The 71,286-nt window shown below is 41.4% G+C and overlaps 3 protein-coding genes and 1 pseudogene across 6 annotated transcripts; 2 read left to right on the plus strand and 2 right to left on the minus strand.

Moving 5' to 3' along the window:
* Positions 1 to 7,747: 7,747 nt before the first annotated feature.
* LOC309809018 (uncharacterized protein C11orf71 homolog) lies at positions 7,748 to 9,224 on the minus strand (the record flags this gene model as incomplete). Its single annotated transcript, XM_082629682.1, has 1 exon — positions 7,748 to 9,224. One exon carries the CDS (start codon positions 9,222 to 9,224, stop codon positions 8,829 to 8,831), a length of 396 nt encoding a protein of 131 aa, XP_082485808.1. The 3' UTR covers positions 7,748 to 8,828.
* Positions 9,225 to 9,489: 265 nt separating this feature from the next.
* Positions 9,490 to 17,239, plus strand: RBM7 (RNA binding motif protein 7). Of its 3 annotated transcripts, XM_082629680.1 has the most exons (6): positions 9,567 to 9,653; positions 10,247 to 10,370; positions 10,550 to 10,712; positions 11,356 to 11,443; positions 14,205 to 14,295; positions 16,098 to 17,239. In XM_082629680.1, exons 3-6 carry the CDS (start codon positions 10,652 to 10,654, stop codon positions 16,458 to 16,460), a joined length of 603 nt encoding a protein of 200 aa, XP_082485806.1. In that variant the 5' UTR covers positions 9,567 to 9,653; positions 10,247 to 10,370; positions 10,550 to 10,651; the 3' UTR covers positions 16,461 to 17,239. The 3 variants fall into 3 exon arrangements, with proteins under 3 accessions (XP_082485805.1, XP_082485807.1, XP_082485806.1); XM_082629679.1 differs by lacking the exon at positions 10,247 to 10,370 and having other exon boundaries at positions 9,490 to 9,653; XM_082629681.1 differs by lacking the exon at positions 10,247 to 10,370 and having other exon boundaries at positions 9,490 to 9,653; positions 16,094 to 16,307.
* A 1,357-nt stretch (positions 17,240 to 18,596) lies between these two features.
* On the minus strand, positions 18,597 to 23,029 carry LOC309808438 (nucleus accumbens-associated protein 1-like; annotated as a pseudogene). The gene is made up of 2 exons: positions 21,468 to 23,029; positions 18,597 to 18,692 (listed from the first exon to the last, which is right to left on the minus strand). The product of its transcript is annotated as a nucleus accumbens-associated protein 1-like (transcript).
* Positions 23,030 to 45,653: 22,624 nt separating this feature from the next.
* REXO2 (RNA exonuclease 2) lies at positions 45,654 to 56,205 on the plus strand. Its single transcript, XM_082627954.1, has 7 exons — positions 45,654 to 45,859; positions 46,821 to 46,904; positions 50,453 to 50,530; positions 51,047 to 51,158; positions 52,483 to 52,591; positions 53,812 to 53,865; positions 55,772 to 56,205. The coding sequence occupies exons 1-7, from the start codon at positions 45,713 to 45,715 to the stop codon at positions 55,899 to 55,901; spliced, it is 714 nt and encodes a 237-aa protein (XP_082484080.1). The 5' UTR covers positions 45,654 to 45,712; the 3' UTR covers positions 55,902 to 56,205.
* The last annotated feature ends 15,081 nt before the right edge of the window (positions 56,206 to 71,286 follow it).

Here is a 71,286-nt window from a genome sequence, read left to right on the forward strand (position 1 = left end):
TCTTGTACATATTATTGTCTATTTTAAAGGGGAAAAAACATCCAACCTGCTAGCTAAAGAAAACTTCCCTCTGGATTTGGCCACCAGCTGCTAGCTGGCTACCTTAGCACAAGTAGTATAGCATAGTCGCCAAGAGTATGGGCTCTGAGGTCAGGCTGCCTGGTCAAACTTGAATCTCCACTCTACCATTAAACAGTTTTGTGCCCTTGGGTGGTTACTAAAATTCTCTGCAAACTAAGGCTCAAAGATCAAACCCAGCCCTTTGCCAATTTTTACAGAACCTTCCAGCTAAGAATGGATTGTACATTTTTTTTTTTTTTTTTTTTTTGTTGCGGTACGCGGGCCTCCCACTGCTGTGGCCTCTCCCGTTGCGGAGCACAGGCTCCGGACGCGCAGGCTCAGTGGCCATGGCTCACGGGCCCAGCCGCTCCGCGGCATGTGGGATCTTCCCGGACCGGGGCACGAACCCGTATCCCCTGCATCGGCAGGCGGACTCTCAACCACTGCGCCACCAGGGAAACCCTGGATTGTACATTTTTAAGTGGTTAGAAGAACTGCCCTAGACCGCTGTTATCGAACTGTAAATGGCTTTGGAAATTAGCTTTTGCTACAGGCTTGATAATGTTTCTCAATGAATTAAACCTAAAGCTGTGAAGCAAAACAGTACTTCTACACCATACCTATACTGTGGTAGACTCATTTCAACAACTAACCTTGTTTGAATCACAAGCAATCTCAAGCTGGTTTATATACTTTACTATGCTGTTAATAAGTTAAGAAGTAAGATCTCCATATCCAAACAAATTTGCAGTAGATATATTTTCTGAGTTCACACTACTGTTCAACAGTCTTTTAGACCTAGATCTAAGTGCAAAAGAAAATTCCAGTATTTCAAAATCCATTAACTGTGCAGTTGAGGAGCTTGCACATAAACTTCAATTGAAAGCAATTAATCTACAATGTAATGACATGTTTAAAGACAAATATCAGAAGAATTTAATAGAATTGTATAAATGCCTTCCAAGCAATGAATATGCTCAAGTAAAACCATATGTTCATGGACTGATATTAGTATTTGGCAGTACCCACGAAAAGAAAATTTCAAAGATATTTTCAAAGATAAAATACATAAAATTCATTAAAAATCAGCATTTTCAGATGAGCACTTGCTATTGATTTTTTCTTTCTTTCTTTCTTTCTTTTTTTTTTGGCGGTACGCGGGCCTCTCACTGTTGTGGCCTCTCCCATTGCGGAGCACAGGCTCCGGACGCGCAGGCTCAGCGGCCATGGCTCACGGGCCCAGCTGCTCCGCGGCATGTGGGATCTTCCCAGACCGGGGCACGAACCGGTGTCCCCTGCATCGGCAGGCGGACTCCCAACCACTGCGCCACCAGGGAAGCCCTGCTATTGATTTTGATGATAGGGAATACCAACTTTGAATTCCAGTTAAGCAAAAAAAATTCCATCTTCTCCTTAACAGTATTAGTGTTACTGAAGCCAACTTGGGTCCCCTCGCCTGCGCGCAGTAAAGCCAATCTACTGACGCTGGATTGTGCTGAAGGAAAGTGCAGCGTTTACCGTAAATGCACTAATACAAGCAGGACGGTGGCTTGTGCTCTAAAACCCCAAACTCCCCAAAGTGTTTCAGCAAAGCATTTTTAAAGGCCAGGTGAGGGTGGGGCGGGTCACAGGGTATGTGGTCAGCTCATGCACAATGCTCTGATTGGTTTATGATGCGGTAACAGGGCTGTGTCACAGGGGTTAACGTTATCCATCCTTAGGTGCCAGTAGGTCTGCGGGTCACGATCATCCAGTAGTTAATTTCTTCCATTTGTTGGTGGTTTTAGCATCTGTAAAACAACTCAGGAAGTATGCATCAGATACTATTATCTAGGTATTTCAGAGAGGATATAAAGCAGAGGATATGGGGGAGGAGTCTGTCCTGGGAAGGCCCCATAGGGTCCTGCCCGGTTACATTAGCATTACAAAAAATTGTATCAATTATTATATTTTGAAATTCATCAATACAAATTTTGCAGAAAATTTTCTTGTTCCATAAATACCTACATAATAGCCTCAATTTTGCCTCTTGGATTACAAAGTCTAAAATATTTACTACCTGGCTTTTTATAGAAAGTTTGCCAATCCCTGTCATAGATTGATTGTGAGGATTAAATAAAATAATCCTTGTGGAAATAACCAGTAGCGACCTGGCATGTAGTAAGCACTCTTTTTTTTTTTTTTTTTTCCTTTACTTGTCATCTATTTTGGACACATAGTTTCCCTATTTTTAAAATTATAGGTAGGGGGGCTTCCCTGGTGGTGCAGTGGTTAAGAATCTGCCTGCCAATGCAGGGGGACATGTGTTCGAGCCCTGGTCCAGGAAGATCCCACATGCCACGGAGCAACTAAGCCCGTGTGCTACAACTACTGAGCCTGTGCTCTAGAGCCCGCGAGCCACAACAACTGAGCTTACGTGCCACAACTACTGAAGCCCATGCGCCTAGAGCCTGTGCTCCACAACAATAGAAGCCACTGCAATGAGAAGCCTGCAAGGCAACGAAGAGTAGTCCCCCACTCGTAGCAACGAGAGAAAGCCCACACGCAGCAACGAAGACCCAACGCAGCCAAAAATAAATAAATTTTAAAATTAATTAATGAAAAAATTATAGGGAGGGAAAAAATTTTAATACATTAAATATTTATGTGCATAAATATTGTCCACATCTTGGGTTAGGTTATGTTCCTAGAGGCAGGTTGATTTCAAATCGAAGCACACCTTTAAACAAAATTTATTACTTTTTTACTTATAAAGTGAGATGTTTATTTATATAATATAGTGAAAAATTAGAACAATTCTAAATACTCAGCTCTTGGAGATGGTTAAATAAATGGTATAGTTATAGGTCAGAATAATTTTCACATTTGGCCTCCAATTAAAATACAGAAAGTGAAAAGAGTGTAGTTCTCACTCTAACAAGAAAAAAAAGGTAAGCTACAAAGGCATGGCTTTTTTTTTTTTAATTGAAGAAAACTTATTTTGTCTTATCACAGTTACTCTTATTTCTGCACTTGCCTTCCTGGAATGTTCTATTTTGCGATTTTGATTCCAAGGAGAAATAGCCTATCTGTGAAGTTCATTCATTCATTTAACAGGCATTTATGAAATATCTACTCTTTGGGCACTTAATAGGTACAAATAAATACAAAGATAAATTTAGACAATTTGTCTGCCCTCAGACAATGTAGTAGGAAAGATAAGAAATAGATTATACCTCTATCCCTGGAGCTAGGTGTGAAGCCTCACCCCAAATACATGAACAGAGGATGAGGGAGAAGCTTCCAAGGAAAGGAAAAACCAAGGTGCTCCTATAGATGAAGGATAACTAGCTGTTAGGTAGACAGAATATCAGAAGTCACCACACTTTTCCGGTTCTGTGAGTCAATACAGTCCATTTTTTGCTTAACCTGGTTAAAAAGGGTGTGTCCTTTGCAACAGTAGAAATTTTAACCAATCTGGACGGATAAAAATTTAACTGGCAGAAAATGAGAAGGACAAGCAATTTAGTTAAAAGGTCTAGGATAGGCATAGACACAGAGGCAGAAAAGAGTAGCAACCACCCAGGGGAATTAAGAACATGAAAGAAGGCTGGCAATATAGCTTGGTCAGATTATGGAAAGTCTTAAAAGTCTGTTTATAGACTGTACAGTTTTTAAAGCTGCACTGCTTCAGTTACTTTCAGGTCTCTGGGAAGATGCAGACAATTATTTTTCCCCTCTGATTCAGAAGAAGTGTATTTTGAAGTAGGGCTGCCTTCAGATATTCCAGTGAAATAAAAGCCAAGTAAACAATTATTTTTTTAACATTACACTATTAGCATACTTAATAACTGCACCTCCCTGTATTCATCAGGGGAAGTTCCTAACGCCTTTCCTTAGTAACAAAGCCAGTCTTGATCCTCAGTGGCTGGGAATCTGCAGCCGCATGCTTGCCTCCATCCTCCCACCCACTTACCAAAGACATAGACAGGTACCAGAAACCATGTGGAATAAAGATGGGGTTGAACTTTGTCAAATCATGAGTGAGGAAACCAACCCGCTTGCATAACTCATAACATTCTGGAAACTTATTAAATTCTGCCACACCATATAAAAATCCATTTCTAATACCTGACATGGAGGGCCAATGGAGCTTCTTAGGTAGGCAGCATTTCTAATTGTTTCTGTAGAACTGAGGCTCCTCAGGAAGATAGGTAGTATGCAAATTTTTTTAAATTTATGGACAAATACAAATACATTTGTGAAACATTGGCTAAAACATTGGTTAAATGAAGTTTCCTTTTCTAAAGGAATTATCAGACCCTTTAACATGTTATTACACATTATGACACCCTAAGAAGGTGATAAAACATGCATCTGTCAATTTTATTGACCTCTTGTCTTTTTTCCAAAGAGTATCTTGTATTTCTAGTAGAAGTTCTATGGAATATACTATGGGAAACACTGGAAGAATTTATGGTACTGTAAAGTTGTAGTTTAACTATGCAATCAGAGAGATATGCTTTGGGCTTATTGATCTGGAGCTATATATATTTAGGATGCAGAGAGACAGAAGCAAACAAAACGGGATAGATGTCCAGGTAAATACAGTCCAGGTGATGAAAGTATATATGGAAACATAACATAAATACCTTGTGAAGATAAAATGAGCAGGACTTTGCAATTGAATTGACACAGGCGATAAAGATAGGAAATAGGTGGTATGAAGTCGTAGATACTCAAACTTACACATTTGGTTGGCTAGGAAGATGAGAGTACTTTTCATGGAAATTGGGAAGACAAAAGCTGAACCTAAGTGGGACCTAGATAGGTTCATCAAAGGAATAAAAGACACAATTTTGTTCGAAATACAGTTGAGCCTCACCATTAAATCTACCTAGTCTTCCCTCCCATAGGACTTTCCTCCTTTCCTTTCTTTTCTTTCTGCTGAGTTACCCCTCTTAGAATTAGGCTTAGCACCAAATCTGGCTATTAAGGGAAAATCTCCTTGGCCTCCTTTTTTTCTATACCCCAAATGGGCATTCTTTTTAAGAGTTTTAGAGCTGATGAATAGAGGAAGTAAATATACTAATGGGACTTCCCTTTGACACATACTAGTCAGTTGCTTAGTATGATATAAAAAACAATGGCCAATAAGAACAAAAAGGAAGTTACCATGGCTTCTTAAAAACTTATGGAAGTATTAATTTGGGGGACTATTTTTTGTCTTAGAAAATTCATCTATTTTAGAATGACAACATGCTATACTTAAGCAGTGATATTAAATTAAAAGTAATTTTGTACAACAACATGGATTTTTAATAACATTGACTACTCTTTTTTTATTTTATTTTATTTTATTTTTAATTTAATTTATTTATTTATGGCTGTGTTGGGTCTTCGTTTCTGTGAGAGGGCTTTCTCTAGTTGCGGCAAGCGGGGGCCACTCCTCATCGCGGTGTGCAGGCCTCTCATTATCGCGGCCTCTCTTGTTGCGGAGCACAGGCTCCAGACGCGCAGGCTCAGTAATTGTGGCTCACGGGGCTAGCTGCTCCGCGGCACGTGGGATCCCCCAGACCAGGGCTCGAACCCATGTCCCCTGCACCGGCAGGCAGATTCTCAACCACTGCACCACCAGGGAAGCCCTAACATTGACTACTCTTGGGAAAACTTACTTGTTTCATTTAAAGAGGTTTATGTTGGTCCTTGCTTCCACAATACAGTCTTTGTGACTCTAGGCAGATGCTGTAACTTGGACACCAGTGCACATGTTAAGAACAAGGAGAATTTAGACATCCATCGGCTCAGATTTAAAATTATGGAGCATCAGGACTTCCCTGGCGGCCCAGTGGTTAAGATTCCATACTCTCACTGTAGGGGCCGAGGGCTCGATCCCAGTCCAGGGCACTAAGATCCCACATGCTGCGTGGTGCAGCCAAAAAAAATAAAATGATGGAGCATTAATGTGAACAAGGTTCTCCTCTTATCAAACAAATTTTTTTCATATCATTTTCTTTCTGGCACATAGACACTATTTATTATTCAATCAAAGCCCTACTCCTGATGACCCTATGTGAGAACAAACAGAAATTATGTCACTCCCACTGGGTCCTCTTCCTCCTGTGTGCTTTTGTGCACGTTTATGCCAAACTTTTGCTCCTTTGTTTACAAATCTCAGCCTTCTTTCCCTGAAGCTAAGGAATATGGCTTCAAAGGTGTATTTAATGTTGTATCATCTCCTAGGGTGATATGATCCAACGTGGCTGCCTACGGCAGCCCCTATTTATGCCTATTGCCTAAGCATAATTAATTGATAGCCCCCCTTCCCCTCTCAAGTGCCCTGGTTTGCACAGTAAATATGATCATCCTATGTATTGGAGTTTATGATTTAAAGTATAGAATTAGGGGCTTCCCTGGTGGCGCAGTGGTTGAGCGTCCGCCTGCCAATGCCGGACATATGGGTTCGAGCCCTGGTCTGGGAAGATCCCACATGCCACGGAGCAGCTGGCCCCGTGAGCCACAATTACTGAGCCTGCGCGTCTGGAGCCTGTGCTCCACAACAAGAGAGGCCGCGATAATGAGAGGCCCGCGCACCGCGATGAGGAGTGGCCCCCGCTTGCCACAACTAGAGAAAGCCCTCTCACAGAAACGAAGACCCAACACAGCCATAAATTAAAAAAAAAAAAAAAAAAAAAGTATAGAATTAAATGTTAAATGGGAAAGAACTGAAGAAGTCATCTATGACTTTTCATCTTATAAAATAAGAAGTCTTATTTCATTCTTGACAGAATTTAGCCTCTATGTGAACTTTGGAGAGTTAATTTATTACCCTGTGAGGTGGTATTTTCCACCATCAGACATCTCTAAGTTTTATGAAAATCCTTCTTACCTTCAGCCTTAATTTTATTATTCTTTCCCAATCTAAAACTCTTAGCATGTAGGTTTGGGATTCTTTCTGAACCACACCCAGCCGAAGGAATCCATATATTATGAATTAACATCTTTTCAGATATCTATTGATAGAATAGCATTAGTTAGCTACTATCTTTGCGAGAATTGAGAAAATAGTCACTCATGTTTGGTGTGACGTGATTCAAATGAGAAATCTGGGTTGAATGGCTACAAGGCTCTATCTAGCTGTATGACCTTGGAAAGTTTACTTCATCTCTTTGTGCCTTGGTTTCTTGGCAAAAAAATGAAAGTATAATATTTTTGTTATGGGCTGTTGTGAGAATTAGATGACATACATAAAGCTCCATAAGAGCAGAGACCTTATCTATCTTGTTCACCACTTTATTCTAAGTGCCTAACATAGTTACTAGCAGGAATAGTTACTAGCAGGCACAGAATAAGTGCTCAATAAATATCAGAATAAACAGTGAATAATCGCCTCTAGCACATTGCCTTGCACATATTACACATAGCTACCATCCTTTCAAAGGATTTTCTTATGACCTGGTTTCCAGACCTCTCACTGTATTGATCACTGTTACAGAAGCTCTCTGGTTTGTCAATATTCTTCTTAAAATGTAGTTCTCACAATTCAATTGTTTGGTGTGTGGTAATTTTGCTTTATCTGAACGTAATTACAGACCAGAGTCCGCTGGGAAAAAGCTACACTGCCTGATTACATAAAGAGTTGCCACTTACAAAAGCCACTAATTTTCTCCCAATACCACCCTTTAAACCTTGGAGAATGTATGGTTAAGACAAAATTATGAGCAGATAAGGAGCGATCAGCCAGATAAGGGAAGAACCAGGATAGTGCAGTATTACGGAAAGCCATGGCAACCAAGGTTTATTTTCATCACTGCACCTAATGAACAGTCCAGTGTGGTGATTTATTAGCCTCTCCATCTTGAGTACACTCCTTGATCTCCTTGATAGCAGGGCTATGTAAAGTTCATCCACAGTGCTTAGCACTGAGAAGATCTTCAAATACTATTTAATAGTGGAATGGCAAAAGACAAACGAGAAAGTTTAAGGAAGATGCTAGAGTGAACAGATGAACAGCTTCCTAAGAGGAAACTGTAAGATGAAGGTTTCCAATTTTTGTGTAGTTTGCGACAAGATTCAGATTAAGGAAGCTGGGATTGAATGTGAGCAATAAAGTGACAAATATAAGTGTAAAAATTCATTTGGAACTTTTGGCAAATAAAGAAATGTAAATTGGTTTAATAATTTGAAAGAGTAGCAAGGTTTAGGTTTTGCTTTTGTTGTTTCAGTAGAGACTGAAGTTTGTAGATATTCCTTAAGAAAAAGTGGAGGAGGGGAATGGAAGAAGTCTTAAGGACAAGATGATAGAAGTGTTGGGCCACAGGTGGGAGGATACGCCACAGTAATAAACCAACAGAAGTAAAGGCAAAGGGAATAGTCTGAGGTAGAAAGGTAGGCAGGTAAGGAAACTCGGAATTATAAGTCTCAGAGTAGGAGAATATGCCAGGGAGGAGGTGTAAGACTTGTGGAAAGCAAGACAAATTTGGATCCATTGTTGGGAGGATAAAAGGATTATTGACCTCTGGGAAGGATGATCCCATCCTTTGTGACCACCTCAAAAAAATCTCTGCTGCTCCTCCCTTCCGATCTAATCATCATGGCTATAAAACCATCTGAATCAAGTAACTGTAAACATTTTACTTTGCTCTAGGCTAGAGTAACAGGACTCCCACGCATTTTTATATTAAACTGAAAAGACGTCCCTCTAAAAATAAGACTTCGGTTGCACCAAGAAAGAATTTTAGAGAAGCCTTGTTTACAAGCTAACTGAGCGGCGGAGAGAGGTATTTATTTTAAGCTGAAAGACGGGCTGCGCTAACACCTCCAAGTGCCACCAGACGCTGTTGCAGGACACTTCGTAGGAGGTCGAGTTTAACCGCAGGGCCCGGGTAAGGTGAGAATCTGGCTTGGCGGCTTCGGCTCCGCGCCTCCTGTTCCCTTCCCTCTATAAAGCGGGTCGGGCTCCGGCCGCCACCAGGCGCCCGACGGCTCTCGGTCCGGAAGTTCAGCCGCACAGTGGACCGAAGAATAGGTCCTAGAAGAATCTCCTCGGGACTGGTAACGAGGAAGCTGTCTCCAGAGACCATCGCCAACGCTAAGGCCGACGAGCTGAGGTCGCCGTGGGAAGAGCGGTAGGCCACCAGGCCTCTTTGATCGCCGGCAGACAGGGACACATAGTTCAGGGCCATCTTCAAACACTGCCCGCAGTATCTGTGTTACGTCCCACGGTCAAGGCAGACTCTTCGCGGCTCCACTCATCAGTCCAGCCGGTCTCGAACACTGAGACCGACTTCATCGGAAGCCATCACCTGAGCGACTGCGAATCAAGGAGCCACCTTAACCCAGCGCTCGCCTCCCGAGCATGCGCAGTCCGTCACCGCACGTCGACGCCGCTGAGAGCCGACGTGATTGACGTTTACGTTTGTGACGCCTGGGAACGCGAGGACGTGGGGATTCTGAGAGTGCGCAGTGGGTGCGTCGGCGGCGACATTCGGCCTTTTTCGGGAGGGGGCAATGCTGAGATGGGGGCGGCGGCAGCGGAAGCGGATCGTACTCTCTTTGTGGGCAACCTTGAAACGAAAGTGACAGAGGAGCTCCTTTTCGAGCTTTTCCACCAGGTAAGCGGCTGGGATCAGCCTTTCCCTTTCGTTTTCCGGCCCGGATAGGGCCCGGCCCAATGGCCATCCCCGCTTTCCTGGCTCAAGCGGCACGGTTCGTCCCGGCACCGAACAGGTGGGCGGGCTGGAGGTGGGGGTCGCGCTTAGAAAGGGAAGCGCTCGCTACGTGTCGCTTTATTAGAAGGATCCTGGTTAGTTCAGGCCGAAGTTAACGACTAAAGGTAGTGGAGGGTCCTCTATCGGGCATTCACGTGGTAAAGAGTCAGTGCTCTTAAGCGACCTCGTAAGCGTGGGTCCTTCGTTGAGCTGTGCTTTTCCTCTTCCTGCTTTTCTCATCTTCCGCATGTAAATTTTATTTCAATTTCTTTCTTAGTATCCGTTTTCCACTTAAGTTTCTTACGAAGTTGCAGCAAAGACAGACTGATAAATACTCTGTAGGAGAGCGGCACTATAGTGTTCATGTATTAAAATCTGTATCAAGGTGCGTTAAACCTGTTCCCTCCAGTTCTTTCAACAACTGGTAATGTTTGATTAGTCGATACAAAAGTGAATTTTTAGTCCAAGAAAACTACTTTCTCTCACTCTTGATAAAGGTTAATTTCCACGCAGTGGGATAATGATGGATGTTGGTCGCCTTGTTAAAGTCATAAAGTGCTGTGAAATGTAAATTCAGTCGGTGACTGGGTTTCCGGTTCCTTATGGGCTCCCTCCCTCCAAGTAAGTTAATCTAATTTTCGGTCATATCTATAGGATCTTTAACCGAGATGGAAATCCGAGTGTATCCATTTTTAAAATTAGAGCCCCTGGTTACATTTTTGAATCTTTTAAACTTTGTAAAATTTGAGTATTTTCCTGAAACTGCCTTACTGAAATTCTGAAAACTTTTTTGTCTGTAGGCTGGGCCAGTAATAAAAGTGAAAATTCCAAAAGATAAGGATGGTAAACCAAAGCAGTTTGCGTTTGTGAATTTCAAACATGAAGTATCTGTTCCTTATGCCATGAATCTGCTTAATGGAATCAAACTTTTTGGAAGGCCCATCAAAATTCAGTTTAGATCAGGTAACTATTCACTGATGATGTTTAGGAGAGAGGTTGTTTGCCGCTTTGTTTTTAATTTTGTCACTTAAAGAACCTATTTTTGGATGAAAATGCTTTAAGCTTTATGAATAGTAAACTTTATATATCCCTGAAAATGGGTAACATTGACTGACAGTATGGATTTTGAAACCTGTAATTTTAAAATGAGAGTTAAAATTTCAGTTTGGGTTTGTGAAAAGAACATAAACTTTATTATTAAAATGACTGAGTTTGGGTTCACACTCTAAAAGCACAAGGATTATTTCCTGAAAATACTTTTCCTGACTGCTTTGTAATTTACTTTTACAAATTCTGATGTGTGGTCATGTAAGGATGAAACTTTCCTCGTAGTCAGTCTTACAGTTTAGTGTGGTGATCAGAATATTATGGCCAGACTGGGTATTTATACATTGGAAAGTACCTTATTGGGAACCCTTTGTTTGGGTATATTTGGTATTAAACACTTAACAATTTTCACTCTGATGAACTATAAAGCAATTTACTGAAATTTGAGGTTTTCACTTTTAGCCTATGTCTACCTTTTTCGGAGTGATTGGGCTGAGGGATACAAAATTTCAAATTAAGTTTTTTATCAATAAGAATTTCTCAAATTGTTTCATTTTAGGAAGTAGCCATGCCTCACAGGAGGTCAGTTTGTCATATCCCCAGCATCATGTTGGAAGTTCAAGCCCTACTTCCACATCTCCTAGCAGGTAATACTTCTCACCTATTTTAAAAATCATTTATCAGGAATTTTTTTAGGCAGTGACCTCAAAATGTATAATGAGTGATTGGTTTCTTTCTTTATTCTCCTACCTCTTTATTCTTCTGCTATATTTGCTATGTTGGATTATAGTTATATATGTATCTATTTTAAGGGGACTATAGGCCCATTATATATAGTTCCCTTAAAATAGATACGTACGTAACTATATTTATGTTCATCTGTAAAGATATACCCACACCCACATACATGTATATAACTGAGACAAAATTTCTCAAAACATTACTTACCCTTACTACTTGTAGTATCCTCTATTTTCTATTTTATTTTATTTTTCAAAAAGTCACATTAGTTTTATGACCACTAAATGGTTGTTGCTTGCAGTTTAAAAATACCTGTTAGTAAACAGACTACTGGACTAAGAGTTCATAGAATTGGATTCTAGATCTGTCTCTACCAATTGTGTAATCTTGAGCTAGTCTGTGTCCCTGTCTTTCCATTTGTAAGGAAAAGAAGTTGATTTGAATGATCTCTAAAATACCTCTTCGCCACTGAGGATTAGAAGAAGTACCATATTTATATTTACTAATAATTTTCTTTGGGGAGGCTGATATTTCACCAGGGACAGTTTCTTCCCGGTGTGTCCATAGAGCTATTTATCAATTTATGGCTTCATTCAAGAAAGAGTTAACAAATACCTGTCACCTGTCAGGTTCTTCACTAAGTCCTTTGTACCTATGATCTCATTTATTCCTCACAGTAGATTTATGAGGCAAGGATTATTATTATCTCTACCTTATGTATGAAGAAAATGGAGGTTGGAGGTTAACTTGCTCAAGCATGAACAGCTCATAAGCAGTGGGCTTGTTTTCAAACGCAGGCAGTGTGATTGAGCACACCCACCATGATATGACTAGAAAGTTTCTAGAAAGTTTTAACAAGGAGAGGTAAGTGAATGAGGACTTGAAAGAGGGCAGTGTACCTAGATCATAATGAATAAAAAATGGAGAGTGGTAGATGATACTGTTGAAGTAGATAGAGGCAGATGATACAGGGTCTTTCTTATAGGCCATAATTAGGATTTTGGAATTTCACCCTAAGAACAGTTGGAAGACATTGAGACGTTTTCAGTAGGGTAGTAAGAGGAACAGGTTTGTATTTTAATGAGTTAGTTGGTTGTACTGGGAGAGAATGGATTGAAGGGGACAAGGGTGACTAGGAAGCTGTTGGTAGCAAAGTATTGGTGTTAGTAGCAAGGAAGCTATGGGAGTGAGGTTGCTGCTTTGGATTAAGGTGGTGCCAAGAGCTGGAGAGATGTGTGTGGATATGAAAAGAGTTTGGAAGGTGAAATTGTAAGAGAGCAGTAATGTGAAAAGGGTACCCTCTTAGAGTCTTTTCTTGCCAGCTGAAGTTAATTGTGTTTAAATGCTTTTCAGTGTAGTTGGAATTCAAAGCATGTCTAACCACTTTTATGGACTCTTGAAAGGTATCTTAGGTGGAGGGAAAAGAAAGAGTTTTTAACCCTTCTTAGAAATTCTTGGGGAAAAAATATACAAGTAAATACTGTAGTTTTAATCAAACACTAGAGTGTACCTGATTTTTATACTCTCTGTAAGTAAAATTATACTTTTTTACCCCCTTAGCATACAGGTACATAATCCGATTTAAGAAAACCCAAAATATGGCACTTCCCTGGCAGTCCAGTGGTTAAGACTCCGCACTTCTACTGCAGGGGGCACAGGTTTATTTATATATATATATATTTTTATACATATATATATATATAAAGAATAAAAGCTCTTTTTTAAAAAAAAGTAGCTTTCTTTACAGTGTACAAATAAAATCAGTTCTGCTTAAAAAAAAGAAGAAAAAAAGAAAACCCAAAATAAAAAGATCTAAACTCTAAGATAAATCAATTGGTGATTTGATTCCAAAGGCATATTTTAAAATAAAATTAAAACCTTTCTAACTTATTCTGTAGAGCAAGTTACCTCTGTAGGAAGTGAGGAATAAGGTTTAAGTCCTTCAGATTAATATTCTGTTTATGTTACAGAACTCCTTACTCCCCAAAACCTATTATTCTTTTGTCTTATCTCAGTGAAGGTCTACCTAGTTGCTCAAGCCAAAAATCTAGACTTTTATCTTTTATTTCTTCTGTTTCCCTCACCTGTTATGTCTAATTGATCAAATCCTTTTCATTTTAGTTCTCAGTCTAGGCCTTTGCATTACTGGCCCAGGTACTGACAATTTTTTTTTCTATAAATTGACAAAATTTTTTTTTTTCTATAAAGAGCTAGTTTCTTCTGCCATTGTAGCACCACACAGATAATACCCAAACACAAGAGCCTGGCTAAGTTCTAGTAAAACTTTGTTTGCACAAACTGAGTTTGGTGCACAGGCTGTAGTGTGCTTACCCCTGCACTGGTCCTTCCCTCAGCTGGAGTGCGTTGCCTCCAGGTAATCTTGTTCAGCTCTAACTTCAAATGTCTCCTTTTTAGAAAGGCCAGTCCTGATCAGTCAAGCTAAAATAGAACCCCCTATCTCTCTCACCTCAACTTGCTCTTTAGTCATTTATTACTATGTCTTTATAACCATGTGAAATGGTCTTGTCTGAATCCTTACCCCAGCTCCGTGAGAGCAGATACCTTGTTGGTCTTGTTCATTCCTATCTTTGTGTCTTGCTCAGGATTGGTACGTAGTAAGCATTTACTGAATGAATGATTATATGTTGGTTTTCTTACTTTTCACAGGTACGAAAGGACAGTGGATAACATGACTCCATCAACACCAATAATTCAGAGATCTTTGTCTTCTTCAGAAAATTTTCAGAGACAAGCAGTGGTAAGCTGATTTTTCAACTCGAGTTGCTAAAAAACTCGTACTTAGTTAAAACATTCATGCTTAATTCTTAAGTTCATTTCTTAAATTTTAGTTAGACTAGCATGATCTTTGTAGGTCACTCGTTTTAGTTTTCACTGGGCTGAAATACATATTTACAAGATGGAAGATAAAAAGAACAACTGGTTGTCACATTTGTATTTTTCTTTAACCATTGTTGGTGTGATGTGTGTGTGTGTGGCAAATACTGGATACTCATTCTCTGCCACCTGTGCCGAGTAACTTCTTATCATGTGCTGTCTTTAATACTTAATACATTAATATACTGCAGTCTTCTAGACCACCTCCCTTGTGAACATGCCATTTTTTTCTGTAATAATATCACCAATGATAAAATCTTAGGTGTCTTTTGCTGTTGCATCTTTGTCTTTGATCAGTCTCCAGATCCTTCATTTTTTTTTCTTTTTCTTACGTTTGTTTCTTCCTTTTTATTTTCTTTGCCCAAATCACAATCTTGAATTGTGGTCCCTAGGCTTTTGTATTGCACAGGTCTGCAGAATAAAAATATAAGTGAAATAAAATAAAATTGAGAGACCAATATAAAGAGATATCAACTTTTATAAACATATATTTTTCTTATTTTGCTGTAGACCATTAAAAAAAAATCATCATTGGCTAATGTCTGTCCACAGGCAGAATTTGGGAACCACTCGTCTAGTCACTTAGTAGTTGTATCTGTTTTCTTCTCACTAGTCTATCTCACACACCATTTCAAAATTACTATTATAACTCTGTTTTGCTTATCTTCCTGGTGATTTTTTTAATATAAATTTATTATTTTATTTATTTATTTTTGGCTGCATTGGGTCTTCGTTGCTGTGTGCAGGCTTTCTTTAGTTGCGGCTAGCGGGCTTCTCATTGCAGTGGCTTCTCTTGTTGCGGAGCACAGGCTCTAGAGTGAAGGCTCAGTAGTTATGGCGGCACATGGGCTCAGTTGCTCCGTGGCATGTGGGATCTTCCTGGACCAGGGCTCGAACCCGTGTCCCCTGCATTGGAAGGTGGATTCTTAACCACTGCGCCACCAGGGAAGCCCTAGCCTTGTGTTTTTGCTCCCATTATCTGATTCCAATAAACCTTTCTAGCCTTGCCGTCCATTAGTCATGGCTCATGAGATCTATAACCTGTCTTAGCCAGAATTACTTGCTGTTCTATGAACCTATTCTGTGTTTCCCTGTTATTTTTGTTTGTGCAGTCTTCTTTCCTTGACATACGTCCCCCTTGAAATATTTTCCTTAAAAAACTCCATCCAGGGAATTCCCTGATGGTCCAGTAGTTAGGACTACATGCTTTCACTGCCGAGGGTGTGAGTTCGATCCCTGGTTGGGGAACTAAGATCCTGCAAGCCGTGCGGCCTGGCCAAAAAAAAAAAAATTCCCTCCATACTTTTAATACTCAGATCATATGTCGCCTTCATTAAATCCTTCCTAAAGATACTGAGCTTTTGCTTTTAATGTGTTCATCATACAGTGATTTACATTATAGTCATTTTATATTACTTCTTCCCTCCTAAATTGTATTCTGGAGGACAAAGAGTAGTAGTTATGTACAGATATCTTGTAGGTATACATTGGAATAAACGAAGCTATTGTACTACTTTAGTTGTGTTTACCTTAAGATTCAGCTAGGCAAGAATGATTTTGCTTTTCCATTTATTGTGTTTGTTTGACCATGGCTTGATAGCTGTTGCCTTTGCTATCTAGAAATATTTGTGGTTAACACATTCCCTTCTTTTTCTCTTCACTCAGATGAACAGTGTTTTGAGACAGATGTCATATGGAGGGAAATTTGGTTCTCCACATCTGGATCAATCAGGATTTTCCCCATCAGTTCAGTCACATAATCACACTTTTAACCAGTCTTCAACCTCCCAGTGGCGCCAAGATACACCATTATCACAGCGAAAAGTCAGACAGAATTCTCATCCCTACGTAGTGGATAGACATTATAGCCGTGAACAGCGTTACACTGATCATGGGTCTGACCATCATTACAGAGGAAACAGAGATGATTTCTTCTATGAAGAGAGAAACCACGATGGCTGGAGCCATGACTATGATAACAGAAGAGACAGTGGTAGAGATGGAAAATGGCGCTCATCTCGACACTAACAAGTATTAAAAGGATGTTTTCATAGTGTCATTCTAGGCCCTTTTTGTTAAGTTTTTTCTGGGAATCTTTTCTTAAAAAAAGTCTATAGAGCAGCTTTACAAGTTGCCACATTTCTTTATAAAATTTTTAAAACCTAATTGCAGTCCAATACAGAAACGAGAATTTTGGTTCTAGTTTTATTACATTAATAACCTTTCACCTCAGGGTTTTAAGAAGAGGAAAGGGTTTTATGCTAAAGAAAGTGCCACAATTCCTAATCATTTTAGACAGTTGAGGAAGGGATGTATTATATGGATTAGTTGTATTATGAAGCAAATATTTTAATTATCTGTTACCTTTTTGTATTGCAAGAAATTTCTTGTTAGGGAATCAGATTTTTGGTGTATATAATGGAATATATTCAAGTTGATAGTCTGAAATGACTCAGTATTTTGTTACTAAACGAGAAAATGTAAATTCAGTGATTCATTTTACTAACATTTGAGAAAACCTTTTGGTCAAGTTTGGGGATAAATCATATTAGAGAACTTAAGTGTAAGTTCTGCGACATGATCTTGAGTTTTACTGTAAGTGAGCATACAAGTATACATCTACACATGCTATTTCATTGTAAAATTTTAGAATTTGCTCATTAAATCATGTTCGATGTATGAAGTCACTCAGGAAGTTAAATATCTCTAAATGTATTTTTTTTACAGTAAAAATACAGTGTTAATGTAAATCTTTTTCTGGAAGAACAAAAATGTAAATGCATAGTCAGATAAAATAGTAAAATGTTTTACTGAAAGTATTCTTTTTTGGGAAAAAAGGTTCACGAAACCTTTAAGTGCTGCCTCTATCACTCAAATTTCTAAAATTTTAACATTTTCAAAGTGCAAGGACACATTTTATCATGGAGATTGTACAGGGTTCTTTTGTTTTTGTTTGAACATTTGAAAGAATTTAGTCTAAAACACTTTGATTTAAAATTTTTAAAATCTTGTTTAACAAAACTTTTATGTATCAATATGCCGTTTCCCTTTCATTGTAGAGCTTGTTTATAAAAATTCATTCCTTGAAAAATTTGGATCCTTTTTAATATTAACTACAACATTTGTACTATGTTGCTTTTTAATATATTGAAAACAAAAAGGAGGAGTGTCTTTTTTTGACATCACTAACATTGTACACAAAAAGCTAGCAGCATACTTTTATTCAGTGATTACATGGTGTTAATTAGAGTATCCTGAAATATGCCTTTTGAACATATCAAACTTATGTTTTAGAATCAGATTTTCAGTAACACATGGTTTGTTTCTGAGCACTGTAAACTAATTTAGTTACTCTCCCTAGTCTCTAGGAGTTTGTACATTTGGTTTTCTGTTTCTAAATGCATGCAGCTTTTCTGAGTCCAGGTAAATGGAGCTAGCTATCCAATTACTCAGAGCGTTAAAATCAAGTTTCTGTTTGCTTAAGCAGTTTCATAGTAGAAGGATTTGTTTCCAATGAGCCTGTTATTTTCAGGTGTCTTACCTATATGAAAATGTACTCAGTAGCATTTGTAGATATTAACAGATTAATACTGCTTTATTGCAACTTATCTGTGGCTCATATCTGTTCCTGTTGATTCACAGGTGACCCTGGTCCAGAATAATTTTTTTCTTTTTGAATGGTTTTTGGGACACCCCTTGTGAGGTTCTAGTGAATCTTTTTCACTTCACCCTCATCCAGTTGAAAGTAACCAAACTAAATATATGTACATACATGGTAAATTTTTGATGAATAAAGGAACGTTTGTCAAATAATTGACTGAAAAAAGGAGGCTTCAACACTGAAAACTTCTTTGGTATAGATTTCCGAACCCTGAACCATCATTGCATCCTATTATAAAAATTGTATCACAACATACTGTGCCTTTAATACACTCTAGAATTCTATTTGTTTTTCAAATTTTTAAGAAGTTATTGGATCTGTATTCATTAGGTTTTCTTAAAATAATTGTTTACCTTAGTTGGGTTTTGGAATTGTGGTTCTGTTAGTTTTGTAGAATGAATTTATATCTTTTTTTGTTACAAAGGCATTTAGTTTATTCTCATCAGTATCACTGATGTTCTCATGGTTCACATTTCCCAGTGCGGCTCCTCTTCTTACAGTAGTTAATGTGCAATCTCACTTATGGCCCGGGGAGGAGGGGCTGGGCCCAGGGCAGGGAGGGTGTTGGCACTCCCCGCGGACAGGGAGGGTGGTCTGTGCTTCGTGAAAGAGACATGGGTGAATGGTCGGCGGGGGGACATGGAGGGGGGTGCCCCAGAGTCTTTTTCGCGTTGGTCGGTGATTCTCCATTCATGTTCCTTCCTGGCTGCCCGGGGGTGGGGGTCCATGCAGCTCCGGGCAGGGCAGGGCCAGGGGAAGGGAAAGCAGGAAAAGCAGCAGGCTGCCCAAGAGCAGGGAGGGCAGGGTGGGAGGGCGCAGGGGTGGCTCCTGGGGTAAGGCACAACCCTGTCTTTGGCTCTCCTGGTGAGGAGTTTCCTCCCCTGCGCCCCTGCCCAGCCCCTCTCCCCTGCCCCCTCCCCAGACCTATACACACAGTCCAGGGAGCCAGGGGCACCTCCTGGAGTCCCTGAAACAAGAGCACTCTGCAACCCAACCCTGTGCTGCAGGGGCTTGGAGGAGGGACAGGGCAAGCCCCACCCAAGGACAAGGCGAGGAGGGGCTGGACAGGGGCCTGCCCAGGACAAAGGGGTGGGGAGGGAGAAGACCCCAGTCCCAGAGAGCTGGCCCCCGCTAAGGCCTGGAAGGAGGGGAGCGCCTGGGGACTCCTGCTTCCTTTGGGGGCCTGGCTGGAGCCCCAGCCCACCCCTCAGCCTTGGTCGGCCCGGCAGCTTGCCAAGTGACCGGGATATTGTGCTGGGGTGGGGTGTCAAGGCCAGGATGAGGGGGCAAGGGAGGTGCGACTAAGGTGCTCGTGCTTTAGCTGGGGCTGTCGACTCCCCCCACACGCCCCAGCCCCGCGCACTCGGGTCGGCTGAGGGCTAAGGTACTGGGGCTTGGCCAGGAAAGCAGAGCACCAGGGTCCCACTGGACTGACCCTCCCCCTCGCAGCAAGCAGATGTCAGGAAGGACCTGCTCCCCGCAGGCTGGCAGGGGCTCCTGGGGGTGGTGAGCAGGCCTCCAGGTCAGATCCCAGTGGTCCAGCTGGCCCCCCCTCCCCCACCTCCTGTAATCCCCTTGCCTTTGGAGAGAGAGAGGCTGCTGGGAGCAATGGGCTAGTCAGACTGCACGGAGAGAGAGGCGGTGAGAACCAGGGCTAGAGACAAAAATGTGAAATTACAAAGAAATGACACCCAGTGTGTGTGGGGAGGCGTGCGGCGGGGGGAGTTAAAAAACAAAAAGAACCCTCCAAGTTTACAAGTAGAACTCAAAAAATCCACAAAACCACTCGCGGAGCTAGGCAAGGATAGAAATAGAGGAATGGTAAAAGAAGATTCCGCAAACGATCTGTAACAATGAAGCGGACCCGGCCCTGCCAGGAGCTAGACTCAGCCAACTGGACAAACCAGGGACACGCTTGCAATGTAGCCCTTGGGGGGAGGCCCTGGGGTTGAGTGGGAGCTGGCCAGACCCATGGGAGCCCAGGCAGAGCAGGGCCTGGGAGGCCTCCCTCAGCAACGCGTGCCCCCACTCCACACACACACGCACATTCAGCCTGCCCCCGGCTCCCCACTCCGTCCTGCCTTCCACAGTCCCGAGGACCGAAGGGGGCATCAGACACGGTCCCGTTGGTTTGAAAAATAATAGGAATCTCATACTTAAATATTTCATTAGCTAAAAGCATGTTTTAAAAACTATGTACAGGGCTTCCCTGGTGGTGCAGTGGTTGGGAGTCCGGCTGCCGATGCAGGGGACACGGGTTCGTGCCGCAGTCCGGGAAGATCCCACATGCCGCGGAGCGGCTGGGCCCGTGAGCCATGGCCGCTGAGCCTGCGCGTCCGGAGCCTGTGCTCCGCAACGGGAGAGGCCACAGCAGTGAGAGGCCCGCGTACCGGAAAAAAAAAAAAAAAAAAAAAAAAAAGTATGTACAGGGGCTGGGGGCTGGGAGCCCTGCCTTGGGGGGTCGGGGCGGGTGGGGAAGGGAGGGAAAGGCAGCAGCACCGCCAGCCTCTGCTCCCCTGGGTTCCACCCCTGGTCCTACTACCTCTCACGTCTTCATCTGTTTAAAAGCAAAACGTCTACACACCCACACGCTTCTGCGAGCCCCGGAAACGTCTCCTCCTATCCTCAGAGACCCTCGGTCTGCACCCAAGGGCCCCCCTCTCAGGACCTGCCCCTCTCAGGCCCCAGGGGGCTGGTGGCGGCAAGAGAGGCTGAGCACAGGTGGGGGAAGAGAAGGGCGCTGGGCCTGCCACCGCCCGCCACCTTAGGTTGGTCATGGAGTTTCTCTGAGCCTCAGTTTCCTCAGCTGTAAAATGGGCAGTCCTCATGGCCACGCCTATCCCAGCCCCTAGGCACAGGGACAGACGAGGGAGACAGGAAGGCCCTTTTGGAACGTGGAAGCACTGGGAGGTGGTGGCGGGAGGGGTCCTGAGAACCCGGGGCCCCTTTGAGTCCCAAGGGGCTGCAGTGGGGGGCGGAGGCTGAGGAATGCTCCGGCTAGGTGGCCCAGGGCCTGGGAAGGGGGTCTTCCCAAGCCCCCCAGGCCAGCGCCTCCCTGTGCCTGGCCTGGTGAGTGGGGAGACAGTTGCTCGGGGTTAGGAGAGGGGGAGCAAGAGCCCCCCGACTGTGCACAAGTGTGTGTGCTAGAGAAGGCAACGCAGACCTCGCACCACCTACTGTCCTTTCCCAGCCCGGATCCCCGATCGGACTGGGGTCAGGGGGTGGGACGGAGGTGGGGGGCAGAGGGGCCGGAGCACGCAGTGCCCCCCGCGGGTCCTGGAGAAGGACAGACAGTAGCTCGTGCCCAAGATGGCGGGCGGGTGTGACAGGAGGGGGAGTGTGATGGCCCCGCGGGAGGGTCTGGTGGGAGGTACTGGAGGGCCTCCTCGGCCGAGGGGCCGGCCTCGCCGTCATGGCTGGCCGTCTCGAAGCCGTGCTCCACACCCATCATGTCCGGCTCTATCTTGCCCGTGTAGCTGACGAAGGCGGTGTAGGCGTCACCCTCGGCCATAAGCAGCTTGACCTTGGGGGTGCAGCTCTTCGTCACACTCGGCGGGCGTTGGTGTCCATGAGGGCTGCGATGGCGTTCATCTCGCTCTCCTTGAATCCGGGAGCAAAGTTCTGGCAGTAGGACTTGAGAGCGTGGAGGACGCGACTATCCAGCGGTTTGCGGCTGGAAGAGTGGACGCCGGTGCCACAGCTGTTGGCCAGCGTGTTCCGGTCAAAGAAAGAGGCCAGGAGGCGCCGCAGCAGCACCTTGTGCCGCGTGCCCACGCTGACGTGGCAGTTCATGAGCTGCGCCCGGGTGACCTACACGCTGGTGCCTGTTACCAGCTCCAGCTTCTCAGAGGGGTCACCCCTCATCATAGAGCCTGGGGTGTGGCAGCGGTTGCCGATCTGGCTGATGAGCTCAGCAGGGAGAGACACCAGGTCTTGCCGCACTCGGATGCGATTCCGGGACTCGGCGGCCACCTGCTCAGGGAGGGCCTCCTCCACCTTCTTGGTGGTCTGGCCGACATTCATCATGCGGTACATGGCGGACATATTGCACATCTGCTGGTGCTGCTCGTCTGTGCCCTCCTTGCCCGCGTCCTCCTCCTCCTCCTCGTGGTAAGAGCCGCGGCTGTCGGTGGTGTAAGCGCTTGAGATGCCCGGGCTGGTCCGCTCCGACGTGCTGGGCCCACTCACCACTCCGCCTGCCGCCACGCCCCCCGCCGGCTTCCCCCTCACCCCCGCCAGCCACTCCGGCGCACTGTGCCGCCGCCACCACCTGGGCCTGCTGGGGCGGCCGGTTGGCGGCCAGGTCCGGCGCGGAGAACTTGGCCATCTTGCGGCTGCCGTTGCCACTGCAGCCTCCGCCGGCCTTCTGGCTGCTGTCGCACAGCCGCTTGGCCACGGGCGTGCACTGCACAGAGTCCGACTCCTGCTGCTCCGTCTTGACGCGAGATGCCAGGGGTAGTGGTGTGCCGCAGGCCGGCCAGCTCGACGTCTGCACCACAGGGCTCTGGGGCTCGGACGAGGGGCCCTCCTCGGCGTGCAGGCCCTGGGAGTCACAGCGTGGGGAGCTCACCTTGAGGAAGAACTCTGTGCCGTGCTCCATGATCTCCTGGATCTGCAGGAAGCCCGCTGTGTACATGAGCAGGAACTGGCCGCCCATGTTCATGCTCAGCCGGCCCGTGTAGCGGAAGCTGAGGCTCTGCTGGAAGGACTGGGGCTGCGCAGCCACCGGCAGCTCCACCGCCGCACTCCGGCTGCTGTAGGACAGGCCCCGGATGTAGGAGCTGCTGGCGGCCAGCATGGCCCGGTGGGCCTTGAAGACAGGGCCCTTGACCACCATCGAGGCATCACAGTACGGGCCCTGCAGCCGCTGCTCCTTGAGGCACTCCAGAATGCTGTGGCCGAAGTTCGGGATCTGCATCTGCAGGGTCTGGGCCATGGCGGCGGCGGCTAAGCCATGGCCGCGCTCCTGGGGCTCCAGGCCAGCTCCGCAGCGGCGGCTGGGGCCGGGTCTGGGCCCGGGGCGCGCCCCCCTGCGCCGGAGCTACGGCCCCCACGGTCTCCGCGGCCCCGCGGCCTCCGCTTCAGCAGCAGCGGCAGCCGCGGAGGCCATTCATTGTGGGCCAGCTGAATTTATATCTTTATTAAAAATCAACATTTCCTCTGTCTTTCCAAATTAATGGATATAGAGTTGTACCTAGTATTTCTCATAATTTTTGTAAACCTCTCTCGAGTTATAGTCCAGTTTTAGCTCCTGATATATTTTACCTTTCCTCCCACACCCTGTTCAAGCTTGCTAGACTGTGCAACAGCTTTACATTTATGTGTGTGTGTGTGTGTGTATGCACATACTCCACACAGAATTGTTTTTGTTTGTTCTTTGGGGTTTTTCTGTTGTTACTGTTGGCATTAAAACATAGATTTTCTTTTAAGAAGATTTAAATAAGAAAAAAATCTTAACATTTTCCCAAAGTTACCATTTCTGGGGCTCTTCTTCCTTTTGTGTAGCTCCATTTATCCATTTGGTATTCGCCTTCTTGAAGAACCTGTTTTGATAGTTCTTATAGTGCAGTCTTGGTGGTGATGAACTCTTTTAGCTTGTCTATGTCTAAAAAAGCCTCTTTCACATTTGTTTTTGAGATATAATTTGTCTGGGTATAGAATTCTAAGTTGACAGCTTTTTCTTTTCCCCTTTCAATACAGGCATACCTTGGAGATACTGTGGGTTCGGTTCCAGGCCACCACTAGAAACTGAATATCACAGTAAGTGAGTGACAAACTTTTTGGTTTCCCAATGCATACAAAAGTTATGTTTATATTATACTGTATTCTATTGTGTGCAATAGCATTACATCTAAAAAACCCCAGTGTACATAACTTAATTTAAAAATCCTTTATTGCTAAAAAATGCTAATCATCTGAGCCTTCAGTGATTTATAATCTTTTTGCAGGTGGAGGGTCTTGCTTTGATGCTGATGGCTGCTGACTGATCAGGGTGGTGGTTGCTGAAGGTTGGAATGGCTGTGACAGTTTCTAAAAATAAGATAACAATGAAGTTTTGCTGCACTGATTGACTCTTCCTTTCACGAATGATTTTTCTGCAGCGTGCAATGCTGTTTGATAGCTTTTTTACCCACGATGAAATTTCTTTCAGAATTGGAGCCAATCCTTTGAAACCCTGCTTCTGCTTTATCAAATAATTTTATGTAATATTCTAAATCTTTGTTGTCATTTCAGCAATCTTCACAGCATCTTCACCTGGAGTAGATTCCATCTCAAGAAACCACTTTCTTTCCTTATCCATAAGAAGCAACTCCTGATCTGTGGAAGTTTTATCATGAGATTACAGCAATTTCGTCACATCTTCAGGTTCCACTTCTAATTCTAGTTCTCTTCCTATTTCCACCACATCTGCAGTTACTTACTCCACTGAAGTCTTGAACCCCTCATTCATTCAGGTTGGAATCAGCTTCTTCCAAACTCCTGTTAATGTTGATATTTTAACCTCTTCCTCTGAATCATGAATGTTCTTAATGGCATCTAGAATGATGAAGCTTTTCCAGGTTTTCAATTTACTTTGCCCAGATCCATCTGAGGAATCACGGTGTCTATGGCAGCTATAACCTTATGAAATGTATTTATTTTTTGTTTGTTTGTTTTTGTTTTTGTTTTCTTGGCCGCGCCCCATGGCATGCGGGATCTTAGTTCCCTCACCAGGGATCGAAGTGGTGCCCCCTGCAGTGGAAGCATGGAGTCTTAACCACTGGACTGCCAGGGGAGTCCCGAAATGTATTTCTTTTTTTCTTTCTTTTTTCTTTTTTGCGGTACGCGGGCCTCTCACTGTTGTGGCCTCTCCCATTGCGGAGCACAGGCTCCGGACAGGCAGGCTCAGAGGCCATGGCTCACAGGCCCAGCCGCTCCACCGCATATGGGATCTTCCTGGACTGGGGCACGAACCCGTGTCCCCTGCATCAGCAGGCAGACTCTTAACCACTGCGCCACCAGGGAAGCCCCCCCGAAATGTATTTCTTAAATAATAAGACTTGAAAGTCATAATTACTCCTTGATCCATGGGCTGCAGAATGGATATTGTCTTAAATGGATGTTGTGTTAGCAGGCATGAAAACAACATTAATCTTGACCATCTCCATCAGAGCTCTTGGGTGACCAGTTGAGTTGTCAATGAGCAGTAACATTTTGAAAGAAATCTTTTTTTCCTGAACAGTAGGTCTCAACAGTGGGCTTAAAATATTCAGTAAGCCGTGTTGTAAATAGGTGAGCTGTCATCCAGGCTTTGTTGTTCCACTTATAGAGCACAGGCAGAGTAGATTTAGCATAATTCTTAAGGCCCTTAGGATTTTCAGAATGGTGAATAAGTATTGGTTTCGATTTCAGGTCACCAACTGCATTATTCCCTAACAAGAGAGTCAGCCTGTGTTTTGAAGTTTCAAAGCCAGGCATTGACATCTCTCTAGTTGTGAAAGTCCTAGATGGCATCTTCTTCCAATATAAGGCTGTTTCATCTACATTGAAAATCTGTTGTTTCATGTAGACACCTTTATTAATTAACTTAGCTAGATCCTCTGGATAACTTGCTGTGGTTTCCACATCAGCACTTGCTGCTTCACCTTGTAATTTTATATTATGGAGACAGCTTCTTTCCTTAAACCTCATGAACCAACCTCTACTGGCTTCAAACTTTTCTTCTGTAGCTTCCTCACCTCTCTCAGCCCTCATAGAATTGAAGAGAGTTAGGGCATTGCTCTGGATTAGGCTTTGACTTAAGGGAATGTTGTGGCTGGTTTGAATCTTCTATCCAGACCTCTAAAACTTTCTACATATCAGCAATAAGACTCTTTTGATTTCTGGTCATTCATGTTTTCAGTGGAGGAGCACTTTTAATTTCCTTCAAGAACTTTTCCTCTGTATTCACAACTTGTTTAACTGTTTGGAGCAAGAGGCCTTGCTTTCAGCCTATCTCAGCCTTACACATGCCTTCCTCACTAAGCTTAATCATTTCTAGCTTTTGATTTAAAGTGAGAGATGTTTGACTCTTCCTTTCACTTGAACACTTAGAGGCCATCGTAGGGTTATAAACTGACCTAATTTCAATATTGTTATGTCTTGGGGAATAGGGAAGACTGAGCGGGGAGAGAGAGAGAGGTTAGGGGACATTTGGAACACGTACACTTATCGGTTAAGTTTTCCATTTTATATAGGCACAATTTATTGCACCCCAAAACAATGACAGTAGTAACAGAAAGATCACTAATTACAGATCATGATAACAAATATAATAAGAATTTAAAAGTTTGAAATATTGCGAGAATTACCAAAATTTGACACAGAGTCATATGAAGTGAGCAACTATTGGAAAAATGGTGCCAATAGACTTGCTTGACACAGGGTTGCCAGAAACCTTCTGTTTGTTAAAAAAAGAAAAAAAAAGCAATATCTGTAAAGGGCAATAAAGTAAAGTGCAATAAAATGAAGTATGCCTGTATTTTTTAAAATGTCCTCTTGCATTTTTTCCTATAAGAAATCTGCTGTCATGTATGCAAGAAGGACTCTTTCATAAGGGACTGCCATGAACAACTGCATGCCAACAAGTTAGTTAACTTAGATGATGGGACAAGTGTTTAGAAAGATGCAAACTACTGAAACTGACTCAAGAGGAAATAGAAAATCTGAATAGACAACAAAGAAATTGAATTAGTACTCAAAAACTACCCAAAAAAGAAAACCCAGACCCAGCTGGCTTCACTGATAAATTCTACCAAATATTTAATAAAGAATACCAATTTTTCTCAAACTCTTCCAAAAAATAGGAGAGTAGGAAACACTTCACAACTCATTCTATGAGGCCAGTATTACTCTCATCACAAGAACCAAAAAAACATATAATAAGAAAATCAAACCACAGAGCAATATATCTTATAAATGTAGACACAAAAATCCTTAATAAAATAGCAAGCAAAACAACCAGAGGTATATACATGGATTATATAACATGGCCTAGAAGGATTTATCTTAGCAATGTAAGATTGGATTAGCATCCTAAAATCAATTAATATACCACACCCTATCAACAGAATAAAAGATAAATAAAAACCTCAGAATCATCTCCATAGACCCAAAAAAAGCATTTAAAGAAATTCAGCACACTTCATGATAAAACAGTTAGGGTAATAATGAAAAGGAACTTTCTCAAACTGATAGATGTCATCTATAAAACACTCAAAAAAGGATTTGCCTATTCTGGACATCTAAGCAGATTCATATTTGTCCTTTTGTGTCTGGCTTCTCACATTTATCATGTTTTCAAGATTCATCCATGTTGTAGCATGTGACAGCATTTCAATCCTTTTTGTGGCCAAATGATATTCCATTGTATTGATATACACTAGATCTTCATTACTTGTGGCTTTCTCTTTTGTGAATTCCCCTACTCACTGAATTTTATTTGTAACCCCAAAATCAAAAGACTGGTGGTGCTTTTGGACTCATTTGTGAACATGCACACATGATATATACATAATGTGTCAATTTTCTCTAGCTGGTTTTGAGCCATTTGATTATAATGTGCCTTAACCTAGTTTTTTTTCATGTTTCTTTTGCTTTGGGGTTCATTGAGCTGCACAGATCTGTGGGTTTACAGTTTTCATTAAATTTGGAAAAATGTTGGCCATTATTTAAAAAAAGGTTTCTTTGTCCCCATTTTTTTCTTCTTTGGAAACTCTAATTAGGCTGCTTGATATAGTCCCATAGCTCACTGATATGCTGCTTCTTTTTTAGATTATTTTTTCTCTGTGTGTTTCATTTTGCATGGTTTCTGTTGCTATGTCTTCAAGCCCACTAATCTTTTTTATGCAGCGTCTAATCATCAATTAGTTCCAATATAATCTTCATCTTAGACATTGTAGTTTTTCTCTCTAGAAGTTTGATTTGGATCTCTATTTTTCTCATTTTTTTTGGTAAGCTTTATTGAGGTACAATTGATAAAACTATAATATATTTAAAATGTACAACATGATTACACACACACACACACACATACACACACATTGTGAAAGAATTCCCCCTATGGAGTTAGTTAACACATGATTTGGATCTTTTTTTTTTTATATCTTCGCTGCCTTTACTTAAAATTTTCAACATATGGAATAAAGTTATAGAAGTTTTTAATATTCTTGTCTGCTAATTCGAATATCTTTTGATTTACTCTCTCCTTATTGGATGTATTTTCCTGCTTCTTTGCTTGCCTTGTAATTTTGGTTGAATGCTAGGCATTGGTGAAATTTACCATATTGCGTGTTTGATATTTTGTATTTCTATAAATATTCTTGAGTTTTATTCTGGGACACAGTTACTTGTTAACAGTTGCATCACTTCAGGACTTGCTTTTAAGATTTGTTAGGCAGGATTTGAGAAATATTGTGTCTAGGGTTAATTCACCCCATTACTGAGGCAAGACGCTTTTTAATGCTCTACTAGGTATCTCATGAATTATGAAGTTTTTCAGTCTGGCCAGTGAGAGCAGATACCGTTCCTGATCTTATGTGAGTGTTGGGTAGTATTACTTATAATTCTGTGGGACAATTCTTTCCCCAGGCTTGGGTACTTTCTTCAAACCTGTATGCTGATCAGTACTCTCATGAATACTGGAGGAAACTTTCTGCAGATCACTAGTTTTCTCTCAGTACAACTTAATCCTCTTCAGTACTGTGTAATGGACATTCTAGTGGCCTTAGTTTCCCTGAACACTCAGCTTTACCTCCTCAACTCGGAGTTTGCCAAGCTCTGCCTGTCTGCCCCCCTACCACACTGCAGCCTGAAAATTTTCTCAAGGCAGCAAGCTGCAGCCATCATAGAGCTCACCCCACTCGTCTCCTGTTTCCCAGGGATCTCTGTCCTTTGTACCTGATGTCCATTGTCTTTGCTTGTGTATTGATTGTTTCAGGCAGAAAGGTAATTCTAATCTTTGTTACTCCCTCTTGACTGGAAGTGTAAGTTAATCCATGGGACTTGATATATAGTGCAGTGACCATTCTTCATTTTAAGTGGTCTGTATTTTTATGTTTGATTTTTTCCCCCTCTAACTTGAATTACTTAGGTTCTATTTAGTTATTTCTTTTTTTTTTTTTTTTTTTTTCTGGTACGCGGGCTTCTTACTGTTGTGGCCTCTCCTGCTGCGGAGCACAGGCTCCGGACGCTCAGGCTCAGCGGCCATGGCTCACGGGCCCAGCCGCTCCGCGGCATGTGGGATCTTTCCGGACCAGGGCACGAACCCGTGTTCCCTGCATCGGCAGGCGGGCTCTCAACCACTGCGCCACCAGGGAAGCCCTATTTAGTTATTTCTAAATGACTTTTTTCTCCATGCTTCTATTGTGACCTCTAATTTTATAGCCTTGTGAACAGAAAATGTGGCCTGTGTGATAAAAACTTGTAGAGAGACAAACCAGTTCACTAGCTGGATGATCACAGGATTTTTCTAGGTTGCCTGGCAGTGAGCTAGCAGGACTGAACCCACAGCCCAGGCACAGCTCTCCAGGGGCCGCTGAGAGAATCTGAAACCACATCGATCATTCTTGGCTGACCCTCCTGCATGTCAGTTTCATCCTGCTCAAAGTGATGCCTGCTTGATGTTTCTTTTCCCAACTCTCATAAGGGTTCCATAGATGTTTGAAAAACACTTGTGAAGTATTCAAGTTTTCTAGAGTTCACATCCTTTTTTTTTGTTTGTTTTTTACAGTTGTCTTGCACACACTTAATCTGACAGCAGATTTTTATAATGATATATCCTTACTGGATCTTTTCAAAGTATTCAACTTAGTTTTCTAGAAACAACTACTATTTTTCACGTTCATATTTTATTGGTTTATATAATATTTAAATTAAGAACATATATTAATAAGAACTAGCATAGGACTTCCCTGGTGGTGCAGTGGTTAAGAATCTGCCTGCCAATGCAGGGGACATGGGTTCGAGCCCTGGCCCAGGAAGATCCCACATGCCGAGGAGCAACTAAGCCTGTGCACCACAACTACTGAGTCTGAGCTCTAGAGCCCGTGAGCCGCAACTACTGAGCCCGTGCGCCTAGAGCCCATGCCCCACAACAAGAGAAGCTACTGCAATGAGAAGCCTGCCACTGCAACGAAGAATAGCCCGCGCTCACCACAACCAGAGGAAGCCCATGCACAGCAATGAAGACCCAACGCAGACAGAAAAAAAAAAAAAAAAAAAAAACCTAGCATAAGCAGGATTGGAACAACTCAACAGATTGGAACAACTCAATGCTGGAGAGGGTGTGTAGAAAAGGGAACCCTCTTGCACTGTTGGTGGGAATGTAAATTGATACAGCCACTATGGAGAACAGGATGGAGGTTCCTTAAAAAACTCAAAATAGAACTACCATACGACCTAGCAATCCCACTACTGGGCATATACCCTGAGAAAACCATATTTCAAAAAGAGTCATGTAGCACAATGTTCATTGCAGCTCTATTTACAATAGCCAGGACATGGAACAACCTAAATGCCCATTGACAGACAAATGGATAAAGAAGATGTGGTACATATATACAATGGAATATTGCTCAGCCATAAAAAGGAACGAAATTGGGTCACTTGTTGAGACGTGGATGTATCTAGAGACTGTCATACAGAGTGAAGTAAGAAAGAGAAAAACAAATACCATATATTAACACATATATGTGGAATCTAGAAAAATGCTACAGATGATCCTGTTTGCAGGGCAGAAATTGCGACACAGATGTAGAGAACAAACATGTGGACGCCAACGGGGGAAAGCGGTGGGGGTGTGGGGATGATGGTGTGATGAATTGGGATTGACATGTATACACTGATGTGTATAAAATTGATGACTAATAAGAACCTGCTGTATAAAAAAATAAATAAAATAAAATTCAAAAAAAAAAAGAATACCAGACAGTGATGAAGTATCAGAGAGCAGGGATGTAACACAATCTGATTTAAAAAAAAAAAGAACAAGCATGGGTGGACATACAGGAGTAGCTTACTAGCCTCCAGCCTTCAGCATGTCAGGGACTTTGATGTTTATTACAGGAAGAATAGAGAACATCAGTTGTGTGGAGTTAAAGTTAAACATGCTTCTAATATGGTAGGTAAGTCCTGTTAATTATGTTTTTCAAACCTTGTATGTTTTTTTTCTTCTTGATCTTTAAATTCTAAAAGAGATGATTTTAATTTGTTATTTTCTCTGAGTATGTCTCCCAGTTTTTGTTTTTTGTATCCTGAAGCTATGCCAGATAGAAAGAGAAACATGACATTTCTTTACACATACTATAACTTTTATCAATGTAAATATCCTTGATCCACTTTCATGCTATTAACTATGAATTCTATTTTTTATATTACTATATCACATCTTTATTAATATTTGCCTGCTATGTCTATTAGTTAATTTTTAATACTTCTTGATTTTAGGAGTGACTCTTGTATTAAGATATGTTTTGATTTATTTCTGTTATACTTCCTTGTGTGTGTGTAAGATTGATTACCTTTCCTTTGCTTTTTTTCTTCCTTCTAGTGCAGCATTTCATAACCCTGGATGCATACTAGGATCACCTAGGAACCTTTCAGAAAACAATTTAACATCTAAACTTTACCCCAGAATCTCCGGGGAGGAGAGTGGTATCAGCATTTTTTTTTTAAAGCTTGTAGCATGAAGTCAGGATTGACAACCCTAGTGTTTCTATTCCTGTAGAGCTTCTTCTTAAGTTCTCAACAATCACATTTAAATTTATAATTTTCTATCAGTGGGTAGACTGAAACAGCTGTGGCAGTCAAGGTAAAATCAGAAAGGCAGAAGTAAGAGCATTAATGAATAAGGAACTTATTATAGGGATTCAAGTTAACGCAATTGTGATTGCTGCTGGAACAATTTGTTGCCTGCCTCTGGTATTGGCCTGAAGTCATTATAAGTTAGCCAGCCCAGCAGTTGGGAAGGAAAGCTGAAAAAGAACAGGAGCAGGGACAAACTGGAAACTGCTGGGGGGAAAAATAATGGAACCTGTATCTGTCTGTCATTCTCTACCTTAGATTACTTGTATGACCTGGGTGCTGCCCCACACCAACAAGGTGAGCCAGGAGATCAGCAACAACATGCATGAGGTACCACAGTGCATGGCACCCTCCACCAAGCTTCCACCGTGTGGAATATATGGCTGCTGCTTCCCTTATGACTTCTGGATCTCAAGCAAATTTCTCTTGTTGTGAACTGCATTGTAATTCTGAGACCAACTTCTTGGAGTTAGGCTAACCTTCACAGGTTAAGGGCTTAGTCCTCTGTGAGACTGCCCTCACTTCAGACACGAGCTGCAACTCCTGGATTCCCAGGCCACCTGCACTTCTGAACAACTGGCTACAAATTTGGGGGTTCCCACTACCCCCTCAGGTTTGATAATTCACTAGAATGACTCACAGAACTCAAGAAAGAGCTATACTTATGGTAACAGTCTTATTATAACAAAAGGATACAAATCAAAACCAGACAAAAAAGGAGAGACACATAGGGTGGGCCTTGGGAGGGTCTCAAATGGGAAGTTTCTGTGTCCTGTCCCCAGGCAGTCAGGAAGCATCACACTCCTGGCATATCAATGTGTATTACCAGCCAGGAGGCTTATCCAAGCTTCGAGTCCAGAGTTTTATTGGGATTCTATTACCCGAGCATGATTGCTTGAATTCTTGGCCATGTGATTGAAGTCAGTCTCCAACCCCCAATCTTCACCCCCCACCCCATGTAGATTGAATTGGTATTACTTGGCTCAGAGCCCTAACCCTCTAACCACATGGTTCATCTTTCCAGTATGGCCAGCCCCATCCAGGAACTATCTAGGGGCTGCCATGAATAACAAAGACACACCTATCACTTGGGAAGTTCTGAGAATCTAGAGATTCCCTCCCAGAAACCAGGACCAAAGGCCAGTCAAATTCTTGACTATACAATGCAAAAGCTAAATGGAAACTAGACATGGACCGGAATTCTGGGGACTATAGTTCCAGCTTAGATGACACAGTGCAACACCACCACAACAGTATTATCTCTGACTCCCCTGCACCCCACCAAGAAAACACCTTTAATATACTGTCACTTTCCTTGGTGCTTCTCGCTCACTACCAGCATATAGACCAACTCCTATGCTTTATCACAATCACTTGGATTTTAGTTTCAGATTGCCATTAATATTTTAAAATATTATCCCTTCTCTTTCTAAGGAGTTACTTCTTTTTTTAAAAAATAAATTTATATAATTTATTTTTGGCTGTGTTGGGTCTTCATTGCTGCACATGGGCTTTCTCCAATTGCAGTAAGAGGGGGCTATTCTTCATTGTGGTGCACGGGCTTCTCATTGTGGTGGCTTCTCTTGTTGTGCAGCATGGGCTCTAGACACGCAGGCTTCAGTAGTTGCAGCACATGGCCTCAGTAGTTGGGGCTTGCGGGCTCTAGAGCACAGGCTCAGTAGCTGTGGCGCATGGGCTTAGTTGCTCCGCGGCATGTGGGATCTTCCCAGACCAGGGCTTGAACCTGTGTCCCCTGCATTGGCAGGCTGATTCTCAATGAAAAGCAAAGGTTAAAGTCAAAGAAACAGATTGAGCATGGAGTCCGATTTAGCTCTTCCCTGTTACAGAAACAACAGTTTAGATGTGGCCAATACAAGTGAAAATAATATATTAATTTTTTAGTCTATTTCTTTTCCCTTTAGAATGGAATGCAAAGGTTAGTTTAAGGTCAGTGCAAAATTAGATGCTAGGAAATGGAAGATGTCTTTCTGTTTAGGATATTTGGAATTAGTAATCAAAGTGTTCTCTAATGTGAAGTACATACAGTACATATGTCTTATTGTTTTTATAGGAAGCAAAATAGATACAATAAATGCCAAGAACACGATAGTACTGAGGAATTTGTAGAGTTTGCAGTTAAAGTGTTTCAGAAAGAGGGATCCCTTCCACAGCCCAAGAGTGGGCTTTTGTCCAACACTCAGAAATGAATTGTCCAAGGAGACACAGGTGCTGACAAAGCAAGAGGCTTTATTGGAAAGGGGTGCCCGGGAGGAGAGCAGCAGGGAGAGGGAACCCAGGAGAACTGCTCTGCCACGTGGCTCGCAGTCTTGGGTTTTATGGTAATGGGATTAGTTGCCAGATTGTCTCTGGCCAATCATTCCATCTCAGGGTCCTTCCTGGTGGTGTGGACATGGCTTAACCAAGATGGATTCCAGTGAGAAGGATTCTGGGAGGATGGTAGGACATACGGACTGGCGTCTCCTCTCTCCTTTTGACCTTTCCTGAATTCTTCTGGTTTGTGGTAGCTTGTTAGTTCCTCATTCCTTACCAGGACCTCCTGTTGTAAGATAACTCATGCAAGTGGTTACTATTGTGCCTGGCCAGGGCGGGCGGTTTCAGTCAGTGGTTCCCCTAACAAAAGCAATGCTTAAATTTAGCAGTATCACTTAGATAATTTTTGTAAAAGAAAACCAAATGTAGGCGATTAGATGAAACAAATAGGTCATTAAAATTTTTAGTTGTGGCACAAGATGACTAAAATTCAGAGGTAAATGATAAGCTCTGAAGAGAGTCTGATTTCATGAACATACTTCTGATATATTAGTTTATTTGTTGTTAATGACAATTTTTAAAAATGGACGGGCCATTTGATTTAAGCTAATGATACAATATTCCCAACAATTATATTTCCACATGAAGTTTTGTTGTTGTTGCAAGATTTCTCCCCTTTCAAAATTAAATACTGTGTTGTTATGGGTATTTAAAATTCAATGCAAGGGTTTGAAGATGGTATTTAATTTACCATGTAGAAATAAAATTACTGTTGCCAGCACTTATGTTTGAAAAATCTTGTCAGGACAATTGAATTATTTTGAAAAGCAGTGTTCATTCCAAGAAGAAGATTTCATTTGTTAAAATGATCATTCTAAGGCTCATCTCAACAACTGTGCTTTTATGTTTTGTTCTCCCAGAATCTTTTGCCTGTATCCTTTTCTCAGCTTCACGCCTTTCTCCACCTCTTTCCCTTTAACTTCTTGACCTTTTTCCTATCAGCTTGTACTCTTTAAACAAACCCATTTTCTCTGTTACTACTTCTCTTCCATTCTCTACAACATATCAAGAAAGGACCTTTATTACCTGCTTTCTCAACCTGCAGATTCTCTTATTTGTTTCTCAAGTTTGCAGCAGAATTTTGTGCTCTAATGACCAAATACAATGACATCTTGCAGACCTCATCCCGAGATTGATACCAATGACTTCACACCTTCATTCAAAATTTTCTTCCTTTATTTTCTGTGTCAATGAAAAAAAATTAATCAATAGTCATTCTAAGAAAGAAATAGTTTTATTTGAGCCAACCTGAGGGTTATAACCCAGGATACAGTCTTTCAGAAAGCTCTGAGGACTGTTCCACCTGTTAGAGGTCAAAGCACAGTCATATAAGTTTTTGAGACAAACGGATATACATCAAAGGGCTATACGTCAAAGTAATATATTGACATTTTACATAGCCCAAAAAGGTGAGTAGTGATCATTGTGATCCCTTATAAGATTAAGGAAGGAATGTTATCACCTAAGGAGTTACTGTAACAGGGAAGAACAAAATCTGAGTCCATGTTGGATCTGTTTCTTTTACTTTGACCTTTGCTTTCCATTGCTTTTATTCTGTCTATATCTATAGGCATACATAATGCCTGCCTCAGGGAACCCTGTTCCTCTGCCTGAATGTTAAACTAAAGTGCCTTTGTTCAGCTCACAGAGAAACACCCTGACCCTGCTCACCTGTAAATGGCTGCAGAAAAGAAGAAATAACACATCCTCTCCATGAGGCTGGCCAAAACCAGGAGTATTTTGCAAGACTTATGGCCTTTTTACTTTACTTCCTCACCTCCTCCCCATCTCTGCTCTATAAAAGAAACTAACATCCAGACCCTGATAAGATGGTACTCTAGGACACTAGTCCTCCATCTTCTCAGACACCCAACTTTCCGAATAAAGTTGCTCTTCCTTGCCTCAACACCTCGTCTCCTGATTACTGGCCTGTCATGCAGTGAACAGACCAAGCTTCAATTCGGTAACATTACCTTGCTGGCACTAATGAAACAGGAGGGAAGGGGGCAGAGCACAACCTTTGAAAGAATGACATAGTCTGAGGACATGACATAAACTGCTTAGAACCAAATGGGTCCAAGATGGCAGACAAGTCAACTTCCACTAGACCTGGAGCCTCAGTACATGTTCATTGTAACACATCAGCAAGCTAAGTGACACACCCACAGGTCCCATGACAGTTCTAAAGCCAACCATAAGGATAAAAAAGTGGGCGGTGGCTCAATTCCTGGAATTCCCCACCTCTTCCCGAAATAGCTGGAATACTCCTCCCACTCATTAGCCTATGAAACTACCCACCCCTATGAAAACTGACAACCCCATACCCTGGTGCCACTCTTGCCTTCTGAGATGGACTATACTCTCTCTGTGGAGTGTTTCTCTCTAAATAAATCCACTTCTCACCTATCACTTTGTCTCTCACTGAATTCCTTCTGTGATGAGACATCAAGCAACTGAGCTTCATTAAGTCCTGAAACCAAGTGTATGATCTCAGTTGGAAGACCATGGGATTTTGGCCGGGTTCAAGTCCTGGCCTCATCGGTTCAAGTCCCAGTCTGAGGTGCATGGTTTCACTAGGAGAAAATTGCTTCTTTCTTTCTTTTTTTCTTTTTTTTGGCTAGTAGACATTCCTGTGTCTTCTAAGGAGATCTGGTTAATGTATAATGCAGATGCATAATGCACACTAAAGGGGCAGGGGTCATGGCTCAAATGGCAGAGAAAATTTTACATTAATTTTTTTTGGTCCTGCCTTAAAATAATTTGATTTCATCATCAGTAATGCTGCATTTTCTTGAACCTCTTCCTATCATTTTCTAAATTCCTTTGTTTACCCACCACTTCTTCTGTAAGAGTTGGGAATTACATTAGGTTACAAAAAAACAAATGTTCAAAAATAGTGGCTTAACATAATAGGGATTTTTCTTTCACCTATACCAAGTTTCTAGTTAGTATGGAAGTTCCCTTAAGTCACCATGCATGGAGAGAACAAGGTGGCTCCCATCTTTCTATTTCACCATCCTCACCACTAGTTCCATGCTCAAGATCACATCATGTTCCAAGAGAGAACCTGGGCCTTCACCACCACATCAAAATTCCAGGTAACCAGGAAGGGTAAAATAACACCTCCAACTTATATCAATTCCCTTAAGAAATCTTTTGGAAATTGCATAATATCATTTGCCAGAACTTAGTCACATGTCTATACCTAGCCACAAGGATGGCAAAGTGCCCTGTTAAAACCCAGAAACATGTTATTAATGAAGATGCTTCTAAAGATAGCTACATATTTGCTAGATAATGATCAGTCTCTGCCACAATCTGTTTTCTCAAACACTGCCTACATGATCAGAAATGATCCATGTTTATAAATGGTGAGTGGAGTGGACTTATTAAGTAATAATAACAATGATTTATTTATACTATTTATTAAGCACCCACCATGGGCAAGGCATTGTGCTGCCTTTATGCATATTACCTCAAACTTTTATAGTAACTTTTCAAATGAAGTCCTGCTATTACTATTTTAAGGAGGAAAATGAATCTCAGAGAGATTAGAGTCAACTTGTTTAAGGATGTATGGATAGAAATGAGCTGAGGTTGGGTTTGAATTCAGCTAGTATGGTTCCAAAGCCTATTCTCTTTTTCATTATACATGGCCCACACTGAATATTCATATTCACAGTATTTTGTCCAATAATGTGGCATTGATATTGGACTATTCAAAATTATAGAATTGTTTGTTTGGCTGCAATGACAATTACTACTTGATTTAAGCTTTTTATCAATACAGAGATCACCAGGTAAACTGTTACCACAGGGAGGTGGTTAAATCTCAACAGTTGTATGGGTGCAAATGAGGTCCCACTGAGAAAAGGAAACAACTTTCTGTTGCTCTCTGCCTGAAAAACACAGGACCCCAGCTCTCTGCAAAATCTCCTACCCAGGTATTTCAATGCTTCCTAAACAGGTCCACCCACTCCCAAAATACTGCCTTTGTTGTGCTGGGTTGTGCATGTCTAACATCTGCCCTAAATCTTGAAATTTTACCCCACTTTTTATGGAGAAATAAAAGAGGCCGGGTACAAGAGGCCAGGACTCTTATGCCAGTGGTACTTCCTCCCCATGGAAGGAAATATCAGGAGTGAGAAGAAACATTCCTCTCTGCTCCCCATCTCTATAACTGTCTTGCTTCAGTTTTGCTTTGTGTGTGTGTGTGTGCTAGCAGAGAACTCAAGTAGGGTTGTGTGATACCATTGTTAAATGTGCTTTTTATTGAAAAAGCTATTTTAGAATACCTCTCTGTTCTTTAGACATGAGTCAAGTAGGGAATAAGCCAGGAGACAGATCTACTACTGATAGTTGCTGTTCTGTCAGAATTCTTCTTTTTCTTCCTCTTATTTTGTCAGCTTTTGTGCTGCACTGTGCTCTTTGTTTCTGGTTGCTTTTTCTGTTAGCTGATTTCTCTCCCAGGATACTCCTTACCCTTCCAAGAAACAAACTTCTGGTAGGTTTGCTTCACCAGTTTATTCAATAGGTGCCAACATATACAAATCAAGCTGAGGATCCTCTTTACATGTTAATTAGATGTTTAAATGTGTAAAAACTTAAAATCCTCAAGGTTGGCATGGACCTAAGGTATTTTGCAGACAACTTGCAGTCTCCTCTCCCCTAGCCTTCAGCTACTCCCTCTATGTAGATGACCTCCAAGTGCATGTCTCTATCACTGCCCTTGTCCCAGCAGCCTACTAGATATCTCAACTTAGTTGTGCCCCTTGAATCGCAACTTGAACCTGTCCAAAGTGAAACTTCAACCTTTCCAAAACGGAACTCATCAACTCTTACTTGTTCTTTCTGTAATTTGTTCTCTTCAACTGGTTTCTCTCTCACTATAAAGGCTAACCATTCTAGTTGCTTAGATCCAAGATGTTCTATCTCTCTGGGATTTTCTTACCCATAATATGTGTTGTCAAAGTTCTCTTCTTTCAGGATCTAATCCAATTTCCATCCTGCACCTCCTTGGTCAAAATGAATCATTTCCCCCTATATTCTAGTATGACTCTCTAATTCTTTAAAGCATTGGCATGATCTCCCTTGTATTAAATTTTGTATCTCCTGATTTTTGTACAAAAATACATTAAATGAGCACCTACTATATAATGTATTAGATATTCTCTATGTATTTATTTAGTCTTCGTACCATCCATTTTACAGATGGAAAAATTAAAGCTGTGTCCTTATCTGCAAAAACAACAACAACAAAAACTAAAAAACAGGGATTTCCTTGGTGGTGCAGTGGTTAAGAATCCACCTGCCAATGCAGGGGACACGGGATCGAGCCTGGGTCCAGGAAGATCCCACATGCTGCGGAACAACTAAGCCCGTGCACCACAACTACTGAGCCTGTGCTCTAAAGCCCGCAAGCTGCAATTACTGAGCCTGCGTGCCAGGACTACTGAAGCCCGCTCACCTGGAGCCCATGCTCTGCAACAAGAGAAGCCACCGCAATGAGAAGCCTGCACACCACAACGAAGAGTAGCCCCCGCTCGCTGCAACTAGAGAAAGCCCGTGCACAGGAACGAAGACCCAATGCAGCCAAAAATAAATAAATAAGTAAATTTATTAAAACAACAACAACAACAAAATTACAACTCTAAACCTAAAATGAACCATTAATATTTTAAATACTTCTAGTGTCTGGTATAATATCAGCTTAATAAATGTATTTTTCCTTTGGCATTCCAGCACAGTGTTTGATACATACTAAGTAGTCAGTATTAAATATCATGTATCATACAAAATGTTTATTGGGCTACATTGAGATAAGATGAACATCCAAGTTCATGAAAACCTATAGAGTGTCCATTTTGTACAAGGTGTATTTTTTTTTTATTAATTTATTTTTGGCTGCGTTGGGTCTTTGTTGCTGTGCGCGGGCTTTCTCTAGTTGCGGCGAGCGGAGGCTACTCTTCATTGCGGTGCTTGGGCTTCTCATTGCGGTGGCTTCTCTTGTTGTGGAGCATGGGTTCTAGGCACGCGGGCTTCAGTAGCTGCGGCTCGCGGGCTCTAGAGCACAGGCTCAGTAGTTGTGACGCATGGGCTTAGTTGCTCCACGGCATGTGGGATCTTCCCGGACTAGGGCTTGAACCCGTGTCCCCTGCATTGGCAGGCGGATTCTTAACCACTGCGCCACCAGGGAAGACCTACAAGGCATATTTTATATTTGGCTTGAACTTTTTACAGTGATAGAGTGTAAAAGGCCAAAGATTTGTCATCCTTTATTCCTCCCCAATATCACTAGAAGGAAGTAAACAACAGTTATCAGTTATCAGCAGTGAACCTGATGTCAACATTTCTCAAGACAAAGTATCACAAAGCAGGAAAAGAAGAGATACTATCACCAAACAGGTATTCATGAGGTATTTACTGCCTATTTAAAAATGCTTTATAGGACATTTAAAAGCTGTAGGACAGTTTACAGGTTTGTTCTTTTTTTTTTTTTTTTTTAAGAGTTCAAGATATCTATGAAAAATCTATTAACTTTTATGGCACTTGGGCGGATGAGGCCAAAACATCTCAGAAGGTACTTTTCAGGGAGTGTGAGGAAACCCTAGATAACCAGCAAGGATCAGATTACTCATGCTAATCAGGAAGGGCTGGCTCAGGCGCAGGGTAAGGAGACTGGCCTTGGTGGGGGGACCACAGAGCACCCTCTTCGGTACCCAGTTGCACTGCTGCTGGGCAACCAGCCAGGGCTGCCCCAAAGGATACCAGACCTTCCCTCACCAAAGAGTCTCTGTTGTCCAATAGCCTCCAGGACCCACTGCCTACAAAGCTCATGGAGAAAACCAACCCCAAACCTGGAGAAACTGATAACATGAAATAGGAAGGGAGAAAGGCAAAAAGAAATAATGGTGGTGATGGTGGGTTTTGTTTAACCTTTGCTCAGATGCAAAGAGAAACAGAATGACTACTAGCTAGTATTACTACCATTACTATATGGCTCTGTGCTAGTCCTCTACAAGTATAAAAATTATTGTCTTCTGGAGATTAAAGTCAAGTTTAATAGGATGGTGATAAAGCATATCAGATAAAGCTCACTGGGGACATGGTTGTAACAACGTTAGGTTTATGAACTTGCTGTAACAATTAACATGAGGAGCCAGGGGTCTCTCCTAAGAGGGAGTAGGGAAGGACTTTTAAAAATAGGGCTTGGGGGGCTTCCCTGGTGGTGCAGTGGTTGAGAGTCCGCCTGCCGATTCAGGGAAATGGGTTCGTGCCCCGGTCCGGGAAGATCCCACATGCCGTGGAGTGGCTGGGCCCGCGAGCCATGGCTGCTGAGCCTGCGCGTCCGGAGCCTGTGCTCCGCAACGGGAGAGGCCACAACAGTGAGAGGCCCGCGTACAGCAAAAATAAAAAAATAAAGGGCTTGGGGGCTTCCCTGGTGATGCAGTGGTTAAGAATCCTCCTGCCGGGCCTCCCTGGTGGCGCAGTGGTTGAGAGTCCGCCTGCCGATGCAGGGGATACGGGTTCGTGCCCCGGTCTGGGAGGATCCCATATGCCGCAGAGCGGCTGGGCCCGTGAGCCATGGCCGCTGAGCCTGTGCGTCCGGAGCCTGTGCTCCGCAACGGGAGAGGCCACAGCAGTGAGAGGCCCGCATACAGCAAAAAAAAAAAAAAAAAAAAAAAAAAAAAGAATCCTCCTGCCAATGCAGGGGACACAGGTTCGAGCCCTGGTCCAGGAAGATCCCACATGCCGCAGAGCAACTAAGCCCACGCGCCGCAACTACTGAGCCCACCGCCACAACTACCGAAGCCCATGTGCCTAGAGCCCATGCTCCACAACAAGAGAAGCCACAGCAATGAGAAGCCCACGCACCACAACGAAGAGCAGCCCCCGCTCGCCGCAACTAGGAGAAAGCCTGCACACAGCAAAGAAGACCCAATACAGCCAAAAATAAATAAAATAAAATAAAATAAATAAAACATTAAAATAAATAAATGAAAATAGGGCTTGGATGATTCTAAGGAAGAACCAGGGGAAGTAGGGGTTACCTCTGGTTTGATTATCTCAGTAATCTCTGCTCAGGAGGTGAGAGAATCAAAGTGGGGCTGGGGAAGTCCGGATAAGAAAGCAGCAAGAAAAAAATAAAATTAAAATCCATGTAAATAGTCACAGTAGTCAAAGGGTGGAAGCAACCAAAGTGTCTGTTGAGTGATGAGTGGATAAACAAGATGTGGTAAATATATACAATGGAATATTATATGACCTTAAAAAGGAAGGACATTCTGATACATGCTACAACTTGGATGAATTTTCAGGACATTATGATAAGTGAAATAAGCCAGACACAAAAGGACAAATACTGTATGATTCCACTTATATGAGGTACCTAGAATAGTCAAATTAACAGGGGGAGAAAGTGAAATGGTGGTGGCCTGTGGCTGAGAGGGGCATGGGTGGAAATAGGGAATTAGTATTTAACGGTATGGAATTTTCAGTTTGGGAAGATGAAAAAGTTCTGGAGAATGATGGTCGTGATGGTTGCCCAACAATATGAATGCATTTAATGCCACTGAACTGCAGACTTAAATATGGTTAAAATGGGAAATTTTATGTATGTATATTTTACCACACACACACACAAAGTAAAACAAACAAACAAACAAAAAAAACACTTAAAAAAGAAGTAGTGATCTTTAAATAAGGGGAGGGTTTGTGTAGCCTTGGTCATGTCTTGTTACAAACAGATCAGAACTGAGTTGTAGGCCCAACTCAGATCCTTACTAACAGCATGACCTTGAATGAGCTGAATCCTCTCTCTCCCTGGACCTCAGTTTTCTTCTTCATGGAATGTGGGGTAAGGCTGAATCATCCCCAGAGTCCCGTCTACCTCTAACAACCTGGGGCCCTTGAGGCTGGGCAAGTGGGGGTCTAGCAGAGCTGCTGTGCTCACCTCCACCCTTGTGACCTTAAGCCCAGAGGGACCAGAAACATCACAGTCTGACTACCAGCAGTGTTGAAAAGCTGACTCAGGTCCTGTTTCCTTAGAAACTATAAATTTAAGATAAATGTGGAATGCTGTGTCTGGAAACCTCTTATCTGAATCTCTGCCCCTGGGTTGGAAATTGAGGTAGCTTCTCTGTGTCAAAGTGACACACATGGCCCAGATTCTTTAAGAGGAGCTGTTCTCTCTGAAATGACTTCAAACAGCAAAGTTTCTCATAGTCTATGATTTTAGAGAACAAGATTTATCGGCATTCTACCCTTGTTAACTAACAAAAGCAGTTTTTATAGGTTCATGACAGAATTGAAAAAGCAAAGTCTCTGAGCAGAGTGGTGTGGCTTTAAGATAAATTCTGTTGTGAAAGGAAAAGGGAACGAAATGAGTCCACCGTGGGACAAGGCTGCTTTCAGATTCTAGAGCCCCATGTTCTTCTGTCTGCCCTCCCTCTTTTCCTTTTGGCCACGCGGCTTGCAGGATCTCAGTTCCCTGCCCAGGGATTGAAACAGGGCCATGGCAGTGAGAGCCCAGAATCCTAACCAGGGAACTCCCTGCCCTCCCTCTTATTTACATGGTTTCGATTTGTGAATTTTATGCGTACATTGTTCTGCTTTGGGACAATAACCTTTAAGATTACCAATCAAATGTTACTATACACAAAATCCAATAAACTATAAATCTCCTTACATTATAATACCATTCATTTAAAGTGTGTCTTTATGTTAAAATGAAAGTACATTACTATGAAAACTTGTTTCAAAGAAGTCCACACATAATTTTAACTCCCCAATATTTTTAAATTACGATCATAAGTTTTCAGGATACAAGTTCTTTCATGTAAATAGCATTTCCTAAATTGTAATTTGTAATAAAACTGATCAATGTTCCAGTAGTAACTTTGAAAACAAAAGGTGTTCTTTGAAAATTTAAAGAAATAATATCAGTGCTTCCAGAGGACAAAAAGCACAATTGATAAAAGTTTATAAACTTCAACTGATTCTACTTTCTATGAATCAAGTTTAAAACAAAGAAAAAACTACAGAAGAAATGTAGACTTTCTGTATTTTATTTTGTATTAATTTTTTTTTTACTTTTTATAGACTATTTCTTATAAAGTAGGCTACAAGTGAGTAAAAAGCTAAAGCAAAACAATGTGACTCATCAGGCAGTGCAGTTAGAATATATACCATTGTGTGTGTGTGTGTGTGTGTGTATACATAAAACTGCATACGATTTGATGACACTTAGAAGACATTTCCTCTGTGACCTGGCAGGTGGTGGGTTGGGTATACCAGAGAAGTTGAAGGTGAAATCCCGGACACTGCATTATTCTTACAGCTCTTACTAGGCAACAAAGTTTCTCTCTCACAAAACCAGCTCACCAGGTATGAATGGACCACCAGCTCTGTAATTAGTGGCAATATGGCTTTCAGAAAAATACACAGAGGGTATAATTCCAGGCTGAGACCAAATGTTTGTAACAATGTCGCACTCAGCACCCCGACTTGCCACTGAATAGCCAAAGATTTAAGAGACTCAATGCAATCTGATACTCCAGGGTCGAAAGATCTTGTTGGTGGCCATCTCTACTCGTGGAAATAATGGAAACGATAGCTGTTAGTGGAGGAGATTAAAAATACTTTGATCAAAACCAAAGCAGATTGCAGAGCGAGCAAAGCTGTTTTTAGTTCATTTTAATTTAATTTGCTGCATAGATTCGTTATACACGGACGAGATTTAACCTTGAGAACTTGTAAGGGTGGACTAGGAAGTCATTACCACTGACACCTAACAGCTGAACTGAAACACAGGCCACGGCAAGCCCCTGTATAAGGAATAAGAAGCAACCCTTTGCCTATGAAGGAAAGGGACGTTTAGTCAGCACCTACAGCGTGCTAAGTGATCTCTTGGATAAGATCTCATTTAAGGATTTCTAAAGGACTTGTTGATAGTGGAAATGGTCTTCTGGACTGAAAAAAAGCACACCGCCCTGCAGTTTCATGTAAATGAGAAAAATACCCAGTGTGTGGAATTGCAAGTAAGTAAAAAGAAGGGGGAAAAAAAGAAAAAAAGATACATTAAAAAAAAAAAAAACGGTAACCAGGTCTTTTTCGACTTAACAAACTAAGAGAGTTCTTCCTCAACTAGACGATTTACAACTAATCCAAATTCAGGAAATAACTCCTGGAAACGAATAAACTTAGTTCTGAAAAACATGCGCGTCCAGTAACATCCGAAAACACGTGGCGGGGGCGGGGATATCGGGCGCAACACCAGACAAGACTCTAACTCCCATCATCCCATTCGGCAGCTAAGCCGGACTGTTCAGGGCCAGCCGGCGCACTGGATGCTGGAACTTGCGGTTTTTGTTCCTGCACCTCCCCGCGGGTTAGCGACGTTTAGTGACCATCGCGCCTGCGCCAGCGCCGGCTGAGAGGCTGGGGCCGTGGCGGCTTGTGCCGGGTGATGCTAGGCGGCTCCCTGGGTTCCAGGCTGCTGCGAGGTGTGGGTGGGACTCGAGGGCCGTTCGGGGCTTGGGGTGTCCGTGAAGCTGGCGCAGCCATGGCGGCGGGGGAGAGCATGGCTCAGCGGATGGTCTGGGTAGACCTGGAGGTAAGTCAGGGCGGCGGGGAGTGAGGGGAGGCGAATGAGGTTTCGCGCGTGGGACAGAGTAGCCGAACCTGTCCGGAGAGAGTAGCAGTGTCTGGGTCTCAGGTGTGGCAGGTGAGCGCCTCCCGGCTGTGGACGGCGCGGGGCAGGTCGGGGTGGGGCAGGAGTCCTGCGGGTGTTGGGGACTGTGCCGGACTGTGGGGTTTCTTTTCCAGAGGGTGGAGTCATCCATATGGCTTGCCCTAGCCCCCAATTCCGCCCAGATGTGGACCTCCCTAACCCTCTGATGGGCTCAGGGTCACGGGGGTAGGGGTGCGCACAGCGGTTGTGCTAGACCCCAGTTCCCCAGTCTCTCAGGACCCTAGGTCGTTAGAGCTAGACGGGACTCCCGGGATGACTCAGCCTTACCCCACGTTCCCTAAAGGAGAAAACTGAGGCCCAGAGAGAGGACTCAGCTCATTCAAGGTCGCGCAGTTAGTGAAGGTCGGGGTTGGGACTACAACCCAGTTCTGATCCCTTTAGGTTTTCCATACTCAGCCAAGGACTCCCCTCTCCCTTGATCCTCAGTTTTCTCATATATGAAATGGGGATCGTAACACTAGATTGTGATGAAGATCAAGTGGTGCAAGTAACATAAAAACTTTGTAAACTCTGCAGAGATGTAGTAATGTTAGTTATCTAACTCTTCCAAAATTGAATGCTGTCAGCACTCAATTTTGCTTACTTTGCATCGGCCCCAGAGTAGGACTGTGATGCCTGGCATGTAGCAGGCCCTTGGTAAATGTTTATTGAATAAATAACTCATAATGAGTGCCTTGAGGACTTGCTCAAGGAGCATTATTGTCTCTTTTATCCTGGCTGTGGGATATAAATTGAATATGCTTGAGGGATGTCCTGTTAAATAAACTTGGATACAGTAGGCCAGAAAGACGGTTTTGTGTGTGTGATGTCTTTTTTATTGCAGATGACAGGATTGGACATTGAGAAGGACCAGATTATTGAGATGGCCTGTCTGATAACTGACTCTGATCTCAACATTTTGGCTGAAGTAGGTTATGCCTTGTAATACAACCATACTGTTTAGAGTGTACTTTGGAAATCTAAAGATTGGTGCACCCCCCCATCTCTTTCTTTAAAAAATAAGAAAACTGAGGTCCCTGTAGATTAAGGTCCAAAATAATGTTCTAGGTCATGGTGGGCTTGGTACTAGAACCAAAGTAATCCATCTCAGAGCCTAGTACTGCCAAAAATTAGGAACTATAAATGCTATCATTTGCTAAGAGCTTACTGTGTGCCAGGCACAGTTCTAAGTGCTTTACATGTATTCACTGTTAATCCTCACAGCAACTATAAGGTCGGTACTGTTATACTCACTATATATAGAGAGACGCTTTGGCAGACAGTTGTTGGGTAATTTGCCCAAGGCCACCTGGCTAGTTATTGGGAGAGCCAGGAGTTTGACCCAAGCAGTCTGAGTAAAGTGCTCGACTGTGGTCCCACCAGGATTGGTGACTCATGCCAAAGTTGACTTCTTTATATTATAATCTTAGCTTATATATAGCTTAGCTTATAATTCCATATATCCAGTTTCTACCTTTTCAGCTAGGACATGCGATTCGTCTAGATCTATATTAAGATTTTAGAATTTCTGTTGATACAGAATCATAAAATATCCTCCTGTTGACATATTGGGCATGATTAAGGTTTTAACATGCTGCTTTTAACTGAAACATTAAGCAAAACAAATAAAACACACCTGTTGCCTTTTGGCCACTCACAAAGCATTTAATAAGCATGTGAGAACGTCTGATTGGTAGAGGGTGAAATTCTGGGCCCTGAATAACTCTGTCAGCAGTATTCGGAGGTAGTGAGAAACTCTAGAATAGGAACACAGTAGGGATGTTTTGGGGAAAGACAGTTTTGTTAAAATAAGTTTCCAGAGGGTCGGATTGATGTGCTACTGGCACTGGATAAATTTCACAAGTCTACGGTTAAGACTTCTACTTATTTTCCTGGTTAGGTAAGAGAGGGGAGGAACCATTTTAGATGAATTGCTACTTTCATGGAGTACCAGGCACACATCTTGGAGTACCTCCTGATACATCAGCTGGAGGGGAATCATGAGACTTTGTATCTCACTGTAGCAACTACCTCTTTTTTTTTTTCCAAAACAAAACAAACAAAAAAACTTTTATATAAACCTTGAGTTTTAGGTTTGGTTGTTTTTTCCTGTCACTTGGAATTTCCTAGATATGAATAGTGAAGAGAAGTGTGTTTATTTACCAGCCCTACTTACCCTTGTCTGAAGAAGAGTTTTTCCCTTAGACTGTTGATATAATGTTAAATACTGACAGTTTAATGGACCAGTTAGTTGATATGTACCCTGGAGGAAATTTGGGTCTGTAGTCATACAGCTGCCCATGAGGGTGACATTTGTAAATAGACCCAGTCTGATGAGGATAAGGATTTGTTTTTTTAACATCTTTATTGGAGAATAATTGCTTTACAATGGTGTGTTAGTTTCTGCTTTATAACAAAGTGAGCCAGCTATACATACACATATATCCCCATATCTCCTCCCTCTTGTGTCTCCCTCCCACCCTCCCTATCCCACCCCTCTAGGTGGTCACAAAGCACCCAGCTGATCTCCCTGTGCTATGCGGCTGCTTCCCACTAGCTATCGATTTTACATTTGGTAGTGTATATATGTCCATGCCACTCTCTCAGTTCATCCCAGCTTACCCTTCCCCTTCCCCATGTCCTCAAGTCCATTCTCTATGTCTGCATCTTTATTCTTTTGAGGATAAGGATGTTTAAAAAAAAAATTGCTAAGGGACAGTTAGCACTGAAGTGTCAGTTCTGTGGAATATATGTTTTATTCTTGTATACGAGTCTCAGGAAAATGTTTTATGCTAGAAGAACAGATATCCCACCTGGAAATTTTTCTGTAAGTAGCTTAGTGTGCCAAACTGGAATCTAGAGTAAGTTAAATAGCCTTAAGTTGATAGTCGTTGGCTTTTTCCATCATGGTTTGTTAGAATTGTGTTTTGCAACATGAGGTTTTCGGTTTTTTAAAAAACGTTATCAAAACAGCAAGGTCCTACTGTATTGCACAGGGAACTATATTCAATATCCTGAGATCAACCAGAACGGGAAAGAATATAAAAAAGAATGTATATGTATGTAAAACTGAATCACTCTGCTGTACAGCAGAAAGTAACACAACATTGGAAATCAACTATACTTCAGTAAAAAAAACAAAACAAAACAAAACATAGGTTATCAGAGCAAATTTTTTGCTTCTTCATGGAGATTGCCGTCACCAGTTTTCTTGTTTGGCTAAAACTCCTTGTTAGTTGTAGCTGTCAGGCATATTTTAGTCAAATTCTTGCCATTCCTCTCACTAATTGCAAAGTACTTTTACCGCTTTAGTAGTAATCATACCTTGGATTTAGAGAATCTTTTTTCCCCAGAGAGTTCAAAGAACTTTCATATCTATAATTTCTTTTATCCTGTTAACATCCCTGTGAGGGAAGGGGTTGGGGGGGCTGTTATCTCCATGGTACAGATGGTAAAACTAAGCCGAAGGTGACTTGCTTTAATGCCACAAGTTGAGCTTCTGCTACTGCTGGGATTCTGTCTGACTCACAGTTGAATGTTCTATTAAGTGGAGCTGAGAATTCCAGCATCACTTTTTTTTTTTTATTTAATCTTTCACGTGTCACCAATTACTTTTTGAACTTTTTAATGTGAAAATACTGTTAAAAGTAAACAGTATAGTTTTATGCAAAATATTATGTATAGTAAGTTGTTTTTTTGTGCTGTTCTTCTCCTGTCTCATCCCACTCCCCAACTTTTTTTTTTTTTTTTGTGGCATGCGGGCCTCTCACTGTTGTGGCCTCTCCCGTTGCGGAGCACAGGCTCCGGACGTGCAGGCTCAGCGGCCATGGCTCACGGGCCCAGCCGCTCCGCGGCATGTGGGATCTTCCTGGACCGGGGCACGAACCCGTGTCCCCTGCATCGGCAGGCGGACTCTCAACCACTGCGCCACCAGGGAAGCCCAATGTGTGTTTTTTTTTAAAACAAGTATAAGTGAACTCATAAACATGTGTACACTGTTCTGCAGTTTGCTTTTTTCACTTGGCAGTATAGACACTTTTCACAGTCGGGTTGGCAAGCCTTTTCTAAAAAACACCAAATATTAAATATTTTAGGCTTAGAGTGCCACGTACCTCTCTGTCCCATATTTGTTTGTTTTACAACCATTTACAAATGTAAAAATCATTCTTAGCTTGCTGGCAATTAAAAGGAAAAAAAGCCACAGGCTGGGGCTGTAGTTTGCTGACCCTTGGTGGATACCTGTGTCCTCTGTTGATAGGCATTTCAGTTTTCGGTTGTGTTATGTGTGTGTTTGTTCATTATTTTTTGTTGTCATAAACAGTGCTGGAATGAATGAGCACCACTTTTAGAGTTAACAAAGTCCCTCATCTTTCTTCCCTTTTCTAGTATATATATGTAATTCTTAAAGCAGTTAAACTCAGAAACCAAGCTTATCCCCATTGATTCTGGATGAGTAACAGCTTTTCCTATCCACAGGGTCCTAACCTGATTATAAAACAGCCAGATGAGTTACTGGACAGCATGTCTGATTGGTGTAAGGAGCATCATGGGAAGGTAACATTACCATAAAAGGGGTAGAGGAAGATTGCTTGGCAAGCCTGGGAAACTGCTTGCTTGTTCACTTTTCATCTTTGGGACCTCTCGAGACCATCTTCTCCTGAATGTCCTCTTTTTTCCTCTCCTGCATTCAGTCTGTCGCGAGCACATTGCGGATTATCAAGTATTGCTCAAGTCAGTCTTTTGGATAAGGTTAGACATCAACTTTCAGAGAAGGGAGAATGCCGCTCTCCTGTTAAGTTGTTTCTTCCCAGAGGTTATATCCTTGGACTTTGAGCACCATCTTTTCTGACTGTGTGGAAATGCTATTAACAATCAGGAACATAGCTTATTTGACTTGGATTCTTTAAGAAAAAAATCGGTGCCAAGATGGCAGTTTCACTGTGAACTTGAGCTCTGTAAATGGTCCATCTGTGGTTATATTTGCCCATTTTAGAAGTGAAGTTTCATATCTGGATGCCTTTGAAAACTGACTTCATGTATCTTGGTGGGGCTGGGGATTCTCTCTTGCAGTCTGGTCTAACCAAAGCAGTGAAGGAGAGTACAATGACACTGCAGCAGGCAGAGTATGAATTTCTGTCCTTTGTACGACAGCAGACTCCTCCGGGGCTCTGTCCACTTGCAGGTAAAATCCAGTCCTATGTCTGCCTTGTAGATAGTCTTCCATCGTAGTGGTTCAAGAGACTGCGGTTCCAGAACGATCAGCCAGGATCATCGTGCCTTCCACTTAACCCTGATTTGGATTATGCATCTTACTTTTGTTGCTCAAATTTTCCTTGTATAATTTATACATGAATATCGGGGAAAATGCCCCGAAACCTGACATGAGATCTGGGATACCCAGATTAACTCAATAAAAATTTTCCACCTATTTTTATTATGGACAAATTTCAAATATACAGAAAAGTTGGATCTAGTAGTTGTTCACCTTGTGCCATGTTTATCTGTCTATTTTTTTGGACATTTGAAAGTAAATTGCAGGCATCATGGCACTTCATCCCTAAATAGTTCACCCAGCATTTCCTAAGAATAAGGACATTTTCTTAAGTAACCACAATATCATTGTCACATTTAAGACGATTAAAAACAATTCAGTAACATCATCTGATATCTACTCCACATCCGAAATGTGTTTTTTAACCAGGATTCAGTCAAGACTCACGCATTTCATTTGGTTATTATGTCGCTTTAGTCTCTTAATCTAAAATGTGCACCTATCTTTTTTTCCCCTTGTGACATTGACCTTTTAAAGAAGCTAGGCCAGTTCTGCTAGGGTTTTGAAAGGACTGCCACTGTCAAAGGGAGGCTAATGTCCTGTGGTGGTGTGTTTGTATTTGTATATGTAAGCTGGTATAGTAACTAACATTTTCCTTAAATAGTCATCAAAAAGTTTTGACTTTCAGTACTATAGCATGCATTGTATACATGTTCCCCCGGCCAATGCAGCTGGTGTCTGTTTTAAAGTTCTTATTTAAAACTTAGTGTTTTTAATATAAATTACTGTGTGGAAACGTGAATGTGGATATGGCTGATTAAACTTGAAATGTAAATAAATGCTTCTCTGCTTACGAGTTTATCTCCAGTTAACCGTTTAGCGTTAGTGGTGTAGATTTCGTGATACTGGGAGGAAATCTGTGCATGTGGTATTATCTAAAGAAGTTACAGATTCGAGCGCTATTTCAAGGATGTAGAATGATAGATTCATCCTTTGGTCCATAAAGAGGCCACTTACAAATTTATTATGAGATAAACTGTCTAAATACTCTGAAATCTGCACTTGTAATCTAATCAGATACACTCAAACCTAATTTCGAAGTTTTGCCATGCTTTGAGGAATTGTTTGAATTCTTTAAAAAAATCACCTCCAATTAAATACAGTTTATGAATGTTTATGTCCTTTTGTATACTACTAGAAATACACAGATGCGGTATGCTTCGTGTCTTTCTAGGAAATTCAGTTCATGCAGATAAGAAGTTTCTTGACAAATACATGCCCCAGTTCATGAAACATCTTCATTATAGAATAATTGATGTGAGCACTGTTAAAGAACTGTGCAGGTAAGGGCTGTATTTAGGATCCATTCGACTGCCTCATTTAGCATGTTTTCCTTGTGAATTTGTAGAGTAATTGAATAAAGGTGTAGAACTGAGGGGGCCAGGTGGGTGTATAACTTCCTCATCCCATTGTCTCTTGAACTGGTGAGAATTGGGAGAAAGAACACCAAAAATCTTCCATATAAATTTCACTAATCTGGAAAATTTATTGAGCACCCATTTTCTGTGCCACGTATTGGCCTATGTGCTGGAAACATACAGATGAAAAGCCCTCAAGTGCTTAGAGTCTAGTGAATTGACAGATGTGGAAAAAACACACCTGAGAAGCGTACTGTGTGATGACGTCTGTTAGGGAAAAGTGCAGGTAGAATATTGCAGGCACGAGAGAAGGAGCACCCGACAGCTGGAGTGAGGGGGATAGGGAGTTAGCAAAAACTTCACAGAGAAAATAGCTTTCAAGTTGAGATTTGAGGAAGAGCGGCCGTTTTCCAGGTATTTAGGGTGAGGAGTGAGCTTTCCAGAGAATGGGCAGAGGTATGAAGATAGGCGGGAGCCGGAAGGTAAAGGTGATGTGATTAGATCATTCTGATCAGAAGGTGGTAAGAAAAGAGGTGGGAGATGAGCAAGACTCTGGCACCATCTCGGAGAGAGAAGAAGGAGCTCGGGAAATGGCAGTAGGCGGTAGAGAGCAGGAGGTAGAGCGTTTGAGAAGGTCAGTAGCATGGCATTGAGTGCCTGACTGGGGACGTGAGGGAAAGGAGGAGGTATAAAGTGATTCCTCGCGTTGCTAGTTTGGGTGGTTAGGTGGATGATGGAACTGATCAATTTAAAGGGGAACATAAGAGGAAGAGTAGATTTGGCCGATGGGGGAAGGGAGACGTTGAGGACGATGAGTATGACCATATGTGTGTGTGGAATTGGAAGTGTCTGGTGGATTTTAGGTGGAGATGTCCCTTCGGCAGTTGGATATCCATGACAGAAGCGCAGGAGAGGGCTGGGCTGGAGTGCGCAGATTTAGTAATCTTATACATTGTTGATCTTGCCCAAAGAGAACCTATAGTATGAAGAGAGGAAAGGGAGGAAGGTGGAGTCCCAGACAGGGAGGTAACTCGATAGTCACAACCTAAATGCCTTTTACAAAATTATTAAACTACTTGAAGGACGTAATTATTCAGTGTATTTGAGACGGTTTCCTTTGAGAGTTCCATTTTTGCTGTACGTAGACGCTGGTATCCAGAAGAATATGAATTTGCACCAAAGAAGGCTGCTTCTCACAGGTAAGCTTGGGTCCTTCCAAGTGCTTGCCCATCTGACACATGCACATAACTCCCGAATTCCTGACTGCTTGAAATAATGTCTCTGTTCCCTTGGGGGAAAAGTAAAGGACAACTACATAAAGATAACCTTCTTTTGCTAAGATTGTCAGGAATTCTGGTCAGTGTCCTAACATTCCATTGTGAGATATGTATGGTCTTAATGTCTTTATTGCTGTTTTGAAACTTGTAGATAACTTAGTTTGTAGGTATGTGAAGCGGTCTAATTTTTCTAGTAATGAGCAGTATAATTTTCTTCCCATAAAGTGTATGGATTTGTAGTCATTTAAAATTAGAACACTTTGTGTACATTTGTGCAACACAGTTAGCCTAACTTAGACACATTGTAGTTTTTCAGATTGTTTCTTTTTATGTCTGCAACCTTAGGCTGAAGTACACAAGGAATTTAAAGAACTTGTGTATCTAGAGTCCTCTTTTACTTTTTGGCGTTGTCGTCTCTGAGGAAGAACATAAAACCTGGTGGGAGATGTATCAGCTGACATTTGTTTCATCCATGTACTGAGCCCCTACTGTGTACCGTGTACAGTTCTAGCCAAACAGGAAGACCAAGTCCCTGCTCTAAAGAGCCTGGCATTAATGTTTTTTATTGGGCTTTCATGGCCTACAGCACAATAACACAGGTCTGGGATACCTCTTGTGAAACAGTTGGGGCTTGATGTGTTTTGGATTTCAGGATTTTTCAGGGTTTAGAAAGGTAGTAATACCCCTAACAAGGCCTGAGGAAGCCCCTCATAATCGAACACATTGCTGTTTCTACAGTGAAATGTACAGATATTCACACCAAATGGCAAAACTAATGACTATAAATAGCCTCACATCAAGATGGGTCAGGTTTTGCCACATAGTGGGCTATAGAAGAACTTTGGGTTTTCAAATCTCTTTTTGGATTTCAGTATTGTGGCTAAGATGTGGTGTACCTTGATTTAGCCAGAGGCTGTATTTTTGACAGTTTCAGCTCTCCACTGGTTATCCAAGACCTGGGAAGAAAGCAAAATTGTTGCCTTAACCACAGAAATAACTGTCTTAAAGCTCTTGCACTAAAGTTTGTGCAGTTTGTTCTCTAGAAGAGGCCCTTGACAATCAGAGCAGATTGATTTATTTGCACGCTGTTCTAGTAATCTTGGTTACCTGATTTCTCAGACTACGACAGATGAGAAACAGCGTGTTGGAGGAGAAGAAAGGCTGTTAGATGGAGGCAGGTTGCCACTGATTATAGCACAAATCACCACGAGAGAGGAGGTAGATCCTCTTTTGTGGTTAGGTACTGTCTGATAATTGACGTTCATCATGATGATGGAGTCACGAGTTACGTTCGAGTACGTGGTTATATTTTGTGCAGGACGTCATTAAGTATTGTGCAGTGTTTCCCAGGCTACATGCCACGAGCTGTTAATATGCATTCCACACAGGTGGTCGATTAAGTTTTAGAAATACTGTGTATATAGTACAACCTCCTCTGGGGAATTCATAACACATCAGTACATTAAATGCTTTGCAAAAAACTTCAAAAGAAGAAATGTTTAATCTAGGTTTTCTTAAATTTATTTGACCCCGGAATTCTTTTTTTTTTTTTTTCCCCCTGTGGAACACCTCACTATCTTATGGAACAGTTTGGTAAACTTTAATCTGTTATAGTTTAGAATTGTTTTTTTTTAGATCATTTTTTAAAAAACAAAGCACTTAAGTTTGCTATGCTGAAATGTTCCACTTCTTGACGATGTCAGATAGTTTCATTCACAGTAGTACTTGTTGTTCTTAAGTTATTTATAAAAAGTTACGCTTTGCAAAATGGTGATCATCTCCTCTGGGTTTCGGACATTTCAACTCAGCGTGGTATGTTTGCTTGTAGGGCACTTGATGACATTAGTGAAAGCATCAAAGAACTTCAGTTTTACCGAAATAACATCTTCAAGAAAAAAACAGATGAGAAGAAGAGGAAAATTATAGAAAATGGGGAAAATGAGAAGACTGTGAGTTGATGCCAGTTCTCATGCTGCCACCACGTAGTTGTCTGGAAGGACCTCTGGTGGTGTTTCTGTTTCTTCCCCTGGGCTCACGCTGACTGCTTTGGCAGAGCACCTTCAGCGCACTCGCATCTCCCGATTATTCAAGCACACAGCACCTGGAAATTATTTTTCTCCTAACATGCTGTTTTCATTTATGACACAGCAGCTCCTTTGTAAGTACCAGGTCACATCCATCCCTTGGTACATATCTGTATTTGCTTTTAGACCATTTCTTTTGTTTAAAAAAAATAATAAAGCTAGTTCTATTGAAATGCAACCCTTTTTGTACCATCTGTTCTTTAGTCGTTTAATGACTGGAAGATGATTTTTTTTTTTTTTCTTTTTTAGGTGGTATGCCTAATGTTTAAATGCTCATAATGCCATTAGGAGTGGGTTAAGTTTCTTATGTTAAATAGGAAGTGAACTTATTCTGTTTTGCTTTACAAGTCAAGAATAGAAGAACTGGAGACAGGCTCAGAGAAGCAAGTTGGGCTTATTGTTAGTTATAGTTACTGAACTATCAGAGCTCTGGAATAGCTGCTCTTTTCTATATTCAAGAAATTCAAGTAAGCCACCAGACAGTGATTCTGTAGTAATAACTAAGGCTTATTGAATAGATATTATCTGCAAGGCAGCCACGGTGCTAGGTTTGTAGAATGTAAATAGTTGGCTGCCCTGCGCCTAATGGTCAGCAAGTGTTTGAGAAAGGATTTTGGTTTGAATATCTTAACTCCTAAGTTTATGTACTTTAGAGCACAGTAGATAGTTTAGTCCTCAGCCAGAGGGTGCATTAGGATCATCTGTCTCTACAACAAATCTCCTTCAGAGATGCCCCCTAAAACAAGGAATCGGAATGGGGAAGGGCCTGCAGGTGACCCACGTCTCCTAGAGAACCACTGGACTAAAAGACTTCTGTGCTGATCTCAGATTCCATCCTAACTCGATTATATGGCCATTATATCAACATAGCAGTGTGATCCTAATGTGAGAGTTACAGACAGAAATCGCTGGACTATAGATTAGAATTACCTCATAATTTCGTTGACTAGGTTGTTTAACCTTATACAACAACCTATGAGTGGAGAGAGGTTCAGTGGTACTTCACTAAATGAGTAAATGAAGGCTCAAATTCACAAGTGTAGCAAGTGTGAGTTGATGAAAAAGTTAAGTCTGTTGACTTTTCTGACCAGTGCTTTTTCGACTTCTCAGAGTGGCATGGGTTTTAGCTCATGTACCAGCTACAGCGGGTTGGAAGACAGGATTTTATAGTAGTTAAGAACAGGGCTCTTTTTTTTTTTTTTTTTTTTTTTTTTGCGGTATGTGGGCCTCTCACTGTTGCGGCCTCTCCCGTTGCGGAGCACAGGCTCCGGACGCGCAGGCCCAGCGGCCATGGCTCACGGGCCCAGCCGCTCCGCGGCATATGGGATCCTCCCAGACCGGGGCACGAACCCGCATCCCCTGCACCGGCAGGCGGACTCTCAACCACTGCGCCACCAGGGAGGCCCAAGAACAGGGCTCTTGAGTCAAACTCTGGATCCATATCTGAGCTCTGTGACGTACTGAGTGACTTTGGCAAGTTCACTTTTCGAAGCCTCGCTTTCCTCATCTATAAAGTGAGAATGGCACTACCTAACTCAAAGAATTGTCAGGATTAAATTACATACTACACATAGTTCTGAGCTCAGTGCTTGGTACACAGTGGGTACCTTGTCATGATGGCTGACGCGTGATGGTGACGGGTTGACTCAGGCCAGGATCTCTGGGAAGGGCTGCTCTGATCCATAGCTATGGTGCCTGGGCCTTTATCTTAAATCAGTGTTCACTTAATGTCCATGACTGTGATGCTGAGGACTGTTACAACCGTCACTAACAGGGTGACTTTGACCTGGCTTAGTGCTTCTAACTAGAATTTGACAAGATGGTCTCTGTCCTTACTTGGCTCTGAGGAATGTTATCAATTCTAATGCAAGAAGAGAGATGAAAACTCTAGGCTTGAGAAAGCGGTTCAGAGGAAGCAGATACTACTATTAATGTCATGGGATTTCTCCCACCCAGCTGGCCTCTTTATTCACCAGGTTCACTGTTTGAGCCCTACCATTTCATTTTCTCGAGCATCTTAACTCCTGGTGTTCATTTTGAATCTTGTGTCACAGGAATGGCCAGCTTGTTGTTTTAATCCTCTGTTCTGTAGCTTCATTATGTAGCAGAATTCTCTGTTATCCCCTAATGGGGCATGTGTTAATTTTTAGTAAAATAATTGGCAACCTGTGAGATAAGCCAGTCTGGTTTGATGTAGGTCTGTGTGAAGAGGTGATGGTTCAGTGATTAGTTCATTATTTATTGGTCTGCTTCAAAATAAGAAATTTAAATTTGTAGTGCTGGTAACTATTTCACAGGGGATTCCTGAGTCTAGGAAGTAATTTCTGTGAAATGAACTGTAATGCAAATCGGTTTAAATGTAACTACAGCCTTAAAAATGATCAGTATGTTTGTTTAGCAGAGCTTGCCCCTCCTGTGCTGCTGGGGCTCTTCATTTGGTGGTTCTTCTGTCTGTGCTGTAATTATCCTGCAAGCTGTATTCTTAGGATCACCCAGATGTACTTCCCCTGCATTAAACTCAGGAGGTGAATGAACCAGTACCGTGATGATAATCTCCAGTCAGTAGTCCTTGAGTGTTCATGATAATCTAGCCATTGTACTGAGCGTGTGGGTAAGAGAGACCCTATTTTCTTTGGCAGCTTAGCCATAGGAGATAAGAATGGAACTTGAGACACCCGTGTTTCCTCAGTTACAAAACAATATATCCCTTTATTAGTAAACCAGCTGACAAGTTCATGGGGAAATTGATAGTTTCCTTTGGCACAACTGATGTTCTTAACATGTATAGGCCTTAAAGAAAAAATAAGGAATAGCTAGTTATAGTGGTCAAGTGCAGCTTTGTCATTAAATAAGTTTTGACATATTGATTGCCTTGCGATAGTCTGTGAAAGTCCTAGGTACACTCGAATGCCTATCTTGAAACATTAGTAAGTGGCAAGGATGGTGGAAAGTTGGTGGTTGCAAGGATAAGCCGTATGTAGCACGTTCATGCAAAAGCTGTTATGTTCTGTATCTATTGATGACGCAAAAGCTATTATGCTATATATCTATTGATAGATGCTGTATATCTACTGTGAAAATTAATTGAGTTTTAGTTATTTGAGTGAAGTCTTTAATTTTATATGGCTCCTTTTTTTTTTCTTTTTACCTTTTGAGCCCTCCTTCCCCCCACCTTATATGGCTACCGATAGAACCATAGCAATGGTGGTGATATAAATGAAGAGTTCCTCCCTAGTTGAGTATTTTCTACTGAGTAGAGGAGTACTTGAAATTTCCTAAGAGAATAGGTCTTAAATCAACATACATACACACAAGGGTAACTATGTAGAGGTATGTAGAGGTGATGGATAAGTTACTTCGTTTGATGGTGATTTTTCCACTATATATATATGTATAAACATTAAGTTGTACACCTTAAATATATCATTTCTGTATGTCAGCAGTATCTCAATAAAGTTAATATATACGTTAAAAAGTCTGCAGAAAAGAAGGGATTTTAAGTCTTCGTTCCACTAGAAGGCAGGCAGATGCAATAGTTGCTTTCAGCTTGCCAAGTTGAATGCATAGGCCCTGAGACTTAACTTGGTCTTCAAGGATAATTTAATCGGTTAAGTTTTGCACCCCGGTTATAATGGAATTCACTGGCATTCTATGGTATGGAAAATAAGCGTCTCATTAGGAATGAGCCCTAGAAAATGGGAAGGTTGTGGAGTGTGGAGCAAAACTATATTCTTGTGCAAGTGAAAACATACAGCCTGCAGAATCCTTGGGGACCCCGAATAAGTTGCAGAATTTGGGTTGCACAATGATGTGAATGTACTTAATGCCACGGAACTATACACTTAAAAATGGCAAAAATGGTACGTTTTATGTAATGTATATTTTACCACAAAAAAGGATGCGTAATTGACCATGACTCATTTTCAGAATGATCCTGTCTTAGGACGAAGGAGTAACGGGAGCCGGCTTGGAGGAGCTGAATCTAGGACCCTTGCTTGTGCCCTTGGGAGGAGTGAGTTCCCTCTGTTTCCCTGATTTGGAATAGCAGGAAGCCGGTAATTTAGGGTGGTGTTTTCTGTTATGTCCGCATCGGAGTGGTATGAGGAATTGCTGGTTTTGTTTACAGGCAAGGGAAATTTAACAAATTAATATCGCTGAGGAGCGTCTAGCCGCCTGCTGCTTCTCTCCAAATTTAGCCATGTGGGTTGGGGGAGAGATGTTTCTGAATTCTGAGTTAAGTGTACTTCTTGGTTAATCTAGGTTAAGGGCCAATCTAGGCTGTCCTGGAACCCAGTCCTATTTAGTTTTTGTGGAAGAACTTTTTCCACTTTGCATTCCGTCTCACCAGCTCACAATTCATATTGAGCAGTGGAATTCATTACTAGAGACTGTGTATAGTTTTATATTTTCACTCATCTTGGTTGTGTTCTCTCTGTTCAAATCATTCATTTATTTTTCCTATACACACTGTCATCTCTACTATTCTAAGAGTTCTAAAGTACCTTGTTATATCCTTCTGCCTTCTTATTCTTTTACAGTCTTCTGTGAAATAGGTTGACTTGATAGCCCAGTCATTTTTTTTTTTTCTTTCTTTTGCGGTAAGTGGGCCTCTCACTGTTGTGGCCTCTCCCGCTGTGGAGCACAGGCTCCGGATGCGCAGGCTCAGCAGCCATGGCTCACGGGCCCAGCTGCTCCGTGGCATGTGGGGTCTTCCCGGACCAGGCCACGAACCCGTGTCCCCTGTATCGGCAGGCAGACTCTCAACCACTGCGCCACCAGGGAAGCCCCTTGTATTTTTTAATAATGTGAGAAAAGCAGTCAGAATGTAAATAAGTCAAATGGAGATACAAAGTAATCTGTTTAATAATGTAAATGGTTCTCATTGAGGGAGGGCACATCTCAGCAGAAATGTATTTAGATTTTTTATAAAAAATTTAAGACATAGTACAAGTTAAAAGACTAGTATAATGAACCCCCATAGACTTTCATCCAGCTTGAACAGTTTGCTCTACTCTTATGTCGTCTGTACCCCCATCTGGTCTCTTCCCTCACAGATTATTCTGTAGTAGTCCCCAAACAGCTTGTCATTTCTTTTGTAAATATTTCAGTATGTAGCTCTGTAAGGACTCTTAAAAAACTTAAAACAATAACCATGATATGATTACTATACCTAAAAATTTCAACAGTGATTTCTTCATATCATATAGCAAGTGTATGCTTCCCCATCTGTATTTCCCATTTAATTTGCATTTGTATCTATTAAAAAAATTAAAACAATAACCATGATATGATTACTATACCTAAAAATTTCAACAGTGATTTCTTAATATCATATAGCAAGTGTATACTTCCCCATCTGTGTTTCCCATTTAATTTTGCATTTGTATCTAGTGGGTGCATGAGACTTAGGTTTGAGTTTTTACTCTTTCCCTTTCCATACTCAGAATTCTTTGAAGATAGTTGCTGAGTGCAGCCCACATTCCAGGAGGGAGAGGATGAAGCTCTACCTTCTGGAGAAGGGGGGTGGGATTCAGAGAATTATTTTGAAGTCAAATAATATTTTTTTTCCTGGTAGTCTCCTTGGGTCTGGTAAAGAGTAGAAGACAAAAGAAAGGACTCAGCTGAATAGGTATTCCAGGAGAATGTAAGGGGAAAAAAAATGGCCAAAGGGAGCTCCCTTGGCTGATGAACTGAAGGAGCTCTGATGATGAATCTGTAATTTTAGGTTTTCTTTTTGTGTGTTGTAATTTATACTTTCCGTGAAATTTGTTCAATGCCTTCTGTCTGGCATGAACATTAATTAGCAAAGGAACATTGAGAGAAGTGAGCAGGTAAAGCTGTAGCAATAGCTGGTCAGTGGTTCTCAGAGAGCAGCTGTAGAACAGCAATCACCAGTGAAAGGTGACACGTGACAATAACCAAAACATAGAAGTCCCTCATGGGAATCCTCAAACATACAGGAGAGACTTGAATTTCCTATCATAAAAGAAGGGGCTTGATTTCCTTTCATTAGATCTTAAGGAAAATATGACCCCAGAAGGCTAGAAGGTTACTCATGATACATATATGTTTTCATAAAGTGAAATGGATATAATATGATGAATTGATTAGGGATTACAGTGTGGAAGTCTTATTACATGGACCTCTCTTTGTTACAAAGTGATAGCGTTTTGGATATAACATAGAGCCTAATAGGAAAATAGCTGTTAAGTAACTCATAGGAACACATTACTGTTTATTTGAATGGCTGACCACTTAGGTTTTTTTAAATTAAATTTAATTCTTCTTTTACTTATTCTTAGTGGCAGTGAATTGCTACCAAAATTGCTAGTTCAAGGCCAATAGTAATAGAATTTTATTTTATTTATTTTCTTAAATTTTAACTTAATTTAATTTTTATTTATTTATTTATTTTTGGCTGCTTTGGGTCTTCGTTGCTGCGCGCGGGCTTTCTCTAGTTGGCGGTGAGCAGGGGCTGCTCTTTGTTGTGGTGCGCTGGCTTCTCATTGCGGTGGCCTCTCTTGTTGTGGAGTATGGCCTCTAGGCACGTGGGCTTCAGTAGTTGTGGCACATGGTCTCAGTAGTGGTGGCTCGCCGGCTCTAGAGTGCAGGCTCAGTAGTTGTGGTGCACTGGCTTAGTTGCTCTGCGGCATGTGGGATCTTCCCGGACTGGGGCTCGAACCCGTGTCCCCTGCATTGGCAGGAGGATTCTTAACCACTGTGCCACCAGGGATGCCCCTGGCCCACTCTTGAAGAAGAATGATAAGGTGGGGGAGTTAGCCCTCTTAGATATAATGACTGATAAAGCTACTGAATTTAGTTGAGTGTGGTATTGTTGCAGGGATAGACAAATAGACCAAAAGAGCAGAATAGAGAATCCAGAAGCAGAACCACACTTTAAAAGACCCTTGATATATAACAAGATGGTTTTCAAATCAGTTTGAAAGGATAGTTTTTTTCCTTCAATAAATATTAATGGGACAATTGGGTACCCATATTCTAATAAATGGAACAGGACCCCTACTTTATACCATACACAAATGAATTCCAGAAAAAATATCTTTGTATTTTCCACATAAGGAAGAATTTCCTAAATAAGACTACCCTCACGCGTGCATGCCAAAAGCAAAATAAAATAAAGTGCAGTTGTGTGTGTGTGTGCAGAAACACACATACACATAGCATAAAAGGAAAGATTGTGAAAATGAATTTCTTTTCGTGAAAGCTACCATAAAGACGGTAAAGACACAAGTTGCAAACTGGGTGAAGATAATTACAAATCATATAATTGACAAAAACTGATACCCAGTATATATAGAGAATTCCTACCAAATAAACAAAAATGAAAGAATCTAATAGAAAAATGAGAAAAACATGAGAAAAGGTACTTCACAAAAGAGGAAATCTGAATGTCAATAAACATGATAATATGTTCAACCTCCTTATTAATTAGGAAATTCAAATTAAAAGTACAATAAAAAACATTCCTATGAGATTGGTAGTATTATAAAGTCTGATAATACCTGGGATTAAGAATGTGGCGCAGCTGTAGGGATGTATACATGAAACATAATGTTATAAACCAATGTTACCCCAATAAAAATGCATTTTATTATTTTTTAAAATTTTATTTTATTTTTTGGCTGCACCGCACGGCATTCGGCATTCAGAACTTCCTAGACCAGGGATTGAACCCGTGCCACCTGCAGTGGAAACAAGGAGTCTTAACCAGTGGACCACCAGGGAAGTCCCAAAAATGCATTTTAAATAAATAAAACTGGGAAAAAAAGAATATGGTGCAATGGGAACTCTCAGGCACTACTGGTGAGAATGTAAATTGGTTCAACTACTTTGGAGACTAATTTGGCATTACTTAGTAAATTCAAATATGTGCAAATCCTAAAATCCAGTGGTTCTACTTCTAGATTTTTAACCTAGAGAAAATCTTGCACGTATACACCAGAAGACAAGTATAAGTGGTGTTCATAAAAGCCCTAAAGTGGAAACGATCCAAGTATTTATCATCAGTAGAATGTATAATTAATTGAGGTGTGTTTATATGATACTGCAGTGAAAATAAGATCTACAGCTACATGCAGCAATATGGATGGGCTGAAAGACAGTGATGAGCAAAATATTCAGGCTACAAAAGAATACATGCAGTATGATTCCATTTAGGTAAAGTTAAAGCAACAGCCAAAATTAAGCAGTGTAATATATACATACATGGAACAACTATGAAGTCGGACTCAAGACAGTGGGCTATTTTCACAGGGGAGGGAGAGGATGTGATTGGAAGAGGGGCACACAGGAAGCTTCTAAGGTTTTGGCAATATTTTCTTTCTATAAAATGTGCTTTTGCCTAGGTGTTTGCTTTCTAAAAATGAATATTCTTTGAAAAATATGTATATTTTATTTTCACCAGTATATTACAATAAAAATACAGTTAGAAAGTTAAATAGGAAAACTTTAACAAATGCATCATGTATAGAAAGTACTCTACATTTTAAATTTATTATTGCTTTATTAGTTATTAATATCAAAATGTTTCCTTCTAAATATAGCTATAGCTGCATCTCACAAATTTTTCATATAGTGCTTTTATCTAGCTTAAAGTCTTTTTAAAATTCGCTCATAATGTTCTCTTTAAAACAAATATTATTTAGTAGATTATAGTTTTTGGGTACATTGGATTGTTCAGTTTCTCAGTGCTGCATTATAGAAAACAGTCTATGAAGGTAGTTTTTATTTTATTTTTTGACATTTATTGAATAAATTTATTTGTAGCTTGAAATAACAAATTGTACTTGGGTGAATAAAAATATCTTTTGAAGTTTCATGCAGTGAAAATAATTTTGGTATTGCAGTTCTGAAACTCTCTAGTCCATTCCCCTCTTTCCCCATTATAGCCTTGATTTTAATATCTCTATTTTTGTTAAGCTGAGGTTTCTTAGTACCGTAACCATAGTGATATTACAGAATAGACTATGATATTTTGTGTTTTAACTTATTGTTTAGTGTCAATTTAGACTACCTTCAGCAATGTATGGGAGTGCCCATTTCTCTGTCCCTTGGTGAGTGGTATTGAATAATATCTTTCAAAAATAATTTTTGGCAATTTGAAATATATATATCTTTCACTTATATTTTATTCTTTTTTTTTTTTTTTTTTTGCGGTACACAGGCCTCTCACTGTTGTGGCCTCTCCCGTTGTGGAGCACAGGCTCCAGACGCACAGGCTCAGCGGCTGTGGCTCACGGGCCCAGCCGCTCCGCAGCATGTGGGATCCTCCCGGACCGGGGCACGAACCCGTGTCCCCTGCATTGGCAGGCAGACTCTCAACCACTGCCCCACCAGGGAAGCCCTATTTTATTCTTTATATATCTTTCACTTATATTTTATTCTTCATAATTAAGGTTTAACTTTTTTATCCATACATTATCCAATTGTCACTCTGTGTGAATTGTTCATGTAATTTTGTACTGTAGAAGCAATGTTTTTCTTTTAATTAATTTTAAAAACCTATTTATGTATTTAGGATGATATCATCCCTTGTTGCAATCCCCCCCACCCCGTTTGCTATTTACTTTTTAATTTCAACTTATTCTTTTTACCTTTCTTTTCTTCCTCTTCTTCAGGAAAAAATATCCCCACATTTTTCATCTTATTTCATTTAGAGAAGTTTAGTCTTTTATTGCAGGGAGAAGATGATCATTTGGCAGAGATAATGTAGCCCAGATTGCAGAATTGAGTTGAAGGTTAAAGAATGTGAGCACTGATCCTCTCCAATTCTGTAAGTCAGTGAATATCACATCTATTCAGACAGCTTTCAGATAATAGATAACTGAAATATAATGTTCCTTATGATACAGTAGTGACCTCATATTTAAGCATGTCAAGAAAATATGACCTTCTGACTCCTTGACAAAATTTTATCTTAGGTGACTTCATAAATACACTGTGCACACTTTATCAAACAATCCCAGGGAAAACATCTCTGCTATCTATAGTGAAAGAATAACATTGACATTTGGCAAAGGTCAGAGCTTCAGAAATTTAACTTATTAATAAATCTGTGAACTGCTAGTATTTTTATATTGTTGTAAAAGAAAACTGCAGGATTTTTTTTTAAACATGTTTAATTCCTACCAAGAGTTTCTAAGCACATTGTTTTTCTACTAAAATCCAATCTGTTCCACATTTTTGACTGAGAAAAGCTAAATCTTTTCTCTTTGGAAAATAAAAAAGAGGCTTTTTTTTTGTGGGGGGGAGATCTATGTAGGATAGAGGTCTAGGAAATATATAAACTCTGCCACAGGCTTCCCCACATTCCCAAAACTGACTTAAGATGACCCCAAAAGAGGACAAATCCGAGAGAGCCCTGGAAGTAGGGAAGAAAGCCACATGCCCTGATACTAAGAGACCATCTACTGTAATACAGGAGGAACTATGTTGAAAGAAAACATTAGAACTGGCCTGCAGTATTGCTTTTTAAAAAATCATCAGTATCACATGAAATGAAGGGAGATTATGGGAGAACCCTACTGAGAGCCCTCATTTAGAGGGGTGAGAGCTAGAGGTGAGGGCTGTGGGACAAAAAGTAAACACTGTGATATGAATCAACAGCATCTAAAGCAGTTAAACCAAGGGGCCCCAGGATAAACATGGCAACATCAACATAGTAGTATGTGGGCAATGGGCTGCTTATTGGTACAGCTGGGCTTTTCCATAGTGTAGTGGCCCATGGCCTTAGAAAGGAGGAAGGCCACAGCCAAAGCCACAGAACAATTATGTAACAAATACTTACATAGCCTTTATTATATTCCAGGCATTGTTTTAAATTAGTGGTTCTCAGCTGGGGGTGATTTTGTCCCCCAGGGGACAAAACATGTCTTATCACTCCAAGTTTTCTTGGAGTGTAATCCTTCCTTCCACGCACTTTCTGGTCTTTCCTCCAATCCTTATCTACCTTTGATCTGCTTTCGGTCACTATAGATTAGTTTGCATATTCTGGAGTTTTATGTAAATGAACTCATACAATATATACTTTTTGGGGAGTTATGCTTTCTTTCACTCAGGATGTTTATTTTGTGACTTATCCATGTCATTGCATGTATCAAGAGTTCATTCTTTTTACTGATAGATGGTATTCCATTGTGTGGATATAATACAATTTGTTTATCCCATTCACCTTTTGATGGACATTTGGTTGTTTCCAGTTTTTGGCTATTACAAATAAAGTTGCTATAAACATTCATGAACAAGTCTTTGTATGGACAGATGTTTTTGTTTCTCTTGGGTAAATATCTGAGAGTGACATGGCTGGATCATATGGTAAGGATATGTTTAATATTCAAGAAACTGCCAAGCTGTTTTTCAAAGTTATTGTTCCATATAACATTCCCACCAGCTGTGTAAGAGAGCTCCAGTTGCTCCACATCCTCTTCAATATTTGTTATGGTGAGTCTTTATAATTTTAGACATTCTAATAGGTGTGTTTGGGCTGCTATACAAACTACCATAGACGGGGTAGCTTATAAACAAAAGAAACTTACTTCTCGCCGTTCTGGAGGCTGGAAAGTCTAAGATCAAGTCTCCAGCAACGTTGGGTTCCAGTGAGGACTTGCTTCCTGGTTCATAGATGACGGTATTTTCACTGTAATTTCACATGGTGGAAGGGGCAAGGGAGTTCTCTGGGGTCTCAGAGCCCTATTCCCATTCATGAAAACTTTACCCTTATGACCTGAGCATCTCCCAAAGGCCCTACCTTCTAACACCATCACCTGGGGGTTAGGATCTCAATGTATGAATACTGAGGGGACACAAACATTCAGGGCATAGCAGTACTGGTATCTTGTATTCTCTAATGTAAGTAATTGATGATGTTGAATACCTTCCCCTGTGCTTATTCATCAGCCATATATCTTCTTTTATGAAAGTGTCTGTTCAAATCTCTTGTTGATGACATATATGAGCGATTGAGATTGATATAAGGAACTGGCTCAAGCAATTATGGAGAATGAGAAATCCTGTGAGTGAAAGCCGGAGACCCAGGAAAGCCTGTGGTGTACTTCTAGTCCAGACCCAAAGTCTTGAGAACCAGGGAGCCAGTGTTGTTAAGTCCCAGTCAGCGTTTGTAGGCCCAAGAACCAGGGAGGCGATGATGTAAATCCCAGTAAGTTCTGAGTGCAGAGAAGACCAATGTCCCAGCTCAACAGTCAGGCAGAGAGCGAATTGTATCTTCCTATGACGTTTCATTTTATACAGGTCCTCAATGGATTGGATGATGCCTGCCCATATTGGAGAGGGCAACTTGCTTTACTCAGGCTGCCAATTCAAATGCTAATCTCATCTAGGGACACCCAGAAATAATGGGACAGTGATTAAATCAGATTAGATTAGATCAAGTGTTTCTAGTTTTCTTGCCTCCTTACTGAGCAATTTTAGCTTTCCATTTTCTCAATATTTCCTTTTCCAGAATAGGGTCTTTGCCCCATCTTTGCAAAACCAAAGAGTGTTTTTATCAAAACAGTCAGTGTGTTAAAAGTGAAATAATCCTCTATTTCTGGAGAAATGGAAAAAGTTCTTATAGTTTTAAAATGGCAGATTTTCTTATTCCTAGTCCTTAGGGTTCCCTAAAAAATTGAAGTTTAATTTTATTGAAGGCACTCTATTACAGTGGGTAAAACATTATGATACATTTGAATTAAAAAAAACAAATTTAAAAAACAAAAAAATTCCAATTTTTAAAAATTGTATATACAAACACGAAGTTTAGAAAACTGAAAGGGAAATTTCGTTACAGACTGTTGGAGCTATGTTTTGGTTTACAAAGCTTTGTTTTGTGTTAGGTGTACATTTCCTTTCTAGTTGTACATTCCTTTCCTAGTCTAGTTGGAAGAAACTGTTAGAAGATGATTATTTTTGTCTTTATCGAAAGCACTCTTGAAATTAGACCTGTTTTTTGGGAAACCTTGATATCTAGAATTGAGGAAATTTCCCATTTAAAAACTCGTAAAACTGGTCTACCTGGGTACAAATCCCATTTCTGCAACTAATTAATTGCATGATTTTGGACAAGTGCATAATTTCCTGTGGCTCACTTTCTTCATCTATAAAATGGGGATAATTCTAATGACGAGAAGGTACCAGCTTGACAGAATATGCTGATGACTTTGTTAAGGAGTGTGTGTGTGTGTGTGTGTGTGTGTGAGTGAGTGTGTGTGTGTGTGTGAGAGAGAGAGAGAGAAAACACTAGCAAAGGAAATTGAAAAGGGTCAGCCTACATGGTAGGAGGAAACCAGGAAAGTGTCTTTAGAAACCAAACTAGTTTGTGATTAATTGAATTAAATTCTGCTGTCTAGTATATTAAGTAAGACTTACAGCTACTGTTGGATTTAGCCATTCAGCAGTGATTGGTGACTTTGAGGGGAGCAGTTTTGGTGGAGGAGTGGACAAAAGCTTGACTGGAATGGTTTCAAGAGAGAATGGAAGGAGAGAAATAGGAGCAAGAAGTATAGACATTAAAAAAAATAAAGTTTTACATTAAAAGTGATAAACAGTATGTAACGTCTTTGAAATAATACGTGACGTTTATTGAGCACTTACTGTGTGACAGACACTGTTTTAGGCACTTGTATTAACTTGTTTAATGAGGAATAAGAAATACAGCTGGTCCTTGGTTTGTATGACAGCGTAAGACCACATGCACTAAAACCATGGAAAGCAATCTTGAAAATCAGTGAGAAAGATTAAGATGTGACCTTTAACATTTTTGTCAAAACATTCTGTATTTTTTTTTTTTTTTTTTTGCAGTACGTGGGCCTCTCACTGTTGTGGCCTCTCCTGTTGCGGAGCACAGGCTCTGGACGCGCAGGCTCAGCAGCCACGGCTCACGGGCCCAGCCGCTCCGCGGCATGTGGGAACTTCCCGGACTGGGGCATGAACCCGTGTCCCCTGCATCGGCAGGCGGACTCTCAACCACTGCGCCACCAGGGAAGCCCAAAACATTCTGTATTTTAACTAGCTTTAACTGTTGTTTATTAATGTATTGGGAAGTGAAAAAAGTTAGTAAAACTAATACTTATAGTACATTGTAATTTAAAACATTAAAAACATTAAAGACAAAAGTGTTTGTTTCACTGTAACATACCAAGATTAGTTTGAACAGTGCTTGCCTTCTCATCTGTGTTTGTAAATCAGCTTCCAAAATTTTAGCTTTTCCTCTTTCAGTGTTGTGAAATATTTCTGAGAGTCGATTTAATGTGAAGTTTTGCGGGTATTACTCCCTCTGGGATGTCTCATCATTTTCATCATAACCACTTCCTCATTTATGTTTATAAATCCTCCTTCACTAAGTCCCTCAGGCTGCATATCTGCCCTTCTGTGGGTCTGGGTCCGAGTGTGCCCTGCCTGAGCTTTCTATTGCTAATATGCCAAAGTTAAAAAATATATATATATATATATACTGAGACCAGGAGGGAGAAGTCAGTGGAGACGGGTACAGTGGGCAAGTATCGTACAAGTGGAAAAGACTGTTTATTTATTTATTTATTTATTTATTTATTTATTTATTTATATTTGGCTGTGTTGGGTCTTCGTTGCTGCGTGTAGGCTTTCTCTAGCTGCGGCGAGAGGGGGCTGCTCTTCGTTGCGGTGCGCGGGCTTCTCATTGCGGTGGCTTCTCTTGTTGTGGAGCCTGGGCTCTAGGCACGCGGGCTTCAGTAGTTGTGGCATGTGGTCTCAGTCACTGTGGCTTGTAGGCTCTAGAGCACAGGCTCAGTAGTTGTGGTTCACGGGCTTAGTTGCTCCGTGGCACGTGGGATCTTCCCGGCCCAGGGCTCGAACCCGTGTGCCCTGCACTGGCAGGTGGATTCTTACCCACTGCGCTATCAGGGAAGACCGAAAGGTTTTTAAGGGCAGGATATCTCACCCAAACTCAGCTGTGCAGGGTCCTCCAGGTGCATAGGATCTGATGAAATGTTCAAGCAGCTTTAGCTTGCTTTCTCTGCTGGTAAACAACTTTTTGGACACAAATTCCCCACCTTTCATTTGGTCAGTCTTGCTGGTGATCGGTGCTGTTGGGGAAATAGAATTGAAAACAGCATCTCTTGACACCGCAGGAAACTACTCCATAAAGGTTGAAGACCAAAGAGTTTATTACTGAATGAGGGTTTGAGCAGAACGGGATGCACATCACAGGCAGTCAGCTAAAGAGAATGTTAAAGGCAGAAGGAAATCTCACCCTCTCATATAGCCA

The sequence above is a fragment of the Mesoplodon mirus genome (assembly GCF_964341445.2).
Source record: "Mesoplodon mirus genome assembly, chromosome: 7".
NCBI lineage: Eukaryota > Metazoa > Chordata > Mammalia > Artiodactyla > Ziphiidae > Mesoplodon > Mesoplodon mirus.

Coding starts and splice junctions, on each gene's coding strand:
- RBM7 (XM_082629679.1), top strand. CDS start 9,558: ATGGGGGCGGCGGCAGCGGAAGCGGATCGTACTCTCTTTGTGGGCAAC. Junction 11,444..14,204: donor ACTTCCACATCTCCTAGCAG/GTAATACTTCTC, acceptor TACTTTTCACAG/GTACGAAAGGACAGTGGATA. Junction 14,296..16,097: donor ATTTTCAGAGACAAGCAGTG/GTAAGCTGATTT, acceptor CTCTTCACTCAG/ATGAACAGTGTTTTGAGACA.
- REXO2 (XM_082627954.1), top strand. CDS start 45,713: ATGCTAGGCGGCTCCCTGGGTTCCAGGCTGCTGCGAGGTGTGGGTGGG. Junction 46,905..50,452: donor ATCTCAACATTTTGGCTGAA/GTAGGTTATGCC, acceptor TCCTATCCACAG/GGTCCTAACCTGATTATAAA. Junction 51,159..52,482: donor GGGGCTCTGTCCACTTGCAG/GTAAAATCCAGT, acceptor GTGTCTTTCTAG/GAAATTCAGTTCATGCAGAT.